Source organism: Patiria miniata, unplaced genomic scaffold (genome assembly GCF_015706575.1).
Source record: "Patiria miniata isolate m_02_andy unplaced genomic scaffold, ASM1570657v1 HiC_scaffold_23, whole genome shotgun sequence".
In the NCBI taxonomy this organism is placed as follows: domain Eukaryota; kingdom Metazoa; phylum Echinodermata; class Asteroidea; order Valvatida; family Asterinidae; genus Patiria; species Patiria miniata.
The window spans coordinates 4,725,723-4,781,917 of NW_024037062.1; the positions used below are offsets into that span (position 1 = coordinate 4,725,723).

The following is a 56,195-nucleotide window of genomic DNA, read 5'->3' on the forward strand; positions in this document are numbered from 1 at the left end:
TTCTTATCTCGCATTATGTGACATAGTTTCCTTCTCTTCTTTATTCTTATCTTCTTCCTTTATTCTGTAATCTTGATTTAATGTTTTATCTTGCGTTTTGCTACTTACATGTTCAGATTTCATTCAGTGATTAAATTGTCAGTCCTTGTTATTTGTGTGTGATGTTTCGTCTTGTTCTCATCACCCTGTTTTGCGTCTTATCTGTTGTACAGTTTATCCAAAATACTTGTAATAATGTTTCATTTAAAGGCATTTCAGTACAAGCCTCGGCTTCTTGAAAGTGCCTCCATACCTATATCTTGTATATTTCACCTTGTTTATTTCATTTGATTTTCTATTTGTATATGCATTTATATATTTCTATTTAATTGTTTATTAATGTTCTCACTTTTCTTCTGTGTCACACTGTTACATTAAGTGTTTTTCGTAATTGTATCATTTATATTTTTGAAGGTATGGAAATAAATGTTCTGAATAATAAATCTTGGGAATGATTAATCACTCAGGGAACATTTTGATGTAAGCCTACCACTTTATGCACCAAAAACTCTTAACATACCTCCCATTTCAGCGCACTGTCCTGACAGCTACTGGAATCTCACCACTTAGTGATTAGCCACAAAACCACAAAGCTACTCTAACCACAGATCTTGTGTGTAGGATTGGTGAGCACTCTAACTCACATGGCTTCCTTATTGGGGGGTGGGCCTGAATGATGTTTTGGATTTGGTCTCTCAAAAGCTGCTCTAAGCCAAATGGCTTCCTTATAATACTGAACCCAGCACAGCTAGTCAGCAAACCCCAAGTGCCACCCAATGCCCCAGTGACATGATCGTCATGCAATCCTGAACTTCAGTTTAAAAAGTCTTCATTGTCACTGGTTGATAAGTTGTGCCTTAGTTCAGCATAGATATATTCTCACAGGCCTTTATCGATCCAAAAGCGCGGACTCAAAGAATTTCCCCTCATTGTTTCTCTCCTCGTACGAAAATTATGTCTGAAAAAATAACAAATAACCCACTGCTCAATAAATTCCCAGATGTCCTTATGAATGTCTAAATAAGTTCTGGGGTTGTTTTACCACAAATTATCTGGTTTTCTTGTTTTCACATAAAACTTCGAAGCCTTTTTTCCCTTGTAACGGATCTGATACACAGACACTAAATAAATTGGAGGGGTTATTGTAATATGATATGTATGTCTAATTCTTGTGTTTGAAGGAGAAAATCTGTCAAGTGTCAAACAACACAAGCCAATTAAATTCAGGAACTATAAAACAATTTTCCAATAGATTAAAGGGGGAAATTTAATGTGAATTTAATACACAAGAGTGTGCTAAATGGAACAAGTTTGAGGTGTGGATCAATGATCATCCAGGGTATAAGTGAATGCCCCGAAGTCCCATGTGAAGAGTACGTGAAAACTCGCGGAAGCGCAGAGAGATCTGCAATGCTATGGTAGACGGGTTTTGGCGATGCAGGATGGAATGCATCTACAAACTCTCACCGCGCCAAGTGGCAACAGTTGGCTAAAAACCAACAGGAGGGAGACATCGTTCTCGTCATTGGTGAGGACAGGAGACGTAGTTCCTGGAGAATGGCTGAAGTTGTGAACACCTACCCAGGGAAAGATGACCTTGTGAGAGTCGTTGAGATCAGGTTTACCGATGGTACCAAAGTTAAGAGACCGGTGACGAAGCTCATTCTTCTCATGAAGAAGTCAGAACGATCAGACACTAATTGATGAACAGTAGTTTGTTCATTCATTCATTCGTTCATTTTTTTATTTGTCTCAAATCGTGGCCCGGAGGGCCAAATTCCAAAAACAATTACATTATAAACAATTAATTGTAAAAGTGATTAAAACTTGCATAATACAAAAAAAATGAGTAAAATACTAGGCAGGCAATACATTAAAATTGTGCATAAACATACACCACATAACCAGGGAGACAGAACTATTCAAGAAAGGAGGGACAACATGCAGCCCCCCCCCTAAAAAAAAAACATTACGCACAGTAAAATCACACAGAGCCGGCATTTAAAATGTTAATGAAGTAAGGGATGGGACTCTGTTGGAAGCACTTGGTTCTAATAGGGAGTCGAGTTATTTGGTTACTGATCCTTAGGTTTCTACCATGACTTGTTAGCCTCGTAGAGGGAGTGAGTTGTTCTTGAATTAGAGCCAAGTGCTTTAGCAAATTTTAAGCAATGTCCTACTCTTCTGCTATCTAGTGCATCCAAGTTACACAGGTTGAGCGCATCCAAGTACGAAGTGTACCGATTTCCCATGATGGTTCTACAAGCTCGTTGTATCCTTTCAAGATTGGTTGCTTTTTTGTTAAACTAGAATGCCATATCATATCTGCGTACTCGACCATAGGTCTGACATAACTGTTGTAAACAACCAAAAGTTCCTCGTGATCAAAGCCAAATCATTTTAGTGATCTAGTGATGAAGAGGCGTTTGTTTGCTTGTTTTACCATGTGATCAACTTGGGCCTCCCACTTAAAATCAGCTTGAAACCAGAGGCCCAGAACCTTGGCTTTGTTGACATACTGGAGCTTTTCAGAACCGATGAACAATTCAGTATGAATTGGGGCAGATTTACTGAAGCACACTTCAAGAACCTGGCACTCGGAGCAGCATCATTAATCATAATTTGGAAACCTACAGGTCCTAATTTAGTGCCTTGAGGGACGCCTCCATTCAGAAAAACATAATCAGAAGTACCATTGTTAAACCTGACACATTGCTCACGGTTGTGAAGAAAATTACCAATGCAAGGAACGATACTACGACGCACTCCAATTTGAAGAATTTTGCTAATGAGCACAGAGTGGTCAACAAGATCGGAGGCTTTCGAAAAATCGGTTAAAACCATCGTTCCAAGGTTGCAACTTTCCTCAGCACCCTGATTAAGATAATGAATCGATTTATCAGATAATGGTTAGTGGAAACTCCAGGGACATTACCAAATTGCCTCATCAATACAATGGCCGATATAATTAATCATCCAACCACAAATGAAACTCTCAGCTACCGGTACCTTAGCAAAAATGGATGTGAGTGAAATAGGTCACAGTTTGTCTAGGAAAGGAGGATTCTGCTTCGGAACAGGTCCAACAATGGCCCTTTTCCACTTAACCGGGACAGTCCCCTCATTAACAGAACAATTGAGAATAGTTGTCAATGGCACACTGAGCTCGAAGGCAAATTCCTTTATAAGCTTAGCGAGTATACCATCTGGACCAGTGGCTTTATTAGGATTGACTTTCCTGAGCTCAAAGTAAACATTCCAAGGGTAGAGATGAGGGACTGGTTTTTCAGCTGGTAGGTAAGCAGGCAGCTTAGCCAAATCAAGTGGCTGTAAATGTTCTGAGATTTGGGCAAACATGTTATTTGATTTCATCTGCCTTGCCTTGTGCATCCCCGTCATCAACACCTGGAACATCCAACTTAAGCCCGGAGTTATTCAAGTTAGTAACCTTTTTGATTTGCTGACACCACCTTCCTTGATCCGTACTCTGTAGATTTCTAATCCTATTAGCATGATATGAAACTTTGGCCTTACAAATCTCTCTTTTTATCTTGTTTCTCAACTTACGCCAAACATTGTGCTGAGATGAATGGAAAGCTATTTGACGATCGGAAATCATTTTCTTTATCAGTGGAGTGATCCAAGGTTTGTCATTACTGTGTACTTTCCTTTTCTTCTGAGGGAAAAACTTATTTATTCCATGTTGCAGAATCCCATAGAAAGTGTCACATTTACTTTGAGCGTCAGAGCACTCCGTGACCTCGTGCCAATCTAAACCCTGTATCCATGAACCGAATGATCGAATTCCAGACTAATGCAAAGGACGCGTGATCAAAGTTTTAGAGATGTGCTTAGCGGCAACTGTTTTAACCTTAGGAGCCATTCAAAATTTTCGATGTTTTTAAATTTCGATTTTTGTTCCAAATTGTTTTGACCCACCCACCCACCCCAATTTTCGATCTTAAAATATTGATTTTCCATTCAATAAAAAACATAAAGAATGTCCAGTTCAGTCGTATACGGACTGCAGCTGCAGTCCGTATACAGTACCTTTGCAACAACACGGCCCACTGGCATTCCCGTACGTACGTATGTACGTATAGGGAATCCAACTGGAAACATGTAAAACTAGTCCAATCTAAACGGTAATAATAAGTATCAGCTCTCTCTAAAAACAAAATACTTTTGTCTTGGCGTAAAGAGGTGTAATGACTCCCATTTATCATGAAGTTTATTTTAGAAATTCCAGTCGTTTTTGATAGAAACAAGAAAAGTAGTGTTAAAAAAACACAAATGCCCTGCAACCATGCCTATTTCCATGACATAACACCACTCTATTATAAAACATCAACTTACCTGGGTCACATGGAACGTTCATTGACATCATTATTGTTTTCTTTAGGTTATGTATTGATGCCTATGATCCCATAATGATTTTTTGTCTTTTACTTTTCTGTTGGGAAGTCATTGTATGTGATTTAAGCATACTGACTGGATATTTTCAGTCTTAAGCAAGACATTTCTCAAAGGCAAATCCTTTTAGCATAATCCTTTGAGCATTTACAAGGCCTACATGGAAATAAGAATTTTTAAATAATCAAAAGAAAATATGGTCATTTGAATAAGCTTGAGTAATCATCATGACATCATTTCTTTGGTTTTTAATAATGAGAACAGTTGGCCTATGGGGTCCGAAAGTGACTCAAAATCCTAAGAACAACCCACGGAGCTGCATACATGTACATGTACTACGGTGCAAGTCTCAAGTTTTAGTATTAATACACGTACATGTACATGTGTTTGTTTTCTGTTGTTTCAATTAAAAATATGACTGTCCAAGAAAAAAGGGTGGAGAAGCCACATTGATTATACAAAAAACATGTATAAACAGTGTACAGGCCCCCTAATATTTTAGTAAGTGATTACATTTGCACATGTATACTGGTTTGGTGGGAGGAAAAAAAAATTAAATAAAATATAATAAAATTCTATTGTTTTAATCCTAATGACCTTGGCCTTTGTCTTATGGGGTCCAAACTTATAAGTTATACTAGCAAGCTACCTTCATTGTATCAAGGTTCAAGACATACATGGACATACAATCCAGATATCGCTGTGGAACCAAATGCACATGCACACACGCACACACGCACGCACAACCCATACATAGTACTGCAATAGGCATAAATGCACATCATCATCATGTCGGTTTTAAGGCCGTTGTCCAGTCTGTTCTGGGTTGGCCTGCTTTCTCCCTATGGCTCTCCTCCACTTGGCCCTGTCCGTCGCATCCCTCGCATTGACTCCAAGCAGTCGCATGTCATCTGACACGGAGCTCTGCCAAGTCTTGCGCGGTCGGCCGACGGGTGTGGGCCCACCCACAATTACGTTGGTACACCTCTTGACCCAGTTGACATCCTCCTTTCTCTCCACATGACCAAACCACCTCAGCCTGTGCCTCCTCAATACGATGCCGATCCCCTCCACTCCCACTCTCCTCCTCAGCTCCTCGCTTGACAGCCTGTCAGCCAGAGACACCCCACACATCCACCTGATCATTCTCATCTCTGCTCGTTCCATCTGCTGGATGTGCCCCACCCTCGTGGGCCATGTCTCGCAGCCGTACACCATACTGCTTCGGACACAGGCGGTGTAAACCTGGCCCTTCATCTTCAGGGGCGGCGCCTTGGATGTCAAAAATGGGGCCAGCTCCCTGAACTTCTTCCACCCACTCCTCACGCGTGATGTCACTGCTGCATCTGCTCCTCCCTCAGCACCCAGCATGTCACCCAGGTAGCAGAACGACTCCACCACCTCATACGTGTCACCGCAGACCTCCAGACCCGCTTCTCTCTCCTCTGGCCGTAGACCATCACCCCGACATCTCTTACAGACGAACGTGGCGCTAGCAGCCTGAAGACTACCCTTCAAGCCACTACATCGCCTGTGAACCCACTTCCTACACGTTGTACACTGGATTGAGTTGGCAGCTACACCTTTCCCACACACACCACACGGCCATGCACCAGAGCTCGTCATTGGCCCACCGCTGACACGACTAACCATCACCTTGGTCTTCCCGGCGTTGATCTTCAGACCCTTAGATGCCAGACACACTCTCCATGCTGCCATCTTTGCATGTAGCTGCTCCCTTGTCTCTGCTATAAGGACTAGGTCGTCCGCATACAGCAGTTCCCAAGGCAGCCCGCCTCGCGTCTCACTGGACACCACGTCCATCACAGTAGCAAACAGCAGGGGGCTCAGTACCGAGCCCTGGTGTACACCAACCTTCACCTCAAAACTCCTGCTATCCCCTGCACCTGTCCTCGCCACCGTACTAGCACCAGTGTACAACATCATCACTGCTCTCACCAGCCATTCCTCCACACCCCGCTTCCTCAAGGCCCATCGCACAACCTCCCTTGGCACCCGGTCAAAAGCTTTCTCAAGATCCACAAACCCAAGGTAGAGCTTCTTCTTCTTGGCCAGAAATTTTTCCTGCAGCTGTCGTACAATGAAAATGGCGTCAGTAGTTCCTCTACCCGGCATAAAGCCGAACTGCATCTCGTCAATCTCCACCTGCATCCTCAGATGTACCTCAAGCACTCTCTCCCACACCTTCATTGCCTGCTCCAGGAGCTTGATGGCCCTGAAAGAGCCACACTCTAAAGGGTCACCCTTGCCCTTGAACAGGGGAACCTAGATGCTGTTCTGCCAATCTGTGGGAATACGGCCTTCTGCCAAAATGGAATTGCACAAGGCCGTCATCCACTGTACACTGACACCTGCAGAGGCCTTCATCATCTCACTAACCACTCCAGATGGAACAGCGGCCTTCCCAGACTTGGTGTGCTTCAGTGCCTGAGCCACCTCCCATTCTTCGATAAGGCAAAATGGACCCTCCACCACTTCACTTTCCACCTCCCTGTCCCACTCGTTCTCCACATTGAGCAGCTGCTCCATGTATCTCCTCCACACACACGCGTTTGTTTTACATACATGTACATATGCTATGTGGACATTCCTTTGTTTTCGTGTAGTTAAGAAAAGTCGGTACAAAAACATCTTTACTTAAACTGTGAAAACTCTTTCAACCCAAATTTTACTTATGATTCCCTTTAGTGTTTCTCTTCATTCTGCCACAGATAAACCTAACCCCAAAATGCCTCTAAAGGTGTTTTCCAGAGAGGGCGAAATGTTATGTGGACACGGCTTAGTCCACGCAACGTCAACACAACCTGCATTATGTGGACATCTTTTGTTCACAAGTCCACATAGTGACTGTAAGACAAACTCACACACACACACGCAGTCGTTTTTTGCTATGCTTCCGAGGATTGGCTTTGTGTTTTCCTTTGTTCCCTGATCTAAGCCTTTCCCATAGACTTAGTGCACAAACCTGCGTTCGAGGACAATAGGCACCGTCGTTCGAGGATGAATGGCCCCTTTGTGCTCCTTTTGTTGTCTGTCCTCGAGCGTAATACAATACAGGAACACACCCCTATGTGTAAATGCCGGCAATTGTGGACGCCCCATTGTCCCTAATCCTCTTTCCTTTGTTTGTACTCTCTCTCATTGGTTTTGTACACGATTTGAGATCGTGGACGTTCGGTCAATCATGGATGTATTGTTTGTGCCCCAAGTCTTTTGTCCTACGTCCACGATTGCCGGTGTTTACATACTCACCCCCACACACCCACACACAGACGGACAAGGCGGAAACAGTATGCCCCACCGGCGAATTGAACTCTCAACTCGCACTTTCCAGACGTGAGGCATGGGCGCTGCCATGTTCATTGCACGCAGATACCATGCGCATGCATGCGCATGCAGGTTGCCTAAGTAGTCTTGAACATAAGTAGGCTTATTTCGTTGTTGCGATTCGTAACCGACACTTGGGGCGTGTATGACAAAAAGTATCACGCTCCATTTGCACGGAGCACTGATTTTACGCATGCTCTAAGTCTAACTTCACTGGTCCCTATGCATATGGTGCTCCGATGAACGTATACACAATACACGGTACACTGCACATGTACCAGATGCATACTATACCCGTACGGTACGGGCAAAGGGTTTACGAATCGGATCGCAGAACGCAGAGAGTTGAATTGGCACGTCAAAAAGAGCTATTTTCCATCTTTTTAATTGACAGAAGTGAATTTCAATTAACAAAAATTTCAATAAATTAATTTGACCCACCCACCCACATTTTCAAACAAAAATGGAAATTCAAAAACATCGAAATTTTTGAATGGCCCCTTAGGTCGCCAAATCGGCCAATCGGAGAAATGGCACATGGACAACTATAGTGACCTTTTATATTTCCACTCGCGAGCAATAAATCAAGCGTTGCTTCAGCACGAGTCTGAAACTCAACAATTTGGTGTACATCATTACCTCTGAGAATAGATTGTATATTCATGCGATTGAAATCACCTTAAATCAAAATAGCAATATCCGGATACAAAGTTCGTAAAAGGTCCATACTGTTCAACAGATGCTCTGTTAGTTGGGTTTGATGAGGAGAGTTCGTTGTTATATACACGGCACAAACAGCAACTGCCGAGATAGATCTTGGGAGGCGTTTGGGTCTTATTTTGACCCACACACATTCCAACTCGTCTGGTACGTCTATAACATCCAGCTTGGCCGAGGACATGTCATGGTTGACATAGATGGCAACTCCTTCTCCACGTTGACCTTCCCGACATTTGGAGTAGAGGATATTTGATTCTCAGGGATATATCTCTGGAGAACCACGATTCAGTTGTTACCCCGACATCAACTTTGTTTTGTTGGAAGACTACTGCTGCTTCATCACGTTTATTGACAAGGGATTGAGCGTTTTTAAAATAGAAAACTGGGAGATCAGAATGGGAGGGAATACTCTGGTGCTGTTCCGAGTCATCATCAGATCGACGTGCAAGAGACGCGTCCAGACAGGATGGGATATTGGTAAGTATTCTTGGTCTCCAAATTGTTTGGCAATACTGGGGTGTGGTATGTTGTGACAGTCTCACAGTGATATTTCTATGCATATGAGCACCACTTCGTCGTCCTCTACATCTGCCATAGATACCATTCTTTTTTTAGAATCTCTTCAAGTTCATGTGAGATCGGAGCTCGGTTTCCTTGATTCAGTTGCTATAGCTCATATCTGCCATATTTTTCCGGGACAGCAGATTGCCATATGGAGCTATGGTATTGTCAGCGATGGTGGGGATAGATGTTTGGAACCGCGGGGAATTATCAGTGACGAGTTATTCCTTACCAGTCCGATTCATTTCCAAATTAGTTTCATGGATGATTTGTTGGGTTGATGCTAGTTTCTCCAATCTTGGCCATGTATGCACAATATTGTCAGTGGGACCCGGTCCCGGGTTCGTATAACATCACCACAGAGTAACAGCTCCAGCTGTAATGTTGACGTGCAGTTACTATAGTACAGTACCGATCACTGTTAACCTACCACCGGTTAACGGTAACCAATGGTTACCTATAATCCTCCCGCTAATCTCGTTGCGTTTGGACGAAAGTACGCAAAACGGCATTCTTATCCGATTGGTAAACAGTCTGTGGTCAGGCTAAGGTTGTAAACTTCCTGTCTTCGTTCATGGAATCTATAAACAACGCTCCCTCCTGCAGCAGCCTACACATCGTTTTATTGTTCCAGTACACACACTTGTGGTTAGATAGTGCAGTCGTAAAATCCTGGGGTCAATTATCTGCAATCGTGTATCAACTTTTGACCACGATCTTTCCAGCTACAAGAATGCATGCATGCATGATCAATGACCGATGTATGGTGCAAGCTCCAAGGCCGCTTATCATCAAAGATATACAATGTATAAGTTTTGAAGTTCGCCTGTCAATCATTGTCTCGAAATGGCTTTCCAGACAAGAATATATAGGAGTGGACACTATTTTATTCCCCGGCTGTAATTGGGGGACATGTATAAAAATGTGCTTGGTCGTTTTTTAAAGTAAAACAACAACAAACACCTACACGAACTCTCCGTTAAATATCCTGTGGATTTCTGGGAAAAATTTAATACGAACTATGCTTAGTTTTCTTAACAAATAATATCAAGGTAACCAACATCCCTTGGACCATCAACTGAACGTCAAAGAATATTTTAAATATATATTCTAGACAAATTTGTCTGGTCCTCTCGATTTTTGAAACAAAACAATTCCCTACATCCCAGCCCATGAAATTCTGAACTCCTCGTTAAATCCTGCGAATTTGTGGTTTCATTTAATATGAATTGTTCTAAAGTTTTTCTTATTTTTAAAGGAATAAGGGTCAAGATTACCAACAGCCCTTGGTCTTTTAATCGAACAATCAAATATATTCTAAAGTACATTCTACAGTATCATTAAAACAAAATAATAGGCCGTGCGCTGTTGTTGTTGTAATGTTCTTTTTTAATAAACGAAGAAAATCGTCATTCCCATTTAGGCCAAAAAATACTTCTGCTTCTAATTACATGCTTTTCCAAAATAGGGTCGGTCGGTCGGAATATTTTTTTTGCCATTTTTTTTAATGCTGATTGAATGGGGTATTCAATTATATGCGGAGTTTTAGACTGAACTTTTTCCATTGCACTACGAAAGCTATACCAAAAAATGCCACAAAAAGTTAACGCTAGTCAAGACTGGAAACAGGCCAAAACTCCGTAATTCATGAGTGAATGCATGTGTGGCCAGCGGGCGACAGACCTCGTTTTTACTGTGGACAATTTTGGAGAAACACGCTGCATCGTATCACTCCAAATACAAGTGCCATCTCAAAATGAACTCTTGAACACAGAAAATACATACACAGACAAGAGAGATCAAGCTCCGTGAATAAACTTGCAAAAATGTTCCTTCTCCATCGGTGTTTTCTTGGCATTTTTACGACGTCGAATCTGACTCACCAGTAAACAGTGCACCCCGTGGGCCTGCCATGCTAGCGCTCTGCGCTATAGCGAATAGCTACCATACGTGTATATGCACAGACTGGTTTATACCGCACTTTTTTTTGTCTTATTTTCCTAGCCTCGGAGAGAGCGAGAGAGAGAGACACCAAATACATTCAAGGGGTTAATTTAATATAATTTGTCTGGTTCTAAATCTCTTGATTGTTACAATAAAAATGCGATTTCCAACACAACTCAAAAGTCCTAGTCCATTAAATTCCGAACTCTTCGTTAAATCTCCTGTGGATTCCTGTGGAAACTTTAATACGAATTATGATGCTTAGATTTTGTTATTTTCAGGAATAACATCACGATTATCTGCAGCCCTTGGACTTTTATACTGAACGTCAAAGTATATTTACACAATAAAAGGCCATGCCCTTTTATTTTAGAGAGAAAGGCCGAATACAATCAAGTGGTTAATTTAATACCATTTGTCTGATTCTCTTGATTTTAAAATAAAACGATTTCCAACGTCCTAGCCCATTAAATTATGAAGTCTCAGTTAAAGCTTCTGTGAACTCCTGGGGAAACTTTAATACGAATTATGCTTATTTTTTGTTATTTTTAAATAGTCAGGTGGCATATGGTCGGAATCGTGACTGACTGGTCCAAAGCACCAAACTTGGCAGATAGATTCTTATAGCCCTAGGGAAGATATTTAGAAGGGGTGACACCTGAAATTCTTTTGGGAAGGGTGCCTAATTTGCATAAATCGTTAATCCCTGCCGTGTAATATATTTATTCCCATATTTGGGTATATATATATTTTTTTTTTTTTGAAAAGTGTATTTTGGTGATTCTACTTGCATATTCTTACTTCAATAACATTTTGTAAAACATATAAGTGACTGAATAATTAGGAGGTCATAGTAAAGAACCAAAATTGCTAGTATTTTACCCTAAAGTTACGCGCATTTACTTTTTCCTCAGATATCATCAACTAGTCTCGCCAAACGTGGGTACTGATGAGCTTCAAATTCACAAAGTTACTTACTGGCATAGTTACCCTAACAAAAATAAGTGGGAAATCAAGTGAAAATTGATAGCATCTTGATGTTTAGCCCAAAAGACCAAAAAAGGGGAGAAAATAAGGTGTCCGTAAATTGGGCTAGTACGGGAAGGGTAACGTGGGGACTTCAACAAGTTCAACGAAATCCCCCTAAATAAGAGATTATTGTTGTTTACAATAATTTTGTCCACGCCAAAACGTTTTCTCAACAATAATTTTTGGAATTTCCTTGAACTTGTTCCAGTGTTCCATGTTAGGCAACCCTTCACCTACTTGTTTTAGCCTAATTTATGGACACCTCGTTTTTTCCCAGTTTTTGTTTTCTGGGCTGAATATCACAATGTTATCATTGTTCACATGATTTTGCATAAGGTTTTAATAGTGTAACTGTACCAGTAAGCTACTTGGTGAATTTGAAGTTCATCAATGCTGATGTTTGGCAAGACTAATTGATGATATCTGGAGACAAGGTAAATGTGCGCAATTTTAGGGCATAATAGTAGCCATTTTGGATCGTTACTATGTCCTCGTAATTATTCAGTCACTTATATGCTTTGGAAAATGTTATTTAAGTAAAGATATATAAGTACAATCCCCAAAATACCCTTTTCAAAAAATAAAAATATACCCAAATATGGGAATAAATATATTACACGACAGGGATTAACGATTTATGCAAATTAGGCACCCTTCCCAAAAGAATTTCGGGTGTCACCCCTTCTAAATATCTTCTCTAGGTCTATAAGAATCTATCTGCCAAGTTTGGTGCTTTGGACCAGTCGGTCACGATCTTGACGAAAATTAGATCTAAGCCACCTGACTAAAAGGAATTAGATCAAGATTATCAACAGCCCTTGGACTTTTATATTGAACGTCAAAACACATTCCAGAGTAACATCTAGCCTTCACGGAATAATGTAGGCACAGTGGGGTGGGTTTTTTTTGGGGGGGGGGGAGAGGTGATGGGGGGTTTAAATGAAGAATAAAGTCTTACCCCGAAAAAAAACACATGGAGGGCCCTGCATTTAACACGGCTTGCGCTCTCAATCGAGCACAGGCCCCTTTGTGAAAGGTCACATCGCGGTCACACATTGAGTGTCGAGAGGGGCGAAGTAAATTGAGCGCGCGCTGGGAGGCAGCTAGTGGATGTCTGGTCTGCATCGGTTGTCAGGCGGTCATGATGAGTTCATGGCTCAAGTTGCCAGAGCGCGCGCAATGCCAGAGCACGGGCACAAAGACCGCTCAGTTTCGGTTTGGTTTTCGCTTGATACAGTCAATGATTGTCGGGGCTCTCGTTTTTCAGGATTTTAGTGTTCAGAAAATCGACTTATTTAATTGCTACTCTTTAAGTGTTATCGGAATGACAACAGCAATAACATGGAACGAGAATTTGCCCGACTTGAAGTAGTTCGATAAAAACGCAGATCGCCCCGTTTAATCGCCTAGGCGACCGCCCAACTGGGAGGAGGTGGAGTCCCAGACGTACCGAAACGGTTGGCCGAGGCGACGATTCCGAAAGCTTGACATGAGGATGATCCGGTCTGGAACGATATTGTGTCGGGGCTAGACGAGCGAGCATGGGCTAGCAACGCTGACAGAGAGTTGTTGGCCGGACGGACCGGCCAAACTCTGGAGTGGGTCAAGGACTGGACTCGGACATCACGACATTGAGTCTTCCTTTAGCAGTGCAGTGTGCTTTTCCCTCCCTGGCCGAGCATGGGAACCCGAGACAAACGGCGTGCTCACTGTTCCACCAGAATCGGGCGTGACCGGACCACGGCATTACTTTGACAACCGGCGGCGAGCCACAAGTCCGTGGAGTGTCTTCTCATGCATACCGGGTGAGCAGATTCCTTTACCACTGTGTAATACCTGAAGCTCAGATAACAATGGGTGTTGGGCCGAGTTGACTAGGCATGTTCGTGAGTTTCGGATTGTCCTAGAATTAGCGCACACTCCAAAGCAACATGTTCAGACCTACCCTCCTTTTAGTGGAGCTGGAGAGCGTTTTGCAGGCAGCTTTGCTTAGTACTTGCTGGTTTCCCCGTTAGTGTCTTGTCGAAATTCCAGGTTAGAATCAAGGATTGCAAATCTTACTACAATCAGAATAACGTAGAGCAGGCGTTAATATGAAGAGGATTGTGGGGATTTTATGAGGCCATGTGAGCGCTCGTAAGTTGTAAGCGTAGGGCAGACAAACTACGGGTAATCCCTATAGAGAAAAGGCGTACACTGTAGGTTAACACAACGTGAATGCAGCATACCAATGTATGAGACATACATGACTCAACGTCACCAAAAGTAACACTTTATCAGGGATGCCGTAAGCTTTCGCGTGCAGTTCTTTGAGGATTGCCTCAGAGATAGCAGAAGCATTATTTGATAAAGCTATTGTTGCTTTTTTATTGCTCCCATATTTGCAAAGGCCATGGTGCCAATGGCGTAGGCTATAGGGAGGCGGGAAGGGCGCCACCAAACACGAATACGCTTCACTTTTCCCAGTTCCTGGCTAGTAGTCTCAGATGGAAGCAGTGGGTGTTTCACCAGCACTTAACACAGAACTTGCAGACCAGCCTGTGGGGTGTCGAGGCAAAGCGTTGCCGTCAGGTTGTCGGACATATTTTGTGCGGACAGTTTTGTGTCGTTGCCCAATTGCCACATACACGGTGGTTTTCGAATGTCGCGGGCGATTGACGGACAGCCCCTGCTAAAAAGCCCCGGTGCTTAACCTGACATATCTACCGAGGAGTCGGACATTTTTCATCACGGTTTGAGTGGTTGCACGCTGCGCAACAAGCCCTCCGCAAGTCAAACTCTTATAGGGGCTTACGGACTTGTGCAGCCCCTGCGACAGACGATATATAAACTGTTTTAGCCCAAACACGTCCGGTACCCTTCAACACCGGCAATTTTGGGGCACAGTGAAGGGGACGATTAACAACAAACCAAAACAGGCAATTGTTATCCCGTAATTCAGCGGTTTGTAACACTCTAGACGGAGTATCAAATGGTTGTTGAATGTAGGGACAACGGGTTGTCCAAGGGGGTAACTTATTTTGTTTCAAGGCTAACGTGTGCTAAAGCAAGATCACACACACGCACGCTTACACATCACAGGACGTTGAGCCGAATATTATGTTGAAGTCTTACGATTATTGTAAATGCAGGAATGGTGTTCGCATCCAATATTGTATGAAGCCCAAGCGTGGCGGTGAGCCGCCCGGTCAAAGTTCGTTGACTGAGATACATGTAGTAGCTTACGAGGTATATAGGGGCGATATGGAACTAAATACTTAAGACTATTACCGCACACGCTCATCAAGGGCATACAGTCACAGAATAGTCACCAGATTGTCAAGGCATATTGTGGCTCTCGAAACACATAACCGATCATGACTTAGGGGTTAGGGGTTGTCCCCAGTTGAAGTAAAATTTAAGTTAACGTCAACGCATGAGTTATCAGATGAACCATACATGTACTTGTGAATGGGTGCCTGCAGTACACTTAAGGGGAGTACAAGTCATATGTGCGGGTTACAAACACGGTCGTTCACTACAATTATGGTTTATATAATTAAGTGTTGTCTTCAATGGAGTCACATATTCACGTTGTAAACGCAAACCAGGTTGATTGCATTACTAAAGTTGTAGTCGATCATTTATGTGTACCAGGTTGGCTAGAGACAATTCGTAGTGTAGTAGGGCATAGGACTATTGAAGGGATTATACATATTTTGCTACTGAATTGTGATTAACATTTGAATTGTGGTAGGCATTGCTCAACCAGGTTGGTTAAAAACAAGTAGTACGTTGCCGTTCAGGCCTTAGGGGTATTGGTTGTTATACAATAGTCGGTAGCCGCTCATATCGTAATTGTGCAGTGGCCAGTGGGAGTAACTTACAAGAATTTTCATAAAACAAAACCCGATCAACTCCTGGCTATAATTACATATCATGTCGGTATCACTGGATCGCCAATTGGCTGTGTTCACTGGTGTCTGGGTCACCAATTTGTTGGGGAATGGATGAGTCGATACACAATTCTTTGGTGGAGGACTGTGTTTACCGTGACTGTTTATTCCACAACAATTATGTTATTTACACATTGATCGATTGAACTGGTTACAGTGAATTGAGACAAAGAGAACTGGGTGAACTTAAATAGACTAGAATAGAAAACAGAATAGAAATGGAATTGAAACAGAAAACAGAATAGAATGAAGAACTGCTAGTGGAGCAGCTAGGACTTATATACTGGTGGAAACAGGAAGTCGTGGGAATAAAAAATACTTAAGAATGGGAAAACTTAGTCATATCGTGGTTTCAAGTTCATTGAGTCTCAGAAAAATGACTAGGAATGAGTAATATAGTTCCTTAAAACAATGATATCTTGAAAGTAACTTGGTTGTACTAAGAAACTGACCAATGACTTGTGTGTGGGCAGTGAAGGTCATTTGCTCTGTATAAAAGTATAGGGACTACACAATTTGCATAGGCACTGTGTGGGTGTATGTGTATACAAGGAAAACGATGAGTAATGCATTCAGGAGAATTAATCATTAAAAAGTTCAAAAGGAACATTGATAATTAAAGTGTGATAATTAACTAAAAATTAAGACAAATTGGTAATTAAGAATTGATAATCTGAAAACGCTACACCTTCGATGACTTATCAGTATAGTTGGTTTCTCCACGTTACGGATTTACGATTGTACAGGCGTTCTGGTTCTGGCGTGAACTGCACTTCACGTTGGCTGGCGCCACAGAGTGGAAACACATTTAAATTAAACATGAAAAGGGTCAGAGGAATAGGAAAAGACACGTGGCATTGTCACGTTGGCAAATTAGATAAAGCACAGTTTGTGTTAATGATTATTCACAGTAGGCTGTAACATATAAGGACGCATGGTGCGAAATCAGATCAGCACGATCCAAATTATTGGGTAATGTGTATATTATTAATTTACTAGATTTTGGGTTTATTCAAGGATTAGTGGAGAAACAATAATTAGTTGATCACATGTCTTAAGGGTGTCGTATTGCCTCCGGTAAATTACCAGTCGGCCACAACTGGTTCACCAGGCCACAAAAAAAAAAAAAAAAAAATTGGAAAAATGGAGGTATGGGTGTTTGGATGGTTTGAGCCCAGGGAGAGAGAGGTGAGATGGTCCATCTGTCAAATTTTGAGTGGTAGGCCAAGGGTCAGCACAAACGGACGAGCCACTATCGCCGGGGGTGCTGGCTCACGTCCATTATCCTTGGAATGATGGATCTCAGCCAATCTCCCTCCATGGGCTCTTGTGCTGCGGATAAGTGATTTATCCGCAGCGTTTATCAGCTTTCGAAAAGCGATGGCGCGGCTTCTAATTGTGAGAAGTGATTGCGCTTATTTTGGCGAGAAGCGACTGCGCTTTTAAATGTAGGGATCTATAGTCCCCTGGGACTTGTGAGAAGCGATTGCGCTTCTAACTGCATGTACGGATATCCGTAGTCCATTGGGACTTTTGGAGAAGCGATTGCGCTTCTAACTGGACGGATATCCATAGTCCATTGGGACTTTTGGAGAAGCGATTGCGCTTCTAAATGGACGGATATCCGTAGTCCATTGGGATTTGTGAGAAGTGATTGCGCTTCTAAATTAGTGTAGGGATAGCCGTATAGTCCCTTGGGACTTGGGTGAAGCAATTGCGCTTCTAGGTGTAGGAATATCCGTAGTATTGGAATTGTATAACCGTTAGCATGTAAGTGGTAACAATGGGAATTTATTTAGCCATGCTGGTAGTTACTTGGACCTGTTAATCATTAGAACTGGTAGCAGGTAAATTGTACATGTGATTGTGAAACCATGCTTGTTGGACTGTTTCAAGCGAATAAATGATTGCCGAGTGACCACAGTGCTTTTCTCCGGTGTGATTCTCTTCACAACACGGATTGCGCTCTCAATCGAGCGCAGGCCCCTTTGTGAAAGGTCACATCGCGGTCACACATTGAGTGTCGAGAGGGGCGAAGTAAATTGAGCGCGCGCTGGGAGGCAGCTAGTGGATGTCTGGTCTGCATCGGTTGTCAGGCGGTCATGATGAGTTCATGGCTCAAGTTGCCAGAGCGCGCGCAATGCCAGAGCACGGGCACAAAGACCGCTCAGTTTCGGTTTGGTTTTCGCTTGATACAGTCAATGACCCTCCTCCCACCCCGATCTCCTAATTCAGGGTTGCTGCTTTGAAACAATGGAGCCTCTGTAATCTCAGATAGGTATTGAAAGGAGTTTTTTTTACCGAGTTTAAATGATATGTTTGAATTCGTTGGGATCATGTACAGTATGTTTTGGATGACGGGGAAAGGGTTGGGTTCCGTATGAGTAGCGGGCCGGATGGTTTGAGCCCAGGGAGAGAGAGGTGAGATGGTCCATCTGTCAAATTTTGAATGGTAGGCCAAGGGTCAGCACAAACGGACGAGCCACTATTGCCGGGGGTGCTGGCTCACGTCCATTATCCTTGGAATGATGGATCTCAGCCAATCTCCCTCCATGGGCTCTTGTGCTGCGGATAAGTGATTTATCCGCAGCGTTTATCAGCTTTCGAAAAGCGATGGCGCGGCTTCTAATTGTGAGAAGTGATTGCGCTTATTTTGGCGAGAAGCGACTGCGCTTTTAAATGTAGGGATCTATAGTCCCCTGGGACTTGCGCTTCTAACTGCATGTACGGATATCCGTAGTCCATTGGGACTTTTGGAGAAGCGATTGCGCTTCTAACTGGACAGATATCCGTAGTCCATTGGGACTTTTGGAGAAGCGATTGCGCTTCTAAATTAGTGTAGGGATAGCCGTATAGTCCCTTGGGACTTGGGTGAAGCAATTGCGCTTCTAGGTGTAGGAAAATCCGTAGTATTGGAATTGTATAACCGTTAGCATGTAAGTGGTAACAATGGGAATTTATTTAGCCATGCTGGTAGTTACTTGGACCTGTTAATCATTAGAACTGGTAGCATGTAAATTGTACATGTGATTGTGAAACCATGCTTGTTGGACTGTTTCAAGCGAATAAATGATTGCCGAGTGGCCACAGTGCTTCTCTCCGGTGTGATTCTCTTCACAATGAATTATTTTGGGACTTGGAATATCCCTACCCGACTCGTTATTTTTTCATGTGCATATTCACAAAAGGGGCCTGGGTGAAATTTCAGTTTACCTCATTTTCTGTTTGAAGTTTTCATGGTCTTTGAAAAAAATGCCCAAATAAAATCTTAAAAAAAAAACCTTCCCAGCAGAATGATTGATGGCCACATTGTTCAAATTGATACAATACATCTGTTGCTCGTTATATACAAAGGATCCGTTTGGCATCAGCTAAAGGCGCCGCCGAACTTTGAGGACTGTGTCTGATGAACAGTCTCAGCCAATTAAATGAGCCGGTCCCGGCAAATAAATACGCCATTGGTTGCTTTCTTCACGGACTATTTATGCTTTCATGAATATGACGCGCCTTCCACACTCAAATGGATATTGATGGCCAATGGCTGGAATTCCTTGCTAGGCTGAGCCGCAGGTGCAGCATGCCCACTGTCACATTCCAACCTGGTTGCCTGGGTGACTATCTTCTCGAATGCTGACGCTTTGGGGACATTCGTGAAGGCAACAACACAAAAAAAGTTCTGCTTCCGATTTATATGCCATTCAAAAATAAGGTTGGTCGGTAGGGAATTGAATTTGTTTTGCCTTTTTTTTTTTTTGGTTACGATCATTATTATGGAGGCGTCTGCGTGTAATCAAGGGTAAAAGGTAGGAATTAATGGTTCTAGGGTTTTTTTCCCTTCATTTTTTTCACATAAAAAAATAGGGTAGGGAGGGGCTGTCAAAATAGGGTAAGTCGAGAAGCCGGAAGCAGAACTATGTTTTGGGCCTAAGATGTGGCTTCTATTTCGTCAAATAAAAGGAAAAAGACCACAAAATAATGGGGCCGTATCATAAGTCCGATGCCTCATAAGTCCGAAATTTCGGACTTATGAGGCGTCAGACTTATGAGGCATAAAATATATTTATTCTGCTTCATAGGTTCGACGCCTCATAAGTCCGACGCCTCATAAATCTGACAAATTAAACGCCTCGTTTTTCCGTTGTCGGACTTATGAGGCGTCGGACTTATGAGGCGTCGGACCTATGAGGCGTCGGACTTATGAGCGGACCCCAAAATAATAGGCCATGCCCATTTATTCACCCGACCTCAGAGAAAGAGACGCCGAATACATTTAAGGAGTTAAATTAATACAATTTGTCTGATTCTCTTTTTAAAAAAATGAAACGATTTCCCCACATCTTAGCCCATTAAATTCTGAACTGTCAGTTCAATCTCCTGTGAATTCCTGGGGAAAATTTTATACGAATTATGCTTAGTTTTTATTATTTTTAAAGGAATAAAATCAAGATTATCAAAAGCCCTTGGACATGGAGGTCTCTCTGAATTTAATGAATCATTTTGGGACTTGGAATGTCCCTATCCGACCAGTTATTTTGCCATGTGCATATTCACAAAACCGGCCTGGGTGAAATTTCCGTTTCCCTCATTTTTTTGTTCAAAGTTTTCATGGCCTTTGAAAAAAATGCCCAGATAAAATATAACAAAACAAGTCAGGTGTGTTTACAAACACAAATGCCCCGCAACCGTGACTGTTTCCATGACATAACACCACTCTAACATCAACTTACATGTACCTTGGTCAAATGGAACGTTCATTGACAGCATTAGTGTCTTCTGTAGGTTTTATATGAATTAATCCCTAATCCCTATGATCTCAGAATAAATACAAGATTTCTTTTGTTTTAGCCACTGTGACCTTGACCCTTGACCTTTCGACCCCCAATGCGATAGGCTTCTTAGGATTGCCAAGGACAATCCACAAACCAAATTTGAAATTCATATGTAAAGTATTTCTCAAGTTATCGCGCTGACAAAATTTCTATTGTTTCAGCCACTGTGACCTTGACCCTTGACCTTTTGGCCCCAAATGCGAAAGGCTTCTTAGAATTGCCAAGGACAATCCACAAACCAAATTTGAAGTTCATATGTAAAGTATTTCTCAAGTTATCGCGCTGACAAAATTTCTATTGTTTCAGCCACTGTGACCTTGACCCTTGACCTTTCGGCCCCAAATGCAAAAGGCTTCTTAGGATTACCAAGGACAATCCACAAACCAAATTTGAAGTTCATATGTAAAGTATTTCTCAAGTTATCGCGCTGACAAAATTTCTATTGTTTCAGCCACTGTGACCTTGACCCTTGACCTTTTGGCCCCAAATGCAAAAGGCTTCTTAGAATTGCCAAGGACAATCCACAAACCAAATTTGAAGTTCATATGTAAAGTATTTCTCAAGTTATCGCGCTGACAAAATTTCTATTGTTTCAGCCACTGTGACCTTGACCCTTGACCTTTCGGCCCCAAATGCAAAAGGCTTCTTAGGATTACCAAGGACAATCCACAAACCAAATTTGAAGTTCATATGTAAAGTATTTCTCAAGTTATCGCGCTGACAAGATTTGTCCGGACACACACACCCACCCACACACCCATACTGGTATTTACCTGCAAACGTGGACCCCTTAGTTTTACTATACAAATGAGGACCTAATTATTTCCACTGATTTTAATGAATATTCAATTTTCCCTTCAATGGAAGAAATTAAATAGCTTAACGTTTGAAATGACATCAACATTTAAAAAAAAAAACATTCTTTTAAATCCAGATTTTTTACTTAACAATAATGGACCTCATCAGTACACGGCAACTAAAGACTAACCAATAGTGGACGTCATATACACAGCAAATGAGGACTTGGCAGTCGGTATGAAGACTAACCAATAGTGGACGTCATATACAAAGCAAATGAGGACTTGCCAGTCGGTATGAAGACTAGCCAATAGTGGACGTCATAAACATAGCAAATGAGGACTTGGCAGTCGGTATGAAGACTAAACAATAGTGGACGTCATATACACAGCAAATGAGGACTTGCCAGTCGGTATGAAGACTAGCCAATAGTGGACGTCGTAAACACAGCAAATGAGGACTTGGCAGTCGGTATACTAGCCAATAGTGGACGTCATATACACATCAAATGAGGACTTGGTAGTTGGTATTAAGACTAAACAATAGTGGACATCATATAAACAGCAAATGAGGACTTGGCAGTCAGTATGAAGACTATAGTAAAGAGCAAGTAGTAGTATTTGATCTCATCGCAGTGGCAACAACAGACATCATTATCTGCATCATAAAGTTTACAATTGCTTTGTCTTAGGGCCAGTCATGGAAAACAAAATAGATTCCTAACACTGATGGAACACACCTATGTAATGTCACGGATCTTTGCAAAAACATGTATATCATATTTTCCACAATGCCTGCATGTAAGTTACCTGGATTTGCGTTCGCTATTTTTTTCTCAGTTTGATTTCCAGATACAGCGTGGTAAAAAACCGCAGCCCCAAAACGTACACCTTTTATACTTATTTCTTCAGATCTGTAGATATATAAAGTGCAAGCACTTATCATATATGTGAATAGGAAAAGTTGTCGGAGGAAAATGTTACCAAGAAATATCAATTCGGACCAGTAGTTTGGATCCCAGCACCAATTTTGTTAATCAAAGTGGGGTGGGGGTGGTCTTAAGATTACCGCACACAGTCCAAGACCAAATTATCCCGACTCTGGTTCACAAAAATGGTGCTACTATCAAAACTACTTAACCGAATCAGGATGGTTGGTACTATTTTCCTTCGAACAACATTTCCTATCCAAAAAATGTAGTTCCTAAACACTGAAAGTATGTTACTTTTTAAAGAGGGGGGGGGGGTGCGGGGGTGCCAGTAATTTAGATTCAATTAAAAGTTAAAACCAAACATTAAAAAAAAAAATTTATCTACAAAAAAAATGCCTTCACGATGACAATAAGCTCAACTATATGCATAATAACACTTGATAGTGTAAATTAAAAGTGAATACAACACTGCAAACAAGAATCACTTGTGGACAATAATATAGCCAGTTTCATGGATGTGATTGCATTTTTGTTTATTCTGCAGCAAAAGAAAAATGTCAATTCTATGCCTCTTCTTGCAGGCAGGGCAACACTTATGTTATTCAGTTCAATGCGCAAAGAAAATCTCAAGTAAACGTGTTTATTAAAGGGTGAAACAGGCTCATTTTCTGTCTTAAAAAGAGTTAATACAATGTACCGGTAATTGAAATTATCCCAGTTCAAATTTAAAATGGGCAAATTTTAAATGAATTGTCAAGTATTAATCAGTCTAGCTGAAAATGCAAATATCTACAGTGGCAAGGTTAACAGCGCAAATAGTTATTTAATTGAAAAAATATTACAAAGCAATTGGAAAAACATATATTGCAATTGTTTTATACAGTAAATGTGTTGGCAAAAATGTCACCAGCTCTATGAAAAAGGGTATTAGTCGCGCTGTGCATTTTTGTGTAATGACCCGCACAAACTTGAGAGGGTGAAAATTTCATCAAAATGTGATTTTCATTTTTTTGTCATGAATGACATCTTTATAGTACATAATGTCAGGGCGCATTCACAGAACTATTGATTTTGATAATGGACAATTTTGAGTGCATTGTGCACACATCTACCACAGAGCTAGGTATTTCAAAGCCTGTTTTCTCAGTTGTGTAAATAATCCCAGTTCAAATTTAAAATGGGCAAATTTTAAATGAATTGTCAAGTATTAATCAGTCTAGCTGAAAATGTAAATATATACAGTGGCCAGGTTAACAGCGCAAATATTTATTTAATTGAAAAATATTAAAAAATAATTGGAAAAACATACATTGCAATTGTTATATACTGTAAATGTGTTGGCAAATATGTGACCAGCTCTTTGAAAAACGGTACTAAGTTGAGCTGTGCATTTTTGTGTAATGACCCGCACAAACTTGAGAGGGTGAAAATTTCATCAAAATGTGATTTTCATTTTTTGTCATGAATGACATCTTTAAAGTACATAATGTCAGGGCTCATTCACAGAACTATTGATTTTGATAATGGACAATTTTGAGTGCATTGTGCACACATCTACCACAGAGCTAGGTATTTCAAAGCCTGTTTTCTCAGTTGTGTAAATAATCCCAGTTCAAATTTAAAATGGGCAAATTTTTAAATGAATTGTCAAGTATTAATCAGTCTAGCTGAAAATGCAAATATCTACAGTGGCAAGGTTAACAGCGCAAATATTTATTTAATTGAAAAAATATTAAAAAGTAATTGGAAAAACATATGTTGCAATTGTTTTATACTGTAAATGTGTTGGCAAAAATGTCACCAGCTCTATGAAAAAGGATATTAGTCGCACTGTGCATTTTTGTGTAATGACCCGCACATACTTGAGAGGGTGAAAATTTCATCAAAATGTGATTTTCATTTTTTTGTCATGAATGACATCTTTATAGTACATAATGTCAGGGCTCATTCACAGAACTATTGATTTTGATAATGGACAATTTTGAGTGCATTGTGCACACATCTACCACAGAGCTAGGTATTTCAAAGCCTGTTTTCTCTGTTGTGAACCTTATCCCAGTTCAAATTTAAAATGGGCAAATTTTAAATGAATTGTCAAAATCAGTCTAGATTAAGAAGCAAGGTAAACAGCGCAAATAGTTATTTAATTGAAAAATATTACAAAGTAATTGGAAAAACATACATTGCAATTGTTTTATACAGTTAATGTGTTGGCAAAAATGTCACCAGCTCTAGGAAAAACGGTATTAAGTCACGCTGTGCGGTTTTGTGTAATGACCCGCACAAACTTGAGAGGGTGAAAATTTCATCAAAATGTGATTTTCATTTTTTGTCATGAATGACATCTTTATAGTACATAATGTCAGGGCTCATTCACAGAACTATTGATTTTGATAATGGACAATTTTGAGTGCATTGTGCACACATCTACCACAGAGCTAGGTATTTCAAAGCCTGTTTTCTCAGTTGTGTAACTTGAACTCCAAGGAAGAAGTTAATATGGAAATGCATTATATCTCAAGAGCAGGAGGGGCCATGTAGTTCTAATATACACCAAATGAAGGCTTAATGTACATTGTGGGCTCTCCATCCATGTACATAACTCAATTTCACAGTTTTGCATAATAATACCTATTTTTTGTAGAGCCAGTCACAAATGTACTACATGTACATCTGGCAATCAACAACATAAGCTAGCTTCCGTAGAAGCAAAACACCAAAGGACATTCTCAAGACAGCCAACCGAGTGTGAACATTTCCAGCTTTTTTTTGCAGGTAGGAAGTAAAGAACAATGTAAATTATAGTTATATTCTTTGAAAGATGAAGCTGCCTCAACTGTTTTAAACTACTGTTTTAAACTGACCACATTTAAGACTACCACAAACTGAGTATTGAATTAACATTTGTGTATCTCATATAACCACACAATCACATCATCCTCTAGTAACGTATATTATCATCTAAAAAAATCTGCTTCTTTTTGCAGGTAGGAATGAAAGAACAATTTAAATTACAGTTATTTTCTTTGAAATTTAAAGCTGCCTTAATTGTTTCAAACTATGACGTGTTGTAAAAACATCATTGTGCAACACATTTTGTAAGCCTACCACAGACTGAATAATGCATTCATAACATTTGTGTATATCATATAACAACACGATGAAATCATCCTCATGTCGAGCACATTCTCATCAAATACAAAAAAAATAACCAAAAAGTTGTATTGATAAACATCTAACAACCTAATAACCAATTCAATCCGTAATTGGTCATCATTTCTTCAGAAAATAAAGAATGGAAATTTAAAGCTTTTATTTTCAGGCAGGAAGTAAAAAATTGTAAGGAATATTTTCTTAAAAAGTTAGGACAAGAATTAGGGCCACCAACTATGTATAATTGCTGTGGCTCATCAAGAGAGATATTGGAAGGCGTATGGTCAGCTGACTGGACATCTTACTCAAGACAATGAGGACCATCACTTGTACTATGTATGATTGCTGTGGCTCAGCAAGAGAGGAATTGGAAGGCGTATGGTCAGCTGACTGGACATCTTACTCAAGACAATGAGGACCAGCACTAGTACTATGTATGATTGCTGTGGCTCAGCAAGAGAGATATTGGAAGGCGTATGGTCAGCTGACTGGACATCTTACTCAAGACAATGAGGACCAGCACTAGTACTATGTATGATTGCTGTGGCTCATCAAGAGAGGAATTGGAAGGCGTATGGTCAGCTGACTGGACATCTTACTCAAGACAATGAGGACCAGCACTAGTACTATGTATGATTGCTGTGGCTCAGCAAGAGAGGAATTGGAAGGCGTATGGTCAGCTGACTGGACATCTTACTCAAGACAATGAGGACCAGCACTAGTATTATGTATGATTGCTGTGGCTCAGCAAGAGAGGAATTGGAAGGCGTATGGTCAGCTGACTGGACATCTTACTCAAGACAATGAGGACCAGCACTAGTACTATGTATGATTGCTGTGGCTCAGCAAGAGAGGAATTGGAAGGCGTATGGTCTGCTGACTGGACATCTTTCTCAAGACATAGAGGGTCACCAACTATGTGTGATTGCTGTGGCTCACCAAGAGAGGAATTGGAAGGCATTTGGTCTGTTAATGACTTGAAACCTTTCTCAAGACATTGAGGGCCACCAACGTTAACTATGTGTGATTGCTGTGGCTCATCAAGAGAGGAATTGGAAAGCATTTGGTCTGCTGATGTCTTGAAACCTTTCTCAAGACATTGAGGGCCACCCATGTTAACTATGTGTGATTGCTGTGGCTCATCAAGAGAGGAATTGGAAAGCATTTGGTGTGCTGATGTCTTGAAACCTTTCTCAAGACATTGAGGGCCACCAACGTTAACTATGTGTGATTGCTGTGGCTCATCAAGAGAGGAATTGGAAAGCATTTGGTCTGCTGACTGGACATCTCTCTCAAGACGATGACGACCCCCGACTATGTGTGATTTCTGTTGCTCATCAAGACAGGACTTCAACGGCGTTTGGTCTGCTGACTGGACACCTTGCTCAAGACAATGAGGACCAACAACTATGGGTGATTGCTGTGGCTCACCAACAGAGGAATTGGAAAGCATTTGGTCTGCTGACTGGACATCTATCTCAAGACAATGACGACCCCTAACTGTGTGTAATTTCTGTGGCTCATCAAGAGAGGACTTCAAAGGAGTTTGGTCTGCTGACAGGACATCTTACTCAAGACAATGAGGAACAGCAACTATGTGTGATTGTTGTGGCTGACCAAGCGAGAAAAGGAAGGCATATGGTCTGTAGACTGGACATCATTCTCAAGACAATGAGGACCAGCAACCATGTGTGATTGCTGTAGCTGACCAAGACAGGAATTGAGCCTCACCAAATACTGAAGCTTGAAATGACATGTATGTATCTAATACAACCACATCATCCTCATGTCACGTATATTCTCATCTAAAACCAAAAAAAAAAAGAGTTGTTTTTATAAACATTGAAACATCTAAAATAACCCATTCAATCAATGTTTCGTCATCACATCTTCAGAAAATGAGGAATGGACAATTCAAACCTCTATTTGCAGGTAGGAATTAAAAAATATAGTACATGTATAATGGAATTTTTTTGTTAAAAGTTAAAGCTCTCTCCACTATGATGTTGTGAAAACGTGATTAAGCCAACCACAAACTAAAAGATTGGATTGACATTCGTGTATCTCATATAAGAACACAATGACATAATCCAGATGTAACATATATTATCGTCTAAAAGAGGTGTTTCAATCAATGTCGAAACAAAAATCATTCAATCTGATATTCCTCATCAATTCCTCAAATAATACAGAACTGAAATTTTCTGCTTCTTTTTGCAGGTAGGAATGACAGAACAGTTTAAATTACAGTTATTTTCTTTGAAATTTAAAGCTGCCTTAATTGTTTCAAACTATGACGTGTTGTAAAAACATCACTGTGCAACACATTTTGTAAGCCTACCACAGACTGAATAATGCATTCATAACATTTGTGTATATCATATAACAACACGATGAAATCATCCTCATGTCGAGCACATTCTCATCAAATACAAAAAAAATAACCAAAAAGTTGTATTGATAAACATCTAACAACCTAATAACCAATTCAATCCGTAATTGGTCATCATTTCTTCAGAAAAAAAAGAATGGAAATTTAAAGCTTTTATTTTCAGGCAGGAAGTAAAAAATTGTAAGGAATATTTTCTTAAAAAGTTAGGACAAGAATTAGGGCCACCAACTATGTATGATTGCTGTGGCTCACCAAGAGAGATATTGGAAGGCGTATGGTCAGCTGACTGGACATCTTTCTCAAGACAATGAGGACCAGCACTAGTACTATGTATGATTGCTGTGGCTCAGCAAGAGAGGAATTGGAAGGCGTATGGTCAGCTGACTGGACATCTTACTCAAGACAATGAGGACCAGCACTAGTACTATGTATGATTGCTGTGGCTCAGCAAGAGAGGAATTGGAAGGCGTATGGTCAGCTGACTGGACATCTTACTCAAGACAATGAGGACCAGCACTAGTATTATGTATGATTGCTGTGGCTCAGCAAGAGAGGAATTGGAAGGCGTATGGTCATCTGACTGGACATCTTACTCAAGACAATGAGGACCAGCACTAGTACTATGTATGATTGCTGTGGCTCAGCAAGAGAGGAATTGGAAGGCGTATGGTCATCTGACTGGACATTTTACTCAAGACAATGAGGACCAGCACTAGTACTATGTATGATTGCTGTGGCTCAGCAAGAGAGGAATTGGAAGGCGTATGGTCAGCCGACTGGACATCTTTCTCAAGACAATGAGGACCATCACTAGTACTATGTATGATTGCTGTGGCTCATCAAGAGAGGAATTGGAAGGCGTATGGTCAGCTGACTGGACACCTTACTCAAGACAATGAGGACCATCACTAGTACTATGTATGATTGCTGTGGCTCATCAAGAGAGGAATTGGAAGGCGTATGGTCAGCTGACTGGACATCTTACTCAAGACAATGAGGACCATCACTAGTACTATGTATGATTGCTGTGGCTCAGCAAGAGAGGAATTGGAAGGTGTATGGTCAGCTGACTGGACATCTTACTCAAGACAATGAGGACCAGCACTAGTACTATGTATGATTGCTGTGGCTCAGCAAGAGAGGAATTGGAAGGCGTATGGTCTGCTGACTGGACATCTTTCTCAAGACATAGAGGGTCACCAACTATGTGTGATTGCTGTGGCTCACCAAGAGAGGAATTGGAAGGCATTTGGTCTGATGATGACTTGAAACCTTTCTCAAGACATTGAGGGCCACCAACGTTAACTATGTGTGATTGCTGTGGCTCATCAAGAGAGGAATTGGAAAGCATTTGGTCTGCTGATGTCTTGAAACCTTTCTCAAGACATTGAGGGCCACCCATGTTAACTATGTGTGATTGCTGTGGCTCATCAAGAGAGGAATTGGAAAGCATTTGGTCTGCTGATGTCTTGAAACCTTTCTCAAGACAATGAGGGCCACCAATGTTAACTATGTGTGACTGCTGTGGCTCATCAAGAGAGGAATTGGAAGGCATTTTGTCTGCTGATGTCTTGAAACCTTTCTCAAGACATTGAGGGCCACCCATGTTTATGTGTGATTGCTGTGGCTCATCAAGAGAGGAATTGGAAAGCATTTGGTCTGCTGACTGGACATCTCTCTCAAGACGATGACGACCCCCGACTATGTGTGATTTCTGTTGCTCATCAAAACAGGACTTCAACGGCGTTTGGTCTGCTGACTGGACACCTTGCTCAAGACAATGAGGACCAACAACTATGGGTGATTGCTGAGGCTCACCAACAGAGGAATTGGAAAGCATTTGGTCTGCTGACTGGACATCTATCTCAAGACAATGACGACCCCTAACTGTGTGTAATTTCTGTGGCTCATCAAGAGAGGACTTCAAAGGAGTTTGGTCTGCTGACAGGACATCTTACTCAAGACAATGAGGAACAGCAACTATGTGTGATTGTTGTGGCTGACCAAGCGAGAAAAAGGAAGGCATATGGTCTGTAGACTGGACATCATTCTCAAGACAATGAGGACCAGCAACCATGTGTGATTGCTGTAGCTGACCAAGACAGGAATTGAGCCTCACCAAAAACTGAAGCTTGAAATTACATGTATGTATCTAATACAACCACATCATCCTCATGTCACGTATATTCTCATCTAAAACCAAAAAAAAAGAGTTGTTTTTATAAACATTGAAACATCTAAAATAACCCATTCAATCAATGTTTCGTCATCACATCTTCAGAAAATGAGGAATGGACAATTCAAACCTCTATTTCCAGGTAGGAATTAAAAAACATAGTACATGTATAATGGAATTTTTTTGTTAAAAGTTAAAGCTCTCTCCACTATGATGTTGTGAAAACGTGATTAAGCCAACCACAAACTAAAAGATTGGATTGACATTCGTGTATCTCATATAAGAACACAATGACATAATCCAGATGTAACATATATTATCGTCTAAAAGAGGTGTTTCAATCAATGTCGAAACAAAAATCATTCAATCTGATATTCCTCATCAATTCCTCAAATAATACAGAACTGAAATTTTCTGCTTCTTTTTGCAGGTAGGAATGAAAGAACAGTTTAAATTACAGTTATTTTCTTTGAAATTTAAAGCTGCCTTAATTGTTTCAAACTATGACGTGTTGTAAAAACATCATTGTGCAACACATTTTGTAAGCCTACCACAAACTGAATAATGCATTCATAACATTTGTGCATATAATATAACAACACGATATGACATCATCCTCATGTCGAGCACATTCTCATCAAATACAAAAAAAATAACCAAAAAGTTGTATTGATAAACATCTAACAACCTAATAACCAATTCAATCCGTAATTGGTCATCATTTCTTCAGAAAATAAAGAATGGAAATTTAAAGCCTTTATTTTCAGGCAGGAAGTAAAAAATTGTAAGGAATATTTTCTTAAAAAGTTAAGACAAGAATTAGGGCCACCAACTATGTATGATTGCTGTGGCTCATCAAGAGAGATATTGGAAGGCGTATGGTCAGCTGACTGGACATCTTACTCAAGACAATGAGGACCAGCACTAGTACTATGTATGATTGCTGTGGCTCAGCAAGAGAGGAATTGGAAGGCGTATGGTCAGCTGACTGGACATCTTACTCAAGACAATGAGGACCAGCACTAGTACTATGTATGATTGCTGTGGCTCAGCAAGAGAGGAATTGGAAGGCGTATGGTCAGCTGACTGGACATCTTACTCAAGACAATGAGGACCAGCACTAGTACTATGTATGATTGCTGTGGCTCAGCAAGAGAGGAATTGGAAGGCGTATGGTCAGCTGACTGGACATCTTACTCAAGACAATGAGGCCCAGCACTAGTACTATGTATGATTGCTGTGGCTCAGCAAGAGAGGAATTGGAAGGCGTATGGTCAGCTGACTGGACATCTTACTCAAGACAATGAGGACCAGCACTAGTACTATGTATGATTGCTGTGGCTCATCAAGAGAGATATTGGAAGGCGTATGGTCAGCTGACTGGACATCTTACTCAAGACAATGAGGACCAGCACTAGTACTATGTATGATTGCTGTGGCTCAGCAAGAGAGATATTGGAAGGCGTATGGTCAGCTGACTGGACATCTTACTCAAGACAATGAGGACCAGCACTAGTACTATGTATGATTGCTGTGGCTCAGCAAGAGAGGAATTGGAAGGCGTATGGTCAGCTGACTGGACATCTTACTCAAGACAATGAGGACCAGCACTAGTACTATGTATGATTGCTGTGGCTCAGCAAGAGAGGAATTGGAAGGCGTATGGTCAGCTGACTGGACATCTTACTCAAGACAATGAGGACCAGCACTAGTACTATGTATGATTGCTGTGGCTCAGCAAGAGAGGAATTGGAAGGCGTATGGTCATCTGACTGGACATCTTACTCAAGACAATGAGGACCAGCACTAGTACTATGTATGATTGCTGTGGCTCAGCATGAGAGGAATTGGAAGGCGTATGGTCAGCTGACTGGACATCTTACTCAAGACAATGAGGACCAGCACTAGTACTATGTATGATTGCTGTGGCTCATCAAGAGAGATATTGGAAGGCGTATGGTCAGCTGACTGGACATCTTACTCAAGACAATGAGGACCAGCACTAGTACTATGTATGATTGCTGTGGCTCAGCAAGAGAGATATTGGAAGGCGTATGGTCAGCTGACTGGACATCTTACTCAAGACAATGAGGACCAGCACTAGTACTATGTATGATTGCTGTGGCTCAGCAAGAGAGGAATTGGAAGGCGTATGGTCAGCTGACTGGACATCTTACTCAAGACAATGAGGACCAGCACTAGTACTATGTATGATTGCTGTGGCTCAGCAAGAGAGGAATTGGAAGGCGTATGGTCAGCTGACTGGACATCTTACTCAAGACAATGAGGACCAGCACTAGTACTATGTATGATTGCTGTGGCTCAGCAAGAGAGGAATTGGAAGGCGTATGGTCATCTGACTGGACATCTTACTCAAGACAATGAGGACCAGCACTAGTACTATGTATGATTGCTGTGGCTCAGCATGAGAGGAATTGGAAGGCGTATGGTCAGCTGACTGGACATCTTACTCAAGACAATGAGGACCAGCACTAGTACTATGTATGATTGCTGTGGCTCAGCAAGAGAGATATTGGAAGGCGTATGGTCAGCTGACTGGACATCTTACTCAAGACAATGAGGACCAGCACTAGTACTATGTATGATTGCTGTGGCTCATCAAGAGAGGAATTGGAAGGCGTATGGTCAGCTGACTGGACATCTTACTCAAGACAATGAGGACCAGCACTAGTACTATGTATGATTGCTGTGGCTCAGCAAGAGAGGAATTGGAAGGCGTATGGTCAGCTGACTGGACATCTTACTCAAGACAATGAGGACCAGCAATACTACTGCTGAAGACAAAATGGGCAGTACTGTGGTTTGTCCCAGTGTCTCTTCCCTTCAGAGTTTGAAGTTGTCATGACTTCAATTTCAATTGTGCTGGAGACAGTCTCATCAGAAGAACCTGGATGATTGGAAGACTCCCTTGATGGAATCGGTATTACCGGGCTTGGTGACCTCAAAGATGTTTCATCTGATGGTTCTGGAACAATGTCTTCATCTGACAAATTTGAATCTAAAATGAAATCAGGGTGGTTTTCGACTGAGGGATATTCATCAGGTGAGTCAAGACTATCCTCTACAGGATATGATGGAGCATGCTTTCGAACAATTATGTGTGATTTCTGTGACTCATCAAGAGAGGGCTTCAAAGGTGTTTGGTCTGCTGACTGGACATCTTTCTCAAGACTTTGAGGGCCATTAACTATGTGTAATTGCTGTGGCTCACCAAGAGAAGAATTGGAAGACATTTGGTCTGCTGCCTAGACATCTTTCTCGAGACAATGAGGGCCATGAACTATGTGTGATTGCTGTGGCTCACCAACAGAGGAATTGGAATGCATTTGGTCTGCTGACTGGACATCTTTCTCAAGACATAGAGGGTTACCAACTATGTGTGATTGCTGTGGCTCACCAAGAGAGGAATTGGAAGGCATTTGGTCTGCTGATGACTTGAAACCTTTCTCAAGACATTGAGGGCCACCAACGTTAACTATGTGTGATTGCTGTGGCTCATCAAGAGAGGAATTGGAAAGCATTTGGTCTGCTGACTGGACATCTCTCTCAAGACGATGACGACCCCGACTATGTGTGATTTCTATTGCTCATCAAGACAGGACTTCAACGGCCATTGGTCTGCTGACTGGACATCTTTCTCAAGACATTGAGGGCCAACAACTATGTGTGATTGCTGTAGCTCACCAAGAGAGGAATTGGAAGGCATTTGGTCTGCTGACTGGACATCTTTCTCCAGACATAGAGGGTCACCAACTATGTGTGATTGCTGTGGCTAACCAAGAGAGGAATTGGAAAGCGTTTGGTCTGCTGATGACCTGAAACCTTTCTTTAGACATTGAGGGTCACTGACTATGTGTGATTGCTGTGGCTCATCAAGAGAGGAATTGGAAAGCATTTGGTCTGCTGACTGGACATCATTCTCAAGACAATGAGGACCAGCAACCATGTGTGATTGCTGTAGCTGACCAAAACAGGAATTGAGCCTCACCAAAAACTGAAGCTTGAAATTACATGTATGTATCTAATACAACCACATCATCCTCATGTCACGTATATTCTCATCTAAAACCAAAAAAAAGAGTTGTTTTTATAAACATTGAAACATCTAAAATAACCCATTCAATCAATGTTTCGTCATCACATCTTCAGAAAATGAGGAATGGACAATTCAAACCTCTATTTCCAGGTAGGAATTAAAAAATATAGTACATGTATAATGGAATTTTTTTGTTAAAAGTTAAAGCTCTCTCCACTATGATGTTGTGAAAACGTGATTAAGCCAACCACAAACTAAAAGATTGGATTGACATTCGTGTATCTCATATAACACAATGACATAATCCAGATGTAACATATATTATCGTCTAAAAGAGGTGTTTCAATCAATGTCGAAACAAAAATCATTCAATCTGATATTCCTCATCAATTCCTCAAATAATACAGAACTGAAATTTTCTGCTTCTTTTTGCAGGTATGAATGAAAGAACAGTTTGAATTACAGTTATTTTCTTTGAAATTTAAAGCTGCCTTAATTGTTTCAAACTATGACGTGTTGTAAAAACATCATTGTGCAACACATTTTGTAAGCCTACCACAAACTGAATAATGCATTCATAACATTTGTGCATATAATATAACAACACGATATGACATCATCCTCATGTCGAGCACATTCTCATCAAATACAAAAAAAATAACCAAAAAGTTGTATTGATAAACATCTAACAACCTAATAACCAATTCAATCCGTAATTGGTCATCATTTCTTCAGAAAATAAAGAATGGAAATTTAAAGCCTTTATTTTCAGGCAGGAAGTAAAAAATTGTAAGGAATATTTTCTTAAAAAGTTAAGACAAGAATTAGGGCCACCAACTATGTATGATTGCTGTGGCTCATCAAGAGAGATATTGGAAGGCGTATGGTCAGCTGACTGGACATCTTACTCAAGACAATGAGGACCAGCACTAGTACTATGTATGATTGCTGTGGCTCAGCAAGAGAGGAATTGGAAGGCGTATGGTCAGCTGACTGGACATCTTACTCAAGACAATGAGGACCAGCACTAGTACTATGTATGATTGCTGTGCCTCAGCAAGAGAGGAATTGGAAGGCGTATGGTCAGCTGACTGGACATCTTACTCAAGACAATGAGGACCAGCACTAGTACTATGTATGATTGCTGTGGCTCAGCAAGAGAGGAATTGGAAGGCGTATGGTCAGCTGACTGGACATCTTACTCAAGACAATGAGGACCAGCACTAGTACTATGTATGATTGCTGTGGCTCAGCAAGAGAGGAATTGGAAGGCGTATGGTCAGCTGACTGGACATCTTACTCAAGACAATGAGGACCAGCACTAGTACTATGTATGATTGCTGTGGCTCAGCAAGAGAGGAATTGGAAGGCGTATGGTCAGCTGACTGGACATCTTACTCAAGACAATGAGGACCAGCACTACTACTGCTGAAGACAAAATGGGCAGTACTGTGGTTTGTCCCAGTGGCTCTTCCCTTCAGAGTTTGAAGTTGTCATGACTTCAATTTCAATTGTGCTGGAGACAGTCTCATCAGAAGAACCTGGATGATTGGAAGACTCCCTTGATGGAATCGGTATTACCGGGCTTGGTGACCTCAAAGATGTTTCATCTGATGGTTCTGGAACAATGTCTTCATCTGACAAATTTGAATCTAAAATGAAATCAGGGTTGTTTTCGACTGAGGGATATTCATCAGGTGAGTCAAGACTATCCTCTACAGGATATGATGGAGCATGCTTTCGAACAATTATGTGTGATTTCTGTGACTCATCAAGAGAGGGCTTCAAAGGTGTTTGGTCTGCTGACTGGACATCTTTCTCAAGACTTTGAGGGCCATTAACTATGTGTAATTGCTGTGGCTCACCAAGAGAAGAATTGGAAGACATTTGGTCTGCTGCCTAGACATCTTTCTCGAGACATTGAGGGCCATGAACTATGTGTGATTGCTGTGGCTCACCAACAGAGGAATTGGAATGCATTTGGTCTGCTGACTGGACATCTTTCTCAAGACATAGAGGGTCACCAACTATGTGTGATTGCTGTGGCTCACCAAGAGAGGAATTGGAAGGCATTTGGTCTGCTGATGACTTGAAACCTTTCTCAAGACATTGAGGGCCACCAACGTTAACTATGTGTGATTGCTGTGGCTCATCAAGAGAGGAATTGGAAAGCGTTTGGTCTGCTGATGACTTGAAACCTTTCTTTAGACATTGAGGGTCACTGACTATGTGTGATTGCTGTGGCTCATCAAGAGAGGAATTGGAAAGCATTTGGTCTGCTGACTGGATATCTATCTCAAGACGATGACGACCCCGACTATGTGTGATTTCTATTGCTCATCAAGACAGGACTTCAACGGCCATTGGTCTGCTGACTGGTCATCTTTCTCAAGACATTGAGGGCCAACAACTATGTGTGATTGCTGTAGCTCACCAAGAGAGGAATTGGAAGGCATTTGGTCTGCTGACTGGACATCTTTCTCCAGACATAGAGGGTCACCAACTATGTGTGATTGCTGTGGCTAACCAAGAGAGGAATTGGAAAGCGTTTGGTCTGCTGATGACTTGAAACCTTTCTTTAGACATTGAGGGTCACTGACTATGTGTGATTGCTGTGGCTCATCAAGAGAGGAATTGGAAAGCATTTGGTCTGCTGACTGGATATCTATCTCAAGACAATGACGACCCCGAACTGTGTATAATTTCTGTTTCTCATCAAGAGGACTTCAAAGGAGTTTGGTCTGCTGACGGGACATCTTACTCAAGACAATGAGGAACAGCAACTATGTGTGATTGTTGTGGCTGACCAAGAAAGGAATTGGAAGGCATATGGTCTGTAGACTGGACATCATTCTCAAGACAATGAGGACCAGCAACCATGTGTGATTGCTGTAGCTGACCAAGACAGGAATTGAGCCTCACCAAAAACCGAAAGCTTGAAATTACATGTGTGTATCTAATACAACCACATCATCCTCATGTCACGTATATTCTCATCTAAAACCAAAAAAAAAAAAGTGTTGTTTTTATAAACATTGAAACATCTAACTAAAATAACCCATTCAATCCATGTTTCGTCATCACATCTTCAGAAAATAAAGAATGGACAGTTCAAACCTCTATTTCCAGGCAGGAATTTAAAAATATAGTACTATAGAAAATTTTCGTTATCTCATAAAACAACACAATGACATCATACAGATGTCACATATATTATCGTCTAAAAGAGGTGTTTCGATCGATGTCGAAACAAACATCATTCAATCTGTTAACCTTCATCACTTCCTCAAATAATACAGAATGGAATTTTTCTGCTTCTTTTTGCAGGTAGGAATGAAAGAACAATTTAAATAAGAGCAATTTTCTTTGAAATTTAAAGCTGCTTTAATTGTTTCAAACTATGACGTTGTGAAAACGTCATTGTGCAACACATTTTGTAAGACTACCACAAACTAAATAATGTATTCATAACATTTGTGTATATCATATAACACGATGACATCATCCTCATGTCGAGCACATTCTCATCAAATACAAAAAAAATAACCAAAAAGTTGTATTGATAAACATCTAACAACCTAATAACCAATTCAATCCGTAATTGGTCATCATTTCTTCAGAAAATAAAGAATGGAAATTTAAAGCCTTTATTTTCAGGCAGGAAGTAAAAAATTGTAAGGAATATTTTCTTGCATTTTTTTTGCAAAAAAAACCTAAAAAGTTGTTGATAAACATCTAACTAAAAAAAACACATTCAATCGTTGTTTGTTATCACCTCTTTAGAAAATATAAATTTCAAGCCTCTATTTCCAGGCAGAAGTAAAGAATAGTCTTGAAAATGTCACTGCGACGTGAAAATGTCATTGTGCAATGTGTTTCGTGCATTTCTATGACCAAATATATCCTACTGGAATTAACATTTGTTGTGTATCTCATATAACCACATAGTGACATCATCTTGATGTCACAAATGTTCTCATCTACATGTAAACAAAGTTTTATCACAAAAGAGGTGTTTTGACAATTGCCGAAACATGAAATATAGCGATTCAGTCAGCTTCAATTAGTCTGGGTAATTCAATGTCAAATCAACACACCTTCCAGGATCGATAATCTTTCAGATATCTTTAGAGATGTTAAAAAACTGGACATCCTAAATATGAATGATTTTTGTCGAGCTGTTTGGAAGTTAAATCTGTTGAATCTATGTTCTTTCTGAAACAGAATAATGAATATAATATAGGTTTTCCCGGTTATTTTAACACTTGTATCACACAAATTCCTTATATTGAAACTTCAATTTCATTCCCTAACATCGCCAATCTCACTTCTTAATTTGAATTTCAAAAAGCCACCACTAGATTTTATTTAACGTCCAGTACAATTTTCAGCATACGATTTGTCCAAAATCCTTGAAATTCGTCTCGTTTGGAAATGCCGTTGAATTGACAAAGCAAATTTGTTTTTTTGTCATTCGTTTTAATGTTGCTGTCATTACATTTCGTTTCTATTGACTTAAACGTTACGATTAGAAAATGTGTCCTTTGTGCGCAGTACTACAATTGACCTATCGCGGTAGAATCGCGTCAATGCAGTTTGTAAAATATTGTCCAATCACATGATATACAAATGGACGTGGAACGCGCAAATTAAGAAGTGAGATTGGCGATGTTCGGGGACGAAATTAAAGTAAAGATATAGGGAATTTGTGTGATACAAGTGTTAAAATAACCCGGAAAAACCTATATATTTGTATCTCATAAAATCACACAGTAACGTCACAGTGACATTACTTTTTTTTCGTGTTCGGCAGAGTATATGTTCCTAAGAAAAAAAACAACCTGCCTATAGGGCGTCCCTTTTTATTCATGCGGTTCTCATTTCCGACCTACTGGCTTCCAACCCAAGAAAAAAATGATTATTTCCACCCATTAAGCCTATGCGCAACCCCGTTCAAAAAAGGGGGAAAGAATAGTAAATACAGAGAATGGCTCCTGTGATCATTTGAAGGCTGTTAAAAAAGATTAGTTGATACACCAAATACGGCATACAACAACCTGTGGAATCCCAAAGGATGAGCAGATGCATTATGTTGACTCTCATCACATAATATGTCTAATCAGGTTAAACTGCATTTTTCTTTCCTTTTTAAAAAGGGACACCCTTTTCAGAATGGCGATAATTCATTGTCAAATCAACACACCTACTGTCAATCTCACATTCTTCTTCCTGAAAACATACGTTCATTTTTTATGGAGAAAACTGCACATTATAAACATATATGCTTCTGCTTAACTGTTTAGTTTTGCATCTTTGGTTAGGAATGTTAGGCAAACAAAAACATCTTAAGTGAAACTGAATTAACACTCAAGTAGATTTTCAGCATGTACAGGGCAAAAGGGTCCCACTGTTATTTGAATGGAATCATTATTACACAGACATTATTTTCTGTTTTTTTTATTTGAAAATCACGGGGTATGTGGACGTGAAAAAGTAGAGCTATTTTGGGAAAAAAAAGGGGCATTAGAATCATTGGTTAGAAAAGTTTGACAAAAAGCGACCACTATTTTAAATATTTTTTTGGGGGGGGGGCCGTGGGGGTGGGGGAGGGGAATTGTGAGATTTATCCCCAAAGGTGTATTGATTTGATGGTTGCTACAGCTCTGGACTGATTTAGGTACCAAGAAAGGACATTGGGTCCTGCTTTCTGGTTTGGTTTCTGACAAAGTCCTTCACATTCTTCCATGACCTGTGTGAGAATGTGCCAGTCTCAGCTTGGAACAGTTTGATGATAGCAGCTTTGCCGGGAACTGTACGGCCACGGAGGTATCCACCTAGATGCCTTGCAACAGCTTTCTTTTCTTTACTACTCCAAGCTCTCTTAATTGTAGGTTGTTTGCCTGCACGATAAACCAAAAGACATACACCTATGTAGTTTTTTGTGGGGTGGTGGATGGGAGAGGGAAAACGCTAGCCAGTCATCCGAATCACTGCAATATCTTTCAACCAGTTCGCAACATGTTTTAATTAATTTACCGAACACAGGTGCATTATTTTCCACTAACATCGACCCAGTGGCTCCAACCCCAGCCAAATGTGGACATCACGCACAAATGCCAGCTGCGAGCTGGTCGCTGACAGATTATTCTGGTCTTGCTCAGAGTTGTCTGTTGTGTGTTTATAATCAGTCATCGGTTTTGAATTTTGGAGAGAAAAAACTTGCGTGTACCATATCATAACCCCTTACCCCCCCCCCCCCAAACCAAATATCAAAACAAAACATACAATGAACTTCCTCCAGTAAAGGTTCATGTACCGTAAACAATTGCGACACCAACTTGTATTTTCAGTCCTTTATGAGCCACATTCACCATGTGGTCTTTGTTAAAACTGCAGCACAGATTAACAAGTGGATTAGCGTTTAGAGGGTATTAAATATTGATTCAGTTCTTCTAGATTTGGCAAGATTCCCAATTCAAAACGTGATTTCAAAAATTACTTGGTTTGTAATAAAAACTTAAAAAATAATTCTTTTTCACTCGACCGTACTACCCACAAATGTGTGAGCCGTTTTCACAGTATAGGTTCCAACACATCTTGCAAATCTGTCCCATTGAAATGTACACCTTTTTGTTTGTATTGACAAAATATACTTGTGATAACTGCATATTGGCCGTGTCTGATAGCACTGATGCGTACCTTTCCCGTGTCTGTCCCCATTAGCTGGTGGTTTGACCTGATTGACCTCTGCCTCGGCATCAGACTCAGCATCAGACCCAGACTCAGCATCAGACCCAGACTCAGCATCAGACTCAGCATCTGTATTGTAGTCTGAGAGAATGATATAAAACACGTCTCTTTTATTTCACTTGATATTGTCAACGTGATGAGGTTAAAAAAAAAAAATTGAAAATGTTTTTGTAAATCACACTTCCCAAAAATGGGCATTGATACATGGATATTATTTTGAATGTTGACAATAGCAATTTTCTTTGTGTACCTTCATTTGGATTGAGCTCAACCTCTTGTAGAGTTTTTCCGGCGAGACCCCTGATGTCCCCTTTCTCCATTTTCAGAAGAACCTTGGATACTTTTGCAACTTGAATGGTAGATTGAGGGAGACGATAGTACTGTCGGTGAGTCCTGATATCGTGTCCAAGAAAATTAGCCAGGACATCTAGTTCGTTTTCTTTCAAGTTCATGATCTGCGAGACTGTTGCGATATGTTTCCTTAACCTGGTCGCTCGTAGATTTGCAGGTTGTTTGGCTCCGCACTTATTGGCATGCTCACGAACAGTATCTGTCCCTCTAATGTGGCCTTCTCCATATCTAGCTGAGAAGAGATAGTCGTTGCCATCATTAATTGCAGCTGCAGCTCTCTTACTTAGGAGAAGATCCAAGGCATGCTTCATGTCAGAGGTGAGAAGTACAACGACAGTCCTGGACCGCTTTCCTATCAACTCTACCCTCCAAAGCACTCTGCACAGGGCTTTCTCCCAGGCTGTCAGGGCACCTTCAATGATTGTGTCTTCTCCATTCATGCACTTACTGTAGTCTTGAATTGTCATTCTTGAGACTTCCCCGGGTCTCTTTCGGTTGAAGAGAATGATTTGGGAGAGAAGAATTTCTGCCAGCCTTGACCATGCTGTTTGGACTTCTCTTGAGCCATCTGCACTTTGCAACACCTGTTCCCTGACTCTAACCTCATCCTTCAGATATTGCGATAGCTTCACCACATCTTCAGTCAACGGTAACAGCTTTGGATTGTTTCGCTGCGCCTCATTCAAACTACGTAATGCATGATGGCTGACTTTTTCTTCCCATTGTGTGGAGTAAAGTGATAGGAATCCTTTACAACGCTTCTCAGTCGACTCATCCCCAGACATAAGAGCCTCACCACGCAGAATTTCTGCACAAGTCTTCATGCTGTGTCCAATCTTCAGTGCAAGACTGGGTGTGCTGTACAGATGAGTTTCGTCATTGAAGCCAGCTGCAACTCGTGTTGCACGAGTCACTGCAACAAATTTTGTAGGACATATCAGTGTAGACAATCCAACATTTGTTTGGCCCGTCAAGAATCGAAATTCCAACACCATTCGTGCAATCTCCCTTAATCTTTGCCTGATGTATCCAGCCTGGTCTTTGCTGTGGCCATGCTTCATTACCAACTTGTCAGCAAACCTTTTGATAAGCTCATCAGACTTGACCAAGCGGGAAATGTTGTCGGCATTCATACTTGACAAGATTTCATTAGTCCTAGCACTAACCCCGGGTGTTGATGGCAAAAGCATTCTCCCTGGCTTGCAGAACATAGTTCTTCTCTTTTTTACACAAGGCTCACCAGAGCAATCAACATCAGGTTTTTGGCTGCATCTGTGCTTCCATAAATCTGACTTGGCATAGTAGCCGTAACAGTCCTGACAAGGAAGATAATCATTATGGTCCGTGTCATATCCAGGACGATACACAACAATAAGAGTGCCTTTCCCCTTTTTCAAAACAGTTGAGTTATGAAGAAAATTGCCGTAGTTTCTCATCAGTGTGAGTTGTTTCTTCTTTTCCTTCACATCTGTTGTGGCCAGCCAAGTTTTAACTTGGGTTTCATCTTTATGCATCGGTGTAGTCAAATGGCGTGGTAGTTTCTTCTGTTGCTGAAGACAAAATGGGCAGTACTGTGGTTTGTCCCAGTGGCGCTTCCCTTCAGAGTTTGAAGTTGTCATGACTTCAATTTCACTTGTGCTGGAGACAGTCTCATCAGAAGAAACTGGATGATTGGAAGACTCCCTTGATGGAATCGGTATTACCGGGCTTGGTGACCTCAAAGATATTTCATCTGATGATTCTGGAACAATGTCTTCATCTGACGAATTTGAATCTGGAATGAAATCTGGGTCGTTTTCATCTGAGGAATATTCATCAGGTGAGTCAAGATTATCCTCTACAGGATATGATGGAGCATGCCTCTGAACAATTATGTGTGATTTCTGTGACTCATCAAGAGAGGACTTCAAAGGTGTTTGGTCTGCCGACTGGACATCTTTCTCAAGACTTTGAGGGCCATCAACTATGTGTAATTGCTGTGGCTCACCAAGAGAGGAATTGGAAGACATTTGGTCTGCTGCCTGGACATCTTTCTCGAGACAATGAGGGCCATGAACTATGTGTGATTGCTGTGGCTCACCAACAGAGGAATTGGAATGCATTTGGTCTGCTGACTGGACATCTTTCTCAAGACATAGAGGGTCACCAACTATGTGTGATTGCTGTGGCTCATCAAGAGAGGAATTGGAAAGCATTTGGTCTGCTGATGACTTGAAACCTTTCTCAAGACATTGAGGGCCACCCATGTTAACTATGTGTGATTGCTGTGGCTCATCAAGAGAGGAATTGGAAAGCATTTGGTCTGCTGACTGGACATCTCTCTCAAGACGATGACGACCCCCGACTATGTGTGATTTCTGTTGCTCATCAAGACAGGACTTCAACGGCGTTTGGTCTGCTGACTGGACACCTTGCTCAAGACAATGAGGACCAACAACTATGGGTGATTGCTGTGGCTCACCAACAGAGGAATTGGAAAGCATTTGGTCTGCTGACTGGACATCTTTCTCAAGACATAGAGGGTCACCAACTATGTGTGATTGCTGTGGCTCATCAAGAGAGGAATTGGAAAGCATTTGGTCTGCTGATGACTTGAAACCTTTCTCAAGACATTGAGGGCCACCCATGTTAACTATGTGTGATTGCTGTGGCTCATCAAAAGAGGAATTGGAAAGCATTTGGTCTGCTGACTGGACATCTCTCTCAAGACGATGACGACCCCCAACTATGTGTGATTGCTGTTGCTCATCAAGACAGGACTTCAAGGCATTTGGTCTGCTGACTGGACATCTTGCTCAAGACAATGAGGACCAACAACTATGTGTGATTGCTGTGGCTCACCAACAGAGGAATTGGAATGTATTTGGTCTGCTGACTGGACATCTTTCTCAAGATATAGAGGGTCACCAACTATGTGTGATTGCTGTGGCTCACCAAGAGAGGAATTGGAAGGCATTTGGTCTGCTGATGACTTGAAACCTTTCTCCAGACATTGAGGGCCACCAACGTTAACTATGTGTGATTGCTGTGGCTCATCAAGAGAGGAATTGGAAAGCATTTGGTCTGCTGACTGGCCATCTCTCTCAAGACGATGACGACCCCCGACTATGTGTGATTTCTGTTGCTCATCAAGACAGGACTTCAACGGCGTTTGGTCTGCTGACTGGACATCTTTCTCAAGACATTGAGGGCCAACAACTAGGTGTGATTGCTGTAGCTCACCAAGAGAGGAATTGGAAGGAATTTGGTCTGTTGACTGGACATCTTGCTCAAGACAATGAGGACCAACAACTATGTGTGATTGCTGTGGCTCACCAACAGAGGAATTGGAAGGCATTTGGTCTGCTGACTGGACATCTTGCTCAAGACAATGAGGACCAACAACTATGTGTGATTGCTGTAGCTCACCAAGGGAGGAATTGGAATGCATTTGGTCTGCTGACTGGACATCTTTCTCAAGACATTGAGGGTCACTGACTATCTGTGATTGCTGTGGCTCATCAAGAGAGGAATTGGAAAGCATTTGGTCTGCTGACTGGATATCTATCTCAAGACGATGACGACCCCTAACTGTGTGTGATTTCTGTGGCTCATCAAGAGAGGACTTCAAAGGAGTTTGGTCTGCTAACTGGACATCTTTCTCAAGATATTGAGGGCCACCAACTATGTGTGTTTGCTGTGGCTCACCAAGAGAGGAATTGGAAGGCATATGGTCTGCTGACTGGACATCTTGCTCAAGAGAATGAGGGCCACCAACTATGTGTGATTGCTGTGGCTGACCTAGAGAGGAATTGGAAGGCATATTGTCTGCTGACTGGACATCTTGCTCAAGACAATGAGGACCAACAACTATGTGTGATTGCTGTGGCTCATCAAGAGACTTGGAAGGCATTTGGTCTGCTGCCTGGACATCTTTCTTAAGACAATGTGGACCACCACAAACTATGTGTGATTGGTGTGGCTCAGCTATAGACAACTTGGAAGGCATTTGTGCTGCATGACCAGCACTGATGCGTGATTGCTGTGGCTCATCATGAAACGATGGTGAATACAACTGGCATGGACAGTCATTGTCGCTGTGATCTTGCTTCCATTTGGTCTAAAATTAGATACAAAGAACAAGTTATTATTAACGCCCCTACCCTCAAAAAAGTAAATCAGTAAATAAGCAAATAGAGCAAACGAGCAAACAGACGATGGAAGTGTTATAAGCATTTTTGACATAAATTTAAGTATTTTTAAATTGACAGAAAAGACATTGACTTTCTCAATTGTTTTGTTTGCTTTCAGTCCAACATGATTTTTGTTTCAACCACTAACTTGCCACTAGTGATTACAATCTGTTGAATTTTGTTACACAATATACATGCAGCAATTTCAGCTGATTTTATATATAAATTAATGTTTTATTTCTTTTTTTCCCATTTACTTTCATTATTGAAAAGACATTTTTTACCAACTCTACTAATGGCCAATTTGTTGCAGTCACAGTCGGGTTATTGGAAACTCAAGATTAGTTTTTGTCCAATACAATTTTCAAGAACATTTTGCAAGGTATGAAATAAAGCCATATGAGGACCATACAATTTTTTATTTATGGTCCTTGAAATGAAAAAAAAAATCCATGTCATTCTCAAGATTTTTCCAGGCCACAGGGGCCCTGGGTATACATGGTTGCTTTATATACATGTATAGCTCTTTTTCTTACCTGTCGCCAGGGTAGATTGTCTATGCCATAATTGTATCGCAGCTCTGAGCCAACTTCCAAATCGAACAAGGCAAACAGACACAGGTGTGGTTCATCACAGCTTTTGAAAACTAGTTTCTTCATCACACAGTTGGGTGTGTCTTTCGCATCGTTGATCCACCGTGCCATACATGAAGTGGGACTCATTGCATCAATGCTGTAAAAAACAGTAGTGCAAATCATGATGTTCATAACAGTGTTTTAGCCAGGATTTGAGAAAGTGGGAGTGTAAAATTTAAAAGTGGGAGTGCAACGTTGGAGTCCAGATTTTTTGTGCACAACACGAAGTCTCACTGCCGCGATCCAGGGCCGCATAAAAAGCCTTAAAGAACATGGATACTATCATGGCTAATTAATTTGCTTTCTAATGGTAGCTGATGCATTCCCAATACCCGTTTTCCAAGTACATGTAGAAGTCAGCTTAGTAGTTTTGATTTTTTTTCTCTTTTTTTTTAAACAGAAAATAAAACGTTTGACCAAAAATACAGGATGTGCAGTTGTCCGTTATTTAAGTGATTGCCAATAGTGATTACACATGTACCGGTAGCTGTAACAAATACGGTGATCTTTACAAGTAACTGGATTTTTCCTTAAAATTCAAATGAGATTGATTATTTTTGAACTGGAAAAGTATGGACTAAAACTAAGTTTCAAATTAAGAAGCAAGGCCAAGGGAAATTTGCTTCCTTTTACATGCCTTTTTAAAAATAGGGTCAGTACATCTAAAAAAAAAATTATCGTCATTTTGTGTGATGATTGTATGGTGGAACAGGAGCAAAGAATCATACATGTATGTGTTTTACTTTGGGTCTGGGTTAGTTCCATTAGCACCAGAAAGTTTTTCGAGAATGAACATCAAAAGAGCTTAAAATATAATTGCTCAATGTAAAATATATAAGGTAAAAGTTTTTGTTTTAATTATTAATGGAGCATTCAAGTCATCCGCACCATAGTCAATGTAAATACGCAAATAAAACCACTGGAACATAACACATTCTAACATTATAGGATATGTGACATGTTTGAATATGTATTAGCGGTACACGTACACGAACTGTGAAATAGAGGACATGTACAGCAGGCATACAGTATTTAAATGTGTGTCTTGTACATGCAATGCAATAGAGGACAAGTACAGCAGGGCCAATTATTAACAATTTTAGTATTTAAAATGTTTTGGAATGTGTCTTGTACATGCAATGCAATAGAGGACAAGTACAGCAGACCCAATTATTAACAATTTTAGAATTTAAAATGTTTTGGATCTATGTTTTGCATTGCATCTATTGCGTAAAAATAAGCTCAGCTAGAGTAATTCAGACCGGATTACTGAAAATAAACAGCAAGAGAATTTTGTGTGCAAGCGTATATTTCATACTTCTTTAAAAGACAACTCCACAAAGAATATATTCATACATCGCTCTGACATTTTGTCCGAGTACATCTGCATTTGGTCGGACAAACCAAGAAAGTGGTCGGAAAATGTCCGATGTCCGACTGTAATTTCACGCACTGAATGTGCATTGTACATGGACTATGCAATAGAGGACATGTACAGCAGGCCCCATCAATTAACAATTTCAGTATTTAAAATGTTTTGGAATCAGTCCTTCATTTAAAGGAAATCCATTAGAGCTACATGTATAAATTGCTCCCCTCAAATCTTTGAGGAGAGCAAATCGCTCTCCTTAAAATTCACGGATAAACAGCGGTGAAACGACGGGTCAACATTGTTTTTAATATTTTGAATATCAGGATTTCTTCAGGGGGCTGCATTATAGTTTTTGCTTAATAACATGCTAAAGTGGCGTTACTTCTTTGGTTTTTGTAACTGTAAGAATTTATTTTTAAAAACTAACTAGGCCTAAATGGAGATTAATAAAAGGTTTTACTGCTTATGTTTTCATTTTTTTAAATACAGTTGTCAGTTGGTTCATCACTTAATTATACTTGGAAATGGAGTTAATAAACGGCACATAAAGCAACTGAATATTTGCTTTCAGATTTGTTAAAATTATATGAAAATTTTCAGCCTGAACTATTTCCATTGCACTACGAAAGCTATACAAAAAAGGGCCTCAAAATGACAAAAACTTGCCTTAAGTATTATCGAAAATAATTGTGCCGTTGATAATCTCAAAAATAATGGAAAATGCAGGTCAAGTATGCCATATGCACAATGTTATAGTCACGACGAGAATCCAGCAAACAACGTCTAAACTTCGCACTACGAGCTTTTGTGATGCACTGTGGTGGGCCGGCAATGAGCCTTGTTTTACGGTATAGGATTTTAGTAAAACACGCTGCATCGTTTCACTTTATACATGTATGTATACCAGTAGTACTTCCTCGAAATAAATTCATGAACACGGGAAATAAGAGAGATCAAGTTCTGTGAATAAACTTGCAAAGATCGTCTTTCTAAATCGATGTTTTCTTGGCATTTTTACGATGTCTATTCCGTCCGGCTGGCCTGCATGCAAAACACTGATACTGCAAAAAGTACATACAGCAGTGCGCATTGCACCGTGCGCGATTATTGCATTGACTGATTACCACATTTCCATTACGCCTTCTTTGGGCCTTAGTGTGCAGCGCAGCGGGAACCAGTCATTGCTGCACTCTCTCGTATGTACGGGTCCACGTGTTTTCATGCAGCTCTATGCGATATGCAGATTGTGTACGTACAGTATACAGCTGCTGTACACGCACGATCTTTCTGGTACGTACGAGCTCGGTGTTCGTTCATTTTTAGCAAAATCCGGCGGAATAACGTGAGTTTGGGCATTATACCAATGAATAATACGTGTAGCTTCAGACTTAAAATAAAAAATTTCAATGAAAACATTCTGAAATTTTTAGGGTCAAAATATTAGTTAAAACACCTCTAAATTTTTCAAATATCAAAATGTTTAACATCATAAGAATCCTTATAAAATAAACAATATTTTAATTTTGAATCAGCTTATTATCACTCGTTACAAAAAAGTTATAATTGTTCCCTCGTAACACTAACACCGCGCCGCACGATTGTCCGACATGTCTGACTCTGGGTTCACACCGCAATGCGACCACACAGCCCGCCATAACACACGGGTAAAAAATCATTCCATTCACGGTACACACAATGCAGCAACACGAAACATGCACGTGTACGCGTAATCGCCGTTGCGACATGCGGATAAAATCGGCTGCCGGAACGGGCCGGCATTATTTTTGACAAAAAATCAACTTTCGTGTTCTCCTAAAAGTCCAAGCTTCCGAATAAACTCCATTTCATAGACTTTCTACGCATGTATTTTGAGGATTTTTGATTGGAAAACCGTTACATGGTACCGTTTTGTAGCCTTCGGAAAACAAAAAAATTGCATTCACCGATTGCTCGGCAGGCTGAGGAGGGTACCAGGTCATACATAATGTACGCACGCGTGCTGTGCAACCAAGATTGTCGCACCACGTGCCCAATTGCACATGAGGAACTCACTGCGAATCAGCCGGAACGCGCCCAGCATTCTGGGACTATCTGCCTTGTTAAGCATGGAGGATCTGCGCATTAGGATTGTGCAATGTATCCATAAATGGGATTATTTTCACTTCGTCACTCAGTCGAAAATCTTGAGTCGACATGCACCCAGACTCGACTAGTTATATACACACGGACGTTGAAAAGGCTCCATACTAGCTCGAGAATTGGACGTGTATCGTCTTCGTTCACGGTACAAATGACGATCTCAAAGAACACTAACAATTAGTCCGGAGAATACGAAGGTGAAATACCAAGACACACACATAAAGTGCACAGATTTGCCTATAATTTTTTTTTTATTCCTTTTTCGTACCCGTCAGGCGGCGATATTGGCCAAAAAAACCCGAGGCGGCCTCAAAAAGTCGTGAGGCGGGCCGCCTCGTGACGATTGAATGGGCAGGGGAAACGCTGGATCAGCGTAAGAAATATTTGGATTGGCTGATTTGTATGACGTACATGTCTTGTATAAGGCTTTAGACCAATAAGTGTACTTCATACTCGACTGCAGTACGTGCGACGCCCAGACTGTCTGTGCAGATTCTGTCGCCCTCTGGCACGTGGCTCCGCCACTCGCATAGTCGCACCACAGGTGTTTTTTGTTTTTCTCGTAAGCAACCAGGTTGCGTCACGCGTCGGGTAGCCACGCGCGCTATTACGTGAAACTCCCATTTGCCAAAACCCCTGAACTACCTACCGATTTCACTGTGACTCTTATCAGCTGTTATCAGTAAAGTAATTATAAGATAAACACTTACCCTGGCACCCACTTCCCCAGGGCCAGTGACCATGAGCTGGTGGTGTCAAATAACGGAAACCTTGAAGAGCATGGCTGAAGTCGCGGACTGTTTCTTATTTGATATCTCGAGATATATTTGATCGATTTTTATGATTCAAAGTTGCTCACATAATAACTTTTCACACTTTTCCAAATACTTTACATTATAAACAAGAACCTAGTAGACTTTGGTAGATATTTTTTGTCAGTAAGCTCACAGGCAGAGGCACCATACACCACCTGTTCACGGCTCGTTAACTCTTGATCAGATAAGAGAGATCGCGTTGAAAGCTGCTGATTCTGAAATCGGTAGGTACGACCCGAGTTTGTCATAGGCAAACTCGGGTCTAGCTCAAATGGGAGATTCACGTAATGCGCCTTGACTAAAGGCTAACCATGCACAGGCAGAGATTGAAAGAAAAGACGTGAAACAGGGAAACGAAAAAGTAAGGAGAAGCACAATTTATTACGAAGCAAAAATAACTTAAGTCAGAAATATCAGATGTTGGAAAAACAAACGTGAGTTCGTGAGATTTAGAATTCGTTTTTATTCTTCAAAATCGCAAAAGTCAGACGTCGGAAGAATGTCATCCCTTTGTTTTTCTTTATAAGTTTTGGACCGGTTCCGACTCGGGATCGAGTCTTTTCATGGAACCAGACTCGCCGGTTCCAAAAAATGTGGAACCGCCCAACACTATACAGCAGGCACCATTTATTAACAATTTTAGTCTATAAAATGTTTTGGACAGTGTCTTGTACATGGACTATGCAATAGAGGACATGTACAGCAGGCACCATTTATTAACAATTTTAGTCTATAAAATGTTTTGGACAGTGTCTTGTACATGGACTATGCAATAGAGGACATGTACAGCAGGCCCCATTAATTAACTGTTTTAGTATTTAAAATGTTTTGGACTGCCAGTACATGTCCTCTATTGCATAGTCCATGTACAAGACACATTCCAAAAATTTTAAATACTAAAATTGTTAATAATTGGGGCCTGCTGTACATGTCCTCTATTGCATAGTCCAATGCACTAGAGGACAAGGCCCCATTTATTAACAATGTTAGTATTTAAAATGCTTTGGAAAGTGTCTTGTACATGGACTATGCAATAGCAGGCCGCATTTATTAACAATGTTAGTATTTAAAATGCTTTGGAATGTGTCTTGTACATGGACTATGCAATAGAGGACATGTACAGCAGGCCCCATTTATTAACAATTTTAGTATTGAAAATGTTTTGGAATGTGTCTTGTACATGGACTATGCAATAGAGGACATATACAGCAGGCCTCATTTATTAACAATTTTAGTATTTAAAATGTTTTGGAATGTGTCCTGTACATGGACTATGCAATAGAGGACATGTACAGCAGGCCCCATTAATTAACAATTTTAGTATTTAAAATGTTTTGGAATGTGTCTTGTACATGGACTATGCAATAGAGGACATGTACAGCAGGCCCCATTAATTAACAATTTTAGTATTTGGGCAATTCCATGCCACAGTTGACATGACCCTCAACATTTTAAATGGAACTTATTCGAATTGTTTCACTTTTGCAGGTGAGGGGGATACCTAAACCTTATGAATATGCACTAATATTGCCTGGATTTGTTGGTTTTCATTTTTTTTTCAACGTTTGAATATGTATCCATGGTAACTTGTTAAATTTTCCAATTTTTTTAAAAATTTTTAACATTTAATAGCTTACCAAAGATGAAAACATCTTTGGAATTTATTATATAAGGGAACCTTCTCCAAAACATTAGGACAAAAATCTGATTTGTATTTGCATTAGTACACTATGAATAATCATATTTAAGGTTTTATTTCCGCGGCAACGTGTAACGTCCGTAACGTTTTGAGCATATTTTACCTCTACAGTCATATCTAATGAAGTGATTTTTTCCAAACCACAAATTTAAAGCTTAGTTTCTGAAGGGTTACCTTGTGCAGTGTGAAACTTGAAATTCCAATAATTAGATCTAGGCTAAGGCCGAAAAAAAATAGTTCTGCTTCCGATTACATACATGTACATTTCAAAAATAGGGTCGGTTGGTCGGGTTTGGGGGGGGGTTTTTGGGGGGGGCCAATTTTTTTTATGCAGATTGAATTGGGTATTCAATTATATATGCGAAGCCTTACATTACTGGACCAAACCCAGTCTAATGTGGCTTTCTTAGATGTAGGTAGCTTTCCAGCACTTAACTGGCTCGTCACTCGTCACTCAATTCTGATGGGAGGCAGGCTGGCTCTAGACAACAGATGCACATACACTGGGGATAGCCTGACTGTTTATCAAGGACACACCACTGCACTCCCACCTGTTTTATTAGTATGTGCGAACATATTTATGGTCGTCAACTGATTAAGTAGTCATTATCTTAGTAGGGGCTCATGAATACGAACCCGGGAATCCCGGGTTCGTGAAAGCCACATTGGACTGGGCTTGGTCCAGTAATGACTATTTCCATTGCACTACGAAAGCTATAATACACAAAAAGTGGCCACAAAAAGTGAATAAAACCTACCTTAATTATTGTCAATATATTTACTCTGATAATTCTTAAAAAATAATGGAAAATTCAGGACATTCGCATCATATGCAGAACGCTAGTCAAGACGGGAAGCTGGCCAAAACTCCGAAGTGTGTGATGCACTGTGCATTTGTGGCCCGCGGCCGACAGACCTCGTTTTAGGGTCGAAAATTTCGGGAAACACGCTGCATGTATCACTCCAAATACGAGTAACGAGTGCGATCTCAAAATGAACTCTTGAACACGGAAAATACATACACAGACAAGATAGATCAATTCTGTGAATTAACCTGCAAAAATGTTGAACTTTCTCCATCGGTGTTTTCTTGGCATTTTTACGATCGAATCCGACCAGTTCCGAATCCGACGAATCCCATAGCCATGACAGACTGGTTACCGCACTTTCATCATGTCTTCTAAATTGGCCCCTGTACGGCGCGGCGGGAACCAGTCGCATAGCTGCCAACATTTCAAAATCCCAATTACATGTAGTAATCAACCTGCGCGGTCATTTTCAACTTCTCGTTTTATTGAAGGCTTTACCAACATCGAGAACAGGACATGTACACATACATGTGCTTACCCTTCTTGTTGTGAATAATAATGTACTGTAGGCCGAAAGATAATTTAAAAAAAAAAATTAATTTTGTTTTAATGTCTGTATTTGTTTGTTGAAGTCAAATAAATAATAACATCAATAACATGTGCGCATATTTTTTTGGAGATGCATGCTTTCGATGTTGAGTCTCGAGTTCGTGTTTTTACACACAATGATCTATGGCCACCGTATGCAATAGAAATATCCCGCCAACATACCTTGCAAACGCATGCTGATTTATCTTTTCTGTCCGTTGTGACAAACTCAAATTCTATTACCAATTATTCCAACATACTCATTAAAATCTCGCACTGATGGGTCTCATCCTAAATATGCTCACGATCGTCACTGAAAAGTACTCACACGTATACAGTACACTCAACCACACATCCACCATGTCCACGAGATGCACACAGATGACACACCATTGAAAAATATTTTTAGTCTGGTCCTCAAGTACTCCACTGCGCACACTGTATTGATGTCTATCAGGTGCTTGACTGCATTCTTATTAGACTTGTCACCAGTCCATCCATTATCGTGACATTTCGCCAGAAGTTTTCGGTCAAAAACGATACTTTACATTTTTTTTTTTCGAGAAAATGGGAAATTCGTAATGTTTTAGTGGCAAATCGTATTTTTGTAATTAACAAACAATTCGTAATATAATTACGAAAAAATCGTACTAGTTGGCAGCTATGCAGTCGTCACTGCATTGATCAAGGTTTACGCACGTGATAATAGTCACCGTGACATCGAATTGCGAGGTATGACAGATCGCAAAGCGAATTTGGTTTCTTTTGAAAAAAAATAGCGAATGTAAGTAAGAAAACAAATAAATACAGGCATTTTTTGAAGCAAATGGGTTGTTGAGAGGTATTTTGTGAAGACAGAAAAGCTAGGCAACAAGCTTTTATTTTTATTTATTCGATCATTATTATTTTTTATTTTTTTTGAATTGCCAATAAAAATTTTAGGGTCGCAGCCTAAAAATAGGGTCGGTCGGGTAACCGGAAGCAGAAGTATATTTTTTTTTGGCCTAACGAGCGTGATAATAGTCACCGTGACATCGAATTGCGAGGTATGACAGATCGCAATTGCGAGGTATGACAGATTGCAAAGCGAATTTGGTTTCTTTTGAAAAAAATAGCGAATGTAAGTAAGAAAACAAATAAATACAGGCATTTTTTGAAGCAAATGGTTGTTGAGAGGTATTTTGTGAAGACAGAAAAGCTAGGCAACAAGCTTTTATTTTATTTATTCAATCATTATTATTTTTTATTTTTTTTTGAATTGCCAATAAAAATTTTGGGTCGCAGCCTAAAAATAGGGTCGGTCGGGTAACCGGAAGCAGAAGTATTATTTTTTTTTGGCCTAACGAGCGTTACCGATGTTACAAATTTTTGTTACGGATGTTACGTTGCGGACATACACATTAATACTGCATACAAATGAACCTTTCAAGCACCCTCTACTATGCACCTTATTCACACCCCTCTTTTAAAATATGAAATGACCCTATATGTGCAAGTAATCTAGGTCATTTGTAACAATGTTCTGCCTCCTGGCTTGAATGTTATAATTACATGTACATGTATAAGAGCCATATCTCAGGCATGCCACTTACATGTACATGTACATGTACATATATGTACAGCTGAAGTTTGAAACTGACAAGCACGTATGCAAAGTAAGTGAATTTTGATTAATAGTTTTTTCAGAAGTTTTTATCTGAACTAAAGTGTCAATAGCTTTGTTTCGCCATTTCACTAAATTTTATAACATGACACAAACAACAGTTACTGTATTTCTCAGCTTATAAAAACCCAAGTAACTCATAATTCTCAGATAAAAATTGCTTTTAAATCAGGAGTGATGCTATACAACCGCTTGGCTTTTCGACTCCTTCGTCAAGTACTCTTGGACATTCCTGTAATTGATGTTGTGCATACAGGGCTCACTGGGTCATTCCGTGCCAATTCAACGGGCCATGGCACCATATGTCACAGATTTTGTTCAAACTTGGTGGTAAGGTTCTGTTAGTTGTTCCATACATGATAATCGAAAGCAAAAATTCAAATTGCTTTCTGTTGTGGTGTTACGGTAGCACAAAGTTCAATGAACTTTGCAACAACAAAAAGGGGAAACTGACTGCCCATAGAATAAATCACTGACTTTAAGGACCCATATCTTGAGATTGAAATTGATTTGGAAGCTGAATTTGAATACATGGGTACAACTACTGTAGTAGAGCATGAATATAGGAAAATAATGCCCATCATGCCTCACTCCTTAATTTTAGGGGGGGTTCAAAAATGATCCGTCATGATGCGTCACATGTATTTTTTTCAAATTTTAAAGGCCCCTAATCTTGGACCTTTGCATTAACTTTTTTTATTTCAATTTTAGTTTAATCTCTGACTACTAATATTGACATTTATGTGAAAGACAGAACAATTGTAGATGTTTTCCCTGATTTGGGTAAACCCCAAAATGGCCCCAGCCAGAAATCCGCCTTAAAATTGGCCCAAACACGGGGGGGGGGGGGGGGGGGGGGGGGGGGGGGGGGGGGGGG

At 40.6% G+C, this 56,195-nt stretch overlaps 2 protein-coding genes across 2 annotated transcripts; both read right to left on the reverse strand.

Annotated features, from left to right (window-relative positions):
- Positions 1 to 2,873: 2,873 nt before the first annotated feature.
- LOC119731411 lies at positions 2,874 to 7,002 on the reverse strand. Its single transcript, XM_038204581.1, has 3 exons — positions 6,817 to 7,002; positions 5,312 to 6,723; positions 2,874 to 2,913 (listed from the first exon to the last, which is right to left on the reverse strand). Exons 1-3 carry the CDS (start codon positions 7,000 to 7,002, stop codon positions 2,874 to 2,876), a joined length of 1,638 nt encoding a protein of 545 aa, XP_038060509.1.
- Positions 7,003 to 39,161: 32,159 nt separating this feature from the next.
- Positions 39,162 to 43,555, reverse strand: LOC119731406. Its single transcript, XM_038204577.1, has 3 exons — positions 41,326 to 43,555; positions 41,025 to 41,156; positions 39,162 to 40,225 (listed from the first exon to the last, which is right to left on the reverse strand). Exons 1-3 carry the CDS (start codon positions 43,526 to 43,528, stop codon positions 39,999 to 40,001), a joined length of 2,562 nt encoding a protein of 853 aa, XP_038060505.1. The 5' UTR covers positions 43,529 to 43,555; the 3' UTR covers positions 39,162 to 39,998.
- Between the last annotated feature and the right edge of the window lie 12,640 nt (positions 43,556 to 56,195).

Bases quoted from the DNA above. Each gene is read 5' to 3' on its own strand.
- LOC119731411 (XM_038204581.1), bottom strand. From the start codon at position 7,002: ATGGAGCAGCTGCTCAATGTGGAGAACGAGTGGGACAGGGAGGTGGAA. The intron at 6,724-6,816 runs GTACAGTGGATG...CCCCTGTTCAAG, and splicing joins AGGCCTCTGCAGGTGTCAGT to GGCAAGGGTGACCCTTTAGA. The intron at 2,914-5,311 runs GTGGAGGAGAGC...TATCTTAATCAG, and splicing joins GATGCGACGGACAGGGCCAA to GGTGCTGAGGAAAGTTGCAA.
- LOC119731406 (XM_038204577.1), bottom strand. From the start codon at position 43,528: ATGCATTCCAATTCCTCTGTTGGTGAGCCACAGCAATCACACATAGTT. The intron at 41,157-41,325 runs GTACACAAAGAA...TCATTCTCTCAG, and splicing joins TGAGCTCAATCCAAATGAAG to ACTACAATACAGATGCTGAG. The intron at 40,226-41,024 runs GTACGCATCAGT...TTTATCGTGCAG, and splicing joins TGGGGACAGACACGGGAAAG to GCAAACAACCTACAATTAAG.